General features: G+C 30.8%; 9 protein-coding genes and 1 non-coding gene across 10 annotated transcripts in view; 5 read left to right on the top strand and 5 right to left on the bottom strand.

Annotated features, from left to right (window-relative positions):
* LOC124932135 (probable inactive patatin-like protein 9) overlaps nt 1–905 on the bottom strand; it is a 1,666-nt gene extending 761 nt beyond the window's left edge. The window contains exon 1 of the mRNA XM_047472742.1: nt 1–905. This exon is cut by the window's left edge and continues 180 nt beyond it. Coding sequence (XP_047328698.1) covers nt 1–747 — 747 coding nt within the window. The 5' untranslated portion in view covers nt 748–905.
* A 19,972-nt stretch (nt 906–20,877) lies between these two features.
* Nucleotides 20,878–22,470, bottom strand: LOC124929729 (11S globulin seed storage protein 1-like). Its single transcript, XM_047470122.1, has 3 exons — nt 21,880–22,470; nt 21,355–21,807; nt 20,878–21,270 (listed from the first exon to the last, which is right to left on the bottom strand). Exons 1-3 carry the CDS (start codon nt 22,441–22,443, stop codon nt 20,878–20,880), a joined length of 1,410 nt encoding a protein of 469 aa, XP_047326078.1. The 5' UTR covers nt 22,444–22,470.
* Nucleotides 22,471–33,028: 10,558 nt separating this feature from the next.
* LOC124929730 (ent-copalyl diphosphate synthase 1-like) lies at nt 33,029–36,628 on the top strand. The gene is made up of 13 exons (XM_047470124.1): nt 33,029–33,108; nt 33,236–33,542; nt 33,643–33,826; nt 33,936–34,153; nt 34,233–34,353; nt 34,440–34,552; nt 34,639–34,865; nt 34,949–35,064; nt 35,161–35,259; nt 35,413–35,664; nt 35,814–35,934; nt 36,041–36,211; nt 36,285–36,628. The coding sequence occupies exons 1-13, from the start codon at nt 33,052–33,054 to the stop codon at nt 36,504–36,506; spliced, it is 2,208 nt and encodes a 735-aa protein (XP_047326080.1). The 5' UTR covers nt 33,029–33,051; the 3' UTR covers nt 36,507–36,628.
* Nucleotides 36,629–38,643: 2,015 nt separating this feature from the next.
* Nucleotides 38,644–45,659, top strand: LOC124929731 (ent-copalyl diphosphate synthase 1-like). Its single transcript, XM_047470125.1, has 14 exons — nt 38,644–38,719; nt 42,024–42,115; nt 42,218–42,524; nt 42,727–42,910; nt 42,989–43,203; nt 43,284–43,404; nt 43,495–43,607; nt 43,705–43,931; nt 44,015–44,130; nt 44,224–44,322; nt 44,448–44,699; nt 44,877–44,985; nt 45,064–45,216; nt 45,322–45,659. Exons 1-14 carry the CDS (start codon nt 38,644–38,646, stop codon nt 45,541–45,543), a joined length of 2,286 nt encoding a protein of 761 aa, XP_047326081.1. The 3' UTR covers nt 45,544–45,659.
* A 76-nt stretch (nt 45,660–45,735) lies between these two features.
* On the top strand, nt 45,736–45,809 carry TRNAR-UCG. Its single transcript has one exon. It is a non-coding gene; the product is annotated as a tRNA-Arg (tRNA).
* A 571-nt stretch (nt 45,810–46,380) lies between these two features.
* On the bottom strand, nt 46,381–47,858 carry LOC124929343 (N-terminal acetyltransferase B complex catalytic subunit NAA20). The gene is made up of 6 exons (XM_047469681.1): nt 47,688–47,858; nt 47,489–47,579; nt 47,156–47,288; nt 46,958–47,027; nt 46,797–46,857; nt 46,381–46,681 (listed from the first exon to the last, which is right to left on the bottom strand). Exons 1-6 carry the CDS (start codon nt 47,763–47,765, stop codon nt 46,590–46,592), a joined length of 525 nt encoding a protein of 174 aa, XP_047325637.1. The 5' UTR covers nt 47,766–47,858; the 3' UTR covers nt 46,381–46,589.
* Nucleotides 47,859–47,940: 82 nt separating this feature from the next.
* Nucleotides 47,941–49,595, top strand: LOC124929342 (pre-mRNA-splicing factor 18). Its single transcript, XM_047469680.1, has 2 exons — nt 47,941–48,850; nt 48,945–49,595. The coding sequence occupies exons 1-2, from the start codon at nt 47,993–47,995 to the stop codon at nt 49,362–49,364; spliced, it is 1,278 nt and encodes a 425-aa protein (XP_047325636.1). The 5' UTR covers nt 47,941–47,992; the 3' UTR covers nt 49,365–49,595.
* A 403-nt stretch (nt 49,596–49,998) lies between these two features.
* Nucleotides 49,999–50,678, bottom strand: LOC124932941 (NKAP family protein-like). Its single transcript, XM_047473655.1, is given in 2 exon segments — nt 49,999–50,331; nt 50,334–50,678. Coding segments are annotated over 2 exon segments (483 nt in total). The 5' UTR covers nt 50,542–50,678; the 3' UTR covers nt 49,999–50,056.
* Nucleotides 50,679–64,885: 14,207 nt separating this feature from the next.
* Nucleotides 64,886–66,184, bottom strand: LOC124929732 (NF-kappa-B-activating protein-like). Its single transcript, XM_047470126.1, has one exon. It carries the CDS (start codon nt 66,182–66,184, stop codon nt 64,904–64,906), a length of 1,281 nt encoding a protein of 426 aa, XP_047326082.1. The 3' UTR covers nt 64,886–64,903.
* Nucleotides 66,185–70,794: 4,610 nt separating this feature from the next.
* Nucleotides 70,795–71,263, top strand: LOC124929733 (photosystem I subunit O-like). Its single transcript, XM_047470127.1, has 2 exons — nt 70,795–70,931; nt 71,014–71,263. The coding sequence occupies exons 1-2, from the start codon at nt 70,795–70,797 to the stop codon at nt 71,261–71,263; spliced, it is 387 nt and encodes a 128-aa protein (XP_047326083.1).
* The last annotated feature ends 826 nt before the right edge of the window (nt 71,264–72,089 follow it).

The raw sequence follows: 72,089 nt of genomic DNA on the forward strand, positions 1-72,089 counted from the left end.
ATCTTCAACGCCGTTAACGGAGGGGAAATCACGTTTATTGTGGAGAACGTGAGTGACGGCGGCGGAAGTTGGATTATTCATGACCAGACCACCGTCGACGGCGAGGCAAGAGGTTTTTCCGTCGATTGAAGTGAGATTATAAGGTTTGAAAACGGAAGGAGTCGCTGACGTGGCGCGACAGACCTTCCAGAGTTCGAAATCGTAACTAGCGGATTCGATCGCGTCGGCTCGGGAGAAAACGAAGGGAGCGGAACTGTTTAGATCGAAACAGGGGATTAAGAGAGGCTTACACGTATCCTTCAAGGTCACCGACTTTCCGTCGTCTCTCTTGAATGTCTCTTTCAGTACCTTATCCATGCTCTTACCGGAAAATCGCTCCCGGCGGCGAAATACGCCGACATTCCTTGCGTTGAACAGTTCGCTATGTTTGTCAGCGACTAATTTAACAGCGGCTTTAGCCGTGTAAAGAGGTCGTCCATTTCCGTCGTCGGCGGTGAGCATTGTAGCGAAGATAGCGCCGATTCCGGTTCCGGCGATGATATCGAAGAAATCAGCGATGTGAGATTGAGGATCGCCGGTTTTGGCACGGATCTGGTCTTCGAGATGAACCAAAGCTGCTCCTGCTACAATGCCGGTGGTTCCGCCGCCGTCGATGCTGAGGATTCGCGTCTTCTTGTCATCGCAGTGGTAAAGCCATTTCTGCTCGAGCTTGGAGAAAATCTCGAGAGTGACCTTACTGAGGTCCATTGGAGGATTGAGTAAAGGATTTTGGAAAGTGAGATTCAGTTAAGGAGCCGTCGGAGGAGGACAGTTATCTATCTCTCCGGCGACACTTTACGGTTTCTAAACTCAGAGGACGGTTATCTCTCTCTCTTTCTCTCACTACTGTATGGAGTTGGATGAGTGAGAGCAAAGATGGGGAGACAGTTATTTATACAAGTTTTTCTCCGCCTGGTCAACTCTTCTTCTAACTTTCTATCATACTTTAATTATATATAAATAAAAAATATCATAGAATTAATTTTAAATTTTTTTAATAATATTTGATATTTTGAATGGTATTTATTCAGTTTAGATATTTAAAATTTGATGAAATGGCCCCCATAACAGGGGAAATTCCAAAAAGGGCCCCCGCCTACTAAAGTTGGCAAAAAGGGCCCTTTTGCCCCGCGAAATGTCGGAAATACCCCTTCGGCGCCATTTCTTACGCTCAAAGACGCGAATTACCAATCACGCGATTCATCTAAATCGCGTGAGTTCATCACCGCGATTTAGATGAAACGCGTGATTGGTAATTCGCGTTTTTAAATGTACGCGATTTACCATGCACGCGATTTAATCTAAATCGCGGTGATGAACTCACGCGATTTAGATTAAATCGCGTCCATGGTAAATCGCGTCTTTAGTCTTATATATAATTTTCAGGCCCTAATTTAAAACAAAACCTCCCCGATTCTCCCTCCCACTCCGACTGCGGCCGACTTTCCATTCCCACATCCATCAAGATCATCGTTCCTCAACATCAGCGTTCCTCAACATCATTGTTCCTCAACATCATCGTTCCTCAACATCTTCGAGATCCTTCCAACATCATCGTTCTTCAACATCATCAGGTCAGTTTAGGGCTTAGGGTTTAGACTTAGGTTTTGATGTATATTTACCGTTTATATTCATGGATATGGATGTATTTAGGGTTAAAGGATTGGTTTTGATGTATATTATGCCGTTTCCTATGTATATCGAAGTATTTAGGTTTAGGGTTAGGTTTTGATGTATATTTACCGTTTATATTCATGGATATTGGTGTATTTAGGGGTAAAGGTTTGGTTTTGATGTATATTATGCCGTTTCCTATGTATATCGAAGTATTTGGGTTTAGGGTTAGGTTTCGATGTATATTCTGCCATTTATATGGATGTATTTAGGTTTAGGGTTTGATTTTGATGTATATTATGCTGTTTATAATGGATATTGATGTATTTAGGTTTAGGGTTAGGTTTTGATGTATATTTTGCCATTTATATTGATAGATATTATAGTATTTATGTTTAGGGTTAGGTTTCGATGTATATTCTGCCATTCATATTCATGGATATTGTTGTATTTAGGGTTTAAGGTTTGGTTTTCCTATATATACTGATTGATTGTTGATTTTCAATTACATGAATATTGTATGGTTAGCTATTGATGTATATTCTGCTGTTTATAATGATGGATATTGTAGTATTTAGATCAGGAGCTGCCGTTGTGGTTTTCTCAGTTCGTTCAACAAAATGGTATGTATTAAAATGGTTGTTAATAAAATTGTTTTCTCAGTTCGTTCAACTCTTTTTTTTTTATAATATGCAGGCAACAAACACTGTTATGACCTTATGTCCCAATCAATTATCACCTGAAAATAATGTATGTTCTATTCTCTCTACTATGTCCATATTAACTAGTTTTGTATGTAATAACCATTATATTATTGTTTTACACAGTTGTTGATAGTTGAATTTGCTCGCACTTTTGGTGCAAGGGTGTCTCCGAAGTGGAGAGAAGATGTAACTCATGTTATTGCTTACACTGATCCCAATGGTGCATGCGGCCGAACTCAAAAAGTATTGAAGGCAATTCTGAACGGGAAATGGGTCCTTACTATTGATTGTGAGTCTCTGTTAACACGATTATTTTCATACATATGTCTGTTAAATTAGATTAAAAATTATTTTCATACACATTTGTTTAGGGATAAAATCATCATTGAAAACCGAAAACTGTGTTGATGAGGAACCTTATGAGGTTAAACATGATAATCATGGAGCCCAAGGTGGTCCTAGAAAAGGCAGACTTCTGTTGTTGAATAATGTGAGTTTGGTATTATTCCTCCTATCTGTACTTTTTCTTTTTTTGCATGATAACTGAAATTATCTTCTTTGTTGGTTTTTCAGCGTTCGAAACTGTTCGACGGTTACATTTTTATATTTGTAGGGAATTTCAACACACTTTACAAACAGGATCTCATTGAGTTAATAGTTGCTGGAGGTGGTACTATTAAAGAATCGGATAATCCAGATTATCCATTTGCTGAGCCAAGGGATGCGAAAACTATAATAGTATACTTCGAGATAGACAGCAGGTATCGATCAATTGAAAAGGATTTTGATGTTCTCCCCGACAATTGGCTTTTTGAGACAGCGGCTGCTTTGTCAAGCATATTGGATGAACATGTTGTTCCTCATACAAAGTTGCTTCAATCTGTTGCTGCTTGTGATTTGCAGCATTTGCTTACTTAATTTGGAGTTGTTTAGACTTACTGTTCTTCTTCTATTTATGGCTTATTTATGATATTTATGATATTTATGGTTTATAACAATACTTAATTTGGATATTTATGATTTATGGTGGTTTATATTACTGAATATTCTTCTATTTATGCTTTATTACTTATGTTAACAATATCATAACTTATCCTCATAACTCACGTGTATTGTGTATAATCAAACAACAAGGAACAATGTTGTTATTCGCCACATAACTCAAACAACAAGGAACAATGTTGTTATTCACGCATATTCGCCACATAACTCAAACAACAAGGAACAAGGAACAATGTTGCTATTCACGTGTTTCATCTAAAACGCGTGAATAAACTCACGCGTTTTAGATGAAACGCGTGAATGCATTTCACATTAAAACGCGTGAGTTTATTCACGTGTTTTAGATGAAACACGTAAATGCATTTCACAATAAAACGCGTGAGTTTATTCACGTGTTTTAGATGAAACACGTGAATAACAATTCACGTCTTTCATCGTATATATTATTTTTGTGCCCTAATTTATAACAAAACCACGAATCCTTAATTTCCCCTTCTCTCTTCTCTCGCTTTCGCCACTCCGACTCGACCCTCCCCTGAAGAACTCGACCACGAGCAGCAGCAGCGGACGACTACGACGACACCACGATACCCTGAAGAACTCGACCACGAGCAGCAGCAGCTTACCCACTACTCTTCGTTCTCAAAATGGGTATGTTTATTTAATATTTAAAATGCTATTCAAATAAAGTAAGGGTAATTTGTGGATGATTGAAATGATTTGATTAAATCTAAATAACCCTTCCTCAAACGAGGCCTTGATTTGGGTATTAGCTTCGTTTTAGTGCATAGAAAGTCTTATTGAGTTATTGTCTTGGAATTTGTTTATCACTACGTTGTTTAAGTTCCACAGTTCTTATAGTTGCAAGACCTTTTTGTTTAAGTTCCACAGTTCTTGAGTTATCTTGTTATTCTAGTATTAAGGTTTAGGGTTTGCATGCTATCATAGTGTAGCTGATTTCACTCAATACTATCTTGTTATTCTAGTATTGAGGTAGAGTTTACTTGTATGTTTCGTGGAGATTCAATGTTCCAAGAATTAACCACAAGTTTGCTTCAATGGACCTATTGGATAGGGAGCTCTTATCCCATTAGATTCATTGAAGCAAACTTATGGTAAAAAGTTGCGGCATTGGATTTCCTGAAACTCTACGAGCAAACTCTCCTCGGTTATGGTAATGTTGTTGAACTTTTTTGAATTCTTGTGATGTTGTTGAACTGTTTTCAATTCTTGTGATGTTGTTGAACTGTTTTCAATTGCAGCTCAAGTACCTGTACTTCTTTACTTTGATGGAGAGTGGAAAACTACGGACGATCTTACTCATTTTTCTGCAAAGTCAAACAGCGGTATGATTGTTCCCCAAAATTCTACTTATGCCCAATTAGTTGATCAAATTTATTCTGCTACCGATGTTGACAAATCTAGATATGATTTATTGCTTCAAGCCAAGTATAATGCTCCTGGCATGATTGCCAAATTTTCTTATATAACTGATATAAAAAAAGATGTGGATGTGGAGTTCTTTTTACATGAAGCAGTTTCAGTCCACAACCGCACTCCATTGTGTGTATCCTTAGTAGAGAAGTCACTACCAACTCAAGAAAGTGTAGCTGTTCCAGAAATTGATGACCCCGACGTCTTCCCGATGCAGCGTGAGGTTTTCTTTGAAAATGACATTGAAGATGAACATTTGCGTCTGAATGTGGAGGATGATGCTGATGATGATTGGGTTCCTATTACCCAACCTAGTAGTTCTGATTGGGTTCCTAGTACCAATCCAAATCCAAGCGGTTCTTGGGTTCCTAGTACACAACAAAACAATGTTGTTGTTCGTACTCAACCAAGCTGCAGTGAATGGGTTGCTAGTAACATACCAAGTAGTGAAAATCCTTTACATGAGGCAGTAAGTACCGGAATCGGATTGGAAGTCAGTTCTTTGTTTGAGAATAAAAAAGAACTTCAGCTGAGGTTATATAAATATGCCATGACTAATCATTTTGAATTCAAAGTGTTGAAGTCAAAAAAAGAACTTTGGGTTGTGAAATGTTTGGATAAGAATTGCAAGTGGAGACTGCGTGCTGTCAGAGTAAATTCCTCGGAAATGTTTGAGATTCGTAAATTCGTAAAAGATTATACCTGTTCAATTGTGACGAGGCAAGAGAATCAAAGGCCAGCACCAGCATGGGTGTTTGGGGAATGCATGAAGAGCAAGTACATGGACCATCACCATGACCACATGCCCAAGAAAATAATGGAAGACATACAGACTACTTATGGAATAAAGTTGTCTTATAATAAGGCTTGGCGGTCTAGAGAAAAGGCCCTAATGGCGGTGCGAGGAACTGTAGAAGATTCTTACGGTAAATTGCCATCATACCTGTACATGTTGGAGAAGAACAATCCGGGTACCATAACAAACATCCAGACGGATGAGCACGGTCATTTCAGGTATATGTTCATGTCCTTAGGCTGCTCAATTAGGGGTTTCAAAAACTGTTGTCGTCCAGTATTGTGCGTCGATGCCAGTTTTCTTAAGCACAAGGTTGGAGGTCAGCTATTGGTGGCGATAGCATTAGATGCGAATGAACAACTCTATCCTGTTGCATTCGGCGTTGTTGATTCTGAAAATAACAACTCCTGGACTTATTTCATGCAAAAACTTAGAGATGCAATTGGATTGGTTGATGATCTCGTGTTTGTATCTGATAGACACCCAAACATCGCCAATGCCTTGTGTGCTGTTTTTCCAGAAGCTGACCACGGTGCGTGCACATATCATATCAAGATGAATATTATGGCCAAATTCAAAACCGATCACTGCCACGCCGAGTTTGGTTTGGCTTCTCAAGCATACACAATCTTGAAGTTTAATCAGCATTTTGACAAGATCAATGCTAAGGACCCTCGTATTGCTATGTATTTGGCAGATATTGGGTTTGAGAGATGGAGTCGTGCATTTTTTCCGGGTAAACGATACAATCAAATGACAAGTAATTACGCTGAGAGCTTCAATAGTCAAAGTAGGGAAGCTAGAAAGTATCTCATATCAATCTTAGCTGATTATTTAAGATTCACATTACAAGATTGGTTTAACAGTCGAAGAGAAAAAGCTTCCAATCACAATGAACGTTTATCTTTTTATTATGAAAAGTTCTTACGTGATCAAGCTGAGAAGGCCAGATTATATAACGTTCATCCACTTAACCGTTTCGAGTTTTATGTCCATGACGGTGAATCTGATTATAAAGTTGACTTGAGAGGAATGAGTTGTAGTTGTAGGGTATTTGATGTATCTGGTCTTCCTTGCACTCATGCCCTGGCTGCTTCACGTACCCATAGATTGGATGCCTATGAGTTCTGCTCAAGGTTTACTTTAGATTATTTGCTATTGAATTTATCTAACTAACTTTATTTCTCACATGTTCAATTGTTATGTTTCAGGTATTACTCAAGTGAAATGTGGGTCAATGCTTACGCGAAAACAATATATCCAGTTTGTCATGAAGAGTATTGGGATATTCCAGAACATATCAAGCAACGAGTGTGCCTTAAACCACCTGTTAAGGTTAAGAAAGGGCGTCCTCAAACAAAGCGTAGGTCATCCCAAGGTGAAATTCGTAAGGTGCCGAGAAGATGTAGCTCATGTGGTGGTCAGGGTCACAACAGGGCAACATGCAAATCAGTAATGCCTGCACCCTCTACTGCAAGAGCTGCAAGAGCATCATCATCTCAGCCGCCATCATCTCAGCCACAAACATGAATATTGTCTGTGCAATTTTGAATATTGTCTGTGCAATTTTGAATATTGTATACTGATTATTGTTGTTGGTTTTCGAATATTGTATGCTGATTGATTGTTGTTGGTTTTCGAATATTGTATGGTGATTGAAATTTGTATACAGATATTTCCATACAGGTTGGCCATACAGTGAGTGACTCACGCATATATATTGCACAATGCTAATTCACGTGTATTGTAATGTAATTCACGTGTATAATTCACGTGTATTGTAATGTAATTCACGTGTATTGTAATATTACAATACGCGTGAGTCATATTGTAATACACGTGAGTTATGAATCACGCGTAATACAATACACGTGAATTATATTACAACCACGTGAATTATATTGGGATATTCCAGAACATAATACACGTAATACACGTGTTTATATAAGTCACGTGAATTATATTACAACCACGTGAATTATATTGGTATATTCCAGAACACAATACACGTAATACACGTGTTTATATAATTCACGTGAATTATATTACAATACACGTGAATTTTATGATACCTATTACAACCACGTTAAATATATAAACACGTGAATTCAGTGTTTACAAAACAATATACAACAATAATTCAGTGTTTACAAAACATGTTACAACAATAATTCAGTGTTTACAAAACAATATACAACAATAATTCAGTGTTTACAACTTCATGGCTCTAAAATCTGGTGGTACAACCTGACTGCCCACTTTTCTCTATATACTTGCATATTCTTTGATATGCAATTTTCTAGACCAAGTTTAGCAGTCAGGTACTCTAAATACATTAATACAAAAACGCCACAGTCCCCACTCCATTCTGCTTTTGGTACTTCAGGGTGTGGGATTCTATGAAATCTAAAAGTTTCATTTATCATGTTAGGATACCTGGCCATTTCAACTTCAGACATTGCTTTATGAAGGAAGGGCGGCAACATCTCACAAATGGCTTTCATGTATTTTCCTAATTCTTCATCATTGAAAATTGTCTGATCGCAATCATAAACATCAATTCTCCATTCTTGCAATCGAATAACACACAGTACCCAGTGTAGGTTGTTGAGGTTGAGGGGGAAGTAAATAACATCAACACTGCTCCAACCGGGCATATGTTTATCTTCTCTACCCCAGTGGTAGTGGTAAAAGACGTCAGAGAAAGTATGGCCTTCTGGTTTTTCTGGATCAACCGAGTCAGCAACAAAATCGTCATAGTATGAAGTAACCAAAGGGCCAAACTGGCAATCTAAGATGGTGAAATCCTCCGGGTACGACTTAGGGTAGGCGACTGCTCTTGCTCTTAGCAGACAAATTGCTGCATTCATCTCCACATCAGTTAGCCACTTATTTAACCTCAGAATTGTAGTGAAGAACTTAAGGTCTCCAGCACCATCAGGGAGTTGAACGTCTTTAAATGTAGCCCCTTTCGCAAATTCTTTCCTGAACTCTTTCCTCAGTTGCTCATTACAAGTCGACATAGGATCCACAACAATCGTCTTCTTTCTTGGCCGAGGGACGACATAGGGACTAAGTACAGCTTTCGACGCCGTCCTCTTTCTCTTAAATAGGATGTGGGATGCATCTTCCAGTACCACCACATCCTCATCTATCCGCTTGTCCTCCTTCTTCTCTACCTTCTTCTGCACAACGAAATGATTGTCCACCTTCTTCTGCACCACCCTCCTACCCCTCTGCACCCCCTTCCTACCCCTCTGCACCCCCTTCCTACCCCTCTTCACAACGAAATCATCGTCCACCTACAAAGAAATCATTGAATTAGGCAACAAAAGTCTTCAATTAGTCCAAATGCAAGAATTGCATACCTCATCTTCATTATCCTCCACCCTCTGCACCACCCTCCTACCCCTCTGCACCCCCTTCCTACCCCTCTGCACAACGAAATCCTCTTCCACCTCCTCTTCCACCTTCTCTTCAACCTTCTCTTCAACATCATCTTCATTATCTTCCACCTGCTTCTCCACCTGCTTCTCCACCTGCTCCTCCACCTGCTCCTCCACCTGCTCCTCCACCTTCTCCTCCAAATTCCCAACATTCTCCATTTTCTACAAAAACCAGAAAAGCCCTTCAATTAGTCCAAAGGCAAGAAATAGGCAAAGTGCGCGAATTGCACCAAATGCATGAAATGCATACCTCAGTATTGTGTTCCCCATCTTCAACTGTCTTCTCCATTTCCAACAAAAGCCCATCCTACAAAAACCAGAATAGCCCTTCAATTAGTCCAAAGGCGAAAAATAGGCAAAGTGCGCGAATTGCACCAAATGCATGAAATGCATACCTCAGTATTGTGTTCCCCATCTTCAACTGTCTTCTCCATTTCCAACAAAAGCCCATCCTACAAAAACCAGAAAAGCCCTTCAATTAGTCCAAAGGCAAGAAATAGGCAAAGTGCGCGAATTGCACCAAATGCATGAAATGCATACCTCAGTATTGTGTTCCCCATCTTCAACTGTCTTCTCCATTTCCAACAAAAGCCCATCCTACAAAAACCAGAAAAGCCCTTCAATTAGTCCAAAGGCAAGAAATAGGCAAAGTGCGCGAATTGCACCAAATGCATGAAATGCATACCTCAGTATTGTGTTCCCCATCTTCAACTGTCTTCTCCATTTCCAAATTCCCAACATTCTCCATTTCCTACAATAAACAGAAAAGCCCTTCAATTAGTCCAAATGCAAGAAATAGGAAAAGTGCGCGAATTGCACCAAATGCAAGAAATGCATACCTCGAAATTTTTTTGCCCATCTTCAACTGTCTTCTCCTCCAAATTCCCAACATTCTCCATCTCCAACAACGGCCCATCCTACAAAAACATGAAAAACGCTTCAATTAGTCCAAATGCAAGAAATATGAAAAGTGCGCGAATTGCACCAAATGGAAGAAATGCATACCTCGAAATTTTTTTCCACATCTTCAACTGTCTGCTCTTCATTTTCATTGTCCTCCCCCTCCCCAACAGTGTTCTTCTCCAAGAGACCAACAATGTCTTTTTCCTGTCCATCCTACAATAAACAGAAAAGCCCTTCAATTAGTCCAAATGCAAGAATTAGGAAAAGTGCGCGAATTGCACCAAATGCAAGAAATGCATACCTCGAAATTTTTTTCACCATCTTCAACTGTCTGCTCTTCATTGCCATTGTCCTCCCCCTCCCCAACAGTGGTTTTCTCCAAGAGACCAACAATGTCTTTTTCCTGTCCATCCTACAATAAACAGAAAAGCCCTTCAATTAGTCCAAATGCAAGAATTAGGAAAAGTGCGCGAATTGCACCAAATGCAAGAAATGCATACCTCAGTATTTTTAACACCATCTTCAACTGTCTTCTCTTCATTTTCATTGTCCTCCTCAACAATTTTTTTCTCCACAAGCCCAACATTGTCTTCCTCCTGTCCATCCTACAATAAACAGAAAAGCCTTCAATAAGTCGAAATGCAAGAAATGCACCAATTATCCAAATTCAAGGAAATACAAGAAATACATACCTCAACTTCATTCTCCTCCACAAGCACAGCATTGTCTTTCTCCAAAATCACCACATCATTGTCCTCAGTGTTCACCACATCATTCTCCCCTTGCTGTAGTTGCTTTAACATCCGTTTAATGAGAATTATGTCATCTCTCATTTCGGTTTTGATGAGCCTTATTTCATTTCTCATTTCAGTTTTGAAGAGAGTCAGTTCGTTTCTCATTACAATTTTGAATTCATTTAGCTCCTTCGAAAGTTGATCCAATCTACATCTATCGTGGGGAGTTGTTGCTGTTGGAGTTGGGGGAGAGGATTCTTCGTCTTCGTCTTCTTCTTCTTCTTCGTCTTTTCTACTCGTGGCGCTCTCGACAGAATAAGAGCTGCTGGTGCTGGTGCTGGGGGTAGGGTTGCGGGTTCTTCTTCTTGTGGAAGGTTTGGCTTTGGCTGGAGTAATTTGTCTTTTCTTCCTCATGACAGTTTTTTTATGAGGAACTCCATCGTCAATATCTCCAAATTTCCTCTTTCTGCAGTCAAGATCAAAAAAGACATCATAAACATTACCTCCCATATCTTCAAAGTCATCCCCAGCATATAAGATCTTCTCTTCTTCAGACAATTCCATTTGCTTAACAATCGTGCCTTGCAGGGCAGTTTGAAGATCAGAGGCAGTGCTCTTCCTCTTTGATTTGTACTGTATTATTCTTGGGCAGACAGGCTCTTCAGTTTGAAGCGTCGTTTTAATTGCAAGATTGGGGACAAAAGTTTGGATCACCTCATAAGTCCACACTTGTAAGGCTAGTGCGAACCCATATACGGTATAAGAAACATCGACATCTTTTTCTTTGTCTTTGTTCTTCTTCCCCGAGGCGGCATCCTTCTTCTGCAGATACAGCTTCCTGTAGCGATCAAGGTCTCTGGTCAAACCCTTCATGGTTGCTCTAAAGGCCACCTTTCCCCATGGAAAATTGAGGAAGGTGTCGATGTCATCGACCATGCTGAAGAGTTTCATATTTATTATCCTCCTCGGGTCAAGGGCAAAGAGATAATGGGAAACAAGGTATACCAGCCCCAATTTCCATGCATCTTCCCTATCAGAGCAGGACAGGAATTTTGAATGAAGGTCTGCTATTCTAATAAGTGGAATACGTTTAAAATATTTAAGAACCAAAGTTGGAGATTCTTCAACCTGGTTGAAAATTGTTTGCTCAGTAGGGAATCTCCCAAAATTGAGACCTGTAACCAATGCAAACTCCCTCATCCCGAAGCACAGCTCTTCTCCATTCACAAGGAACTTCATCTCCATAGAATTTGAGCTGGACTTCCTGAGGAGCATGTGGTGTATAATCATTCCTGAGAAACGCAGTAACGGGTGCCCTTTGAATAAGAATCTGAATTGGGTTTCCTCTACCCTTTCAGTTAGATTCATCTTGGCAAACTTGGCAGCAATATTTCCCATATTGGTTTTCCAGGATACCCTCCCAGCAAACTCGGGTATTGTAGTGGACTCCATCTACAAAACAAGGAAGAAGATGGGATCACCATGATAATTAGCAAAACAAAATAAGTATTTAATTAAATAGTAAGACCAACAACAAAAATGGAACAGAATAAATCATGACAGAAAATAGTTTGGTCCAGTTCAATCATAGCATCTAGTGTATATATGCACATATATATTCCCGAGTCATCCACTCATCAAAAAGGATTTTACAATCAATGTATTCAATATAAAAACACTCATCTAGATGCAGCCTCCAATTAAACATATTAACACTTGATCAACTTTTAGAAATGCATTCAATCAAGGTAAAAGTGAAAGATATATTTGCTTCCTATAGCAAGTGCAATATGGTCCAAGAAAGTGAACATACAGTGTGGATCATTTATGGCTTTTGATTCAGCACGGCAAATTAGGAGCACGTGTTGACTAAATTTCTTAATATAACATCGAAACCTGTCTCATTGGCATTCTAATAAGGTGCAGTAAAGCAGCAAAAGTTAAACCCTAACCCTAAATACCATTTCTTCACAAGCACATAACAAACACGAAACCTGTCTCATTGGCATTCTATTAAGGTGCAGTAAAGCAGCAAAAGTTAAACCCTAACCCTAAATACCATTTCTTCACAAGCACATAACAAAAACGGAAATGTCATTTCTTAAACGAGAAATGAATGAATAAGCGTGAAATGCATGCATGCAGAATAAGAACACTGATACAATACTCGTCATATACCCTAAAAGCATTTACACACATAAACGAAACCAGAACCAAACCCTAAACCCTAAATACATCAATATAAATCAATATAAACGGAATAATACACATCAAAACCTAACCCTAACTCTTAAGCCCTAAACTCACCGAAATATGTCAAAAAGACGGTGGAAAGACGATGATGTCGAATAGACGGTGGAAAGTCGAAGATGTTGGACGAGGAACGATGTTGAGGAACGATGATCTTGATCGATGTTGAAGGAAGTCGGCAGTTGAGAAGACGTGGTTTTGGAAGTCGGAGTGGGAGGGAGAATCGGGGTGGTTTTGTTTTAAATTAGGGCCGAAAAATTATATATACGACTAAAGACGCGATTTACCATGGACGCGATTTAATCTGAATCGCGTGAGTTCATCACCGCGATTTAGATTAAATCGCGTGCATGGTAAATCGCGTACATTTAAAAACGCGAATTACCAATCACGCGTTTCATCTAAATCGCGGTGATGAACTCACGCGAATTAGATGAATCGCGTGATTGGTAATTCGCGTCTTTGAGCGTAAGAAATGGCGCCGAAGGGGTATTTCCGACATTTCGCGGGGCAAAAGGGCCCTTTTTGCCAACTTTAGTAGGCGGGGGCCCTTTTTGGAATTTCCCCTGTTATGGGGGCCATTTCATCAAATTTCCCCTTTAATTATATATAAATAAAAAATATCATAGAATTAATTTTAAATTTTTTTAATAATATTTGATATTTTGAATGGTATTTATTCAGTTTAGATATTTAAATAACATAATATCATTTTTCTCTAATATTATATATTAAGATATCTTCTCTTCTAGTTTAGCCGAAAAAAAAAAGTTAGAATATTTTTTACCATTTTAATAAATTCTGAGTTCGAGCCTGTCAAATATCAAATTCAACTGGTAAATAGTTAATTATTTTTGCGGATTATGTGCGTTAATCCCTTTTAACTACATTATTTTTATATTACGTTATTAAATTAATTTATTTTAAATTATTATTTTTTATTTTATTATTATATATTAATTTTTTTTATAAGTTCTTTTATTAAAAATAATTTTATATCTTCAAAATTTATAAAAACAAAATAAAAAAACAATATGAATGTGAAGGAGCCCATAGTTTCTATCGGTTTATGTAAAAACAATTCTAAAAATTATTTATGGAAGTAATAGCGACGATTAGGTAGTGTTAACTACAAAAGTGATTTTTACAATGAGCAATAATGACACTTTGTTTTACTGTCGCTATATTTCTCTTTTTATTATTATATTATTTATTTATTTTGTCAAATGGCGACGGATAAATCAAATGTCGCTATGACTTAGTCCAAATATTGAAATGAAAATGAAAAACGGGAAATCATTATTTTCAACTATCTATATAATTATTTATATGAAACAAAGAAAGTATAATTAACTCCAAAATATAATATAATATATATATATATATATATATATATATATATATATATATATATATATATATATATATATATATATATGCAAAATTCTATCACATGATTTTAGAATTCATGTTAAAATGAGTTACTTATTAAAAATTGAATCTACATGTATAATATTATGTTAAACTTTAAACTATAACTGAGCATTTCGAGTTCTTTAATTCAAGAAACGGGTTCTTGATAGTCGGGATCGATGGTGAAATTCAATACTCAAGCGCAATGGACATAGAATGAGGAGAGAATTCGAGGTTAAGGTGAGAAGAGCCGAAGGTGAGAGTAGAAATACTACTAGATTACACCTAGTAGTCCAAGATAGGGGTCCAAGATCGGGAGAATAACTTATAGCACAACTTTCAAAAGATTCAATTCATAGCCCCAAAAAGTGGGGTGAGCATCAGTATTTAAAGAGGTTGAATTACTCAAGAGTCGGTTACAAACTTGTTACAACAACTTCCAAAATAACAGAATTCGGTTTTAAAGAAATATAAGAGAAGACAAAATAAAATTATTAGGTAAAAGACATAAACTGGCCCATATGCACACTATGGCCGAGAAACGGGTGCTGCAAATAAAATAGGGCCGAGGCTTTGGTGAGCAGACACTAACATAATCTCCCCCTTCAAGGTTCGTCGTCCTCGACGAAAAAAAAACATGGATTGGTCAGCCTCTAATGCGCATCCTCGAAACTTCAAAAAAAACTATTGTTTCGGTCGAGCTTTAGAATGTTCAATAAGCTTTGCCGCAAAGGACCGGTCTTCTTAAAAATCTTTTGGCAGAATCGTGTCAATAGTGGAGCTGGTCGGGTCCTTGTGGTGGGTCACTCGTCACTCCGCCCATGTAAGGAATTTCTGTGCACCCAAGGTCGAGTTTTTCATTGTTTAGAGCTGACCTTCGTTGCTGCAATGTCTCCAACGCCTGGTGCAAAAATAATTTCTTCCAGCTTCGATTATACTCTATAGTGTTATCAAAAATCCAGGCCAAGTCTTTTTCCCGAACCGGCATCACGGGGGCAACAACTATTCTCATAACTTGTGGTCGGTCTTCGGGTTGCTGGAATAGAGCGTTGAACACATCAAATAGTTGGTGGAGATCTTCAGGAATATCTTCCAAGGTCATTGTTGCGAGGGAAACAGTTTGGCCTTCGGGCTTACTCTTTATTTGCATTTTGGCAGCAACACTACATTCATCTAAAGTCTTTTCCAGCTGGTTTCCATGCATCAAAGTGGCCTGCGACCGAGGAATACCCTTTATGACCGTGGTTCTGTCTTGCTTTTCATAGGATAGGGTCATCTTTTCGAAGTCCCCAAGATGACGGGCCTAGAGTAATCAGCCATTCAATGCCCAACACAATATCATATCCGTCCATGGAAATTACCTTCATTTCTATCTGATATTCATTGCCTTCCATCGACCACTTCAAGTCTTTGCAAACACTAGAGCATAACACATTAGACCCATCGACCACTCTAACCGATTGCACCCGGGTTTCTATGCTTTTGTGGTCTATTTTCTCCAAAATTCTGCTATTGATAAAATTGTGGGTGCTACCTGTATCGATCAAGATCACTACCGGCAGGTTCCCAATTTTCCCAAGAATTTGGAGCGTTTGAAAAGCTTTAGAATCGGTCAATGTATGTAAGGATATGGTTGGTTCATCCCTTGGGTCGAGCAACGAAGGTAGATTATCAAAAACAGGTTCTTTATCGGGTTCTTGGTCTTCTTGATTGGCCGAGACCATGAATAACTTTGATTTACACATATGGTTTGGTTGCCATTTTTCATTGCAAGAGTAGCATTGGCCCTTCTTTCGCTTTTCATCCATTGAGGCTGGGTCTAATTGCTTAACATGGCCCTGATTTGCATTTGAAGAGGACTCATATGATGAATTTTTGAAGTCGGTATTGGTGCTCGGCCTGGCTGTGTTGATATTGGATGGCGTGGGCAGCAACGGTGCTTCAGCGCTGTACAAGTTACCACTGCTCATTAAGGACCGATATGTTGCTTCTTGGACTTTACCCATGGCCATGGATTCGTTTAGAGAATCCGGAAATCACAACCTGATGCAATTTGCAATCTCCTCCCTTAGACCGGATAAGTAGCAATCTATGACGTATTCCCTTGGCATGCTGTAGAGTTTTTGAGAGATCGACATGTATCGCAAATTATACTCTTGAATCGACCCCACTTGTTTCAAATTCATCAGCTGTCTCATTGATGTGTCGTGTATAGATGACCCGAATTAAGTCATAAGGTCTCTCTTGAACACGTCCCAAGATAATACTTCAATATGATTGTGGTTCTGAAGATATGACCCGTACCACATTCTTGCTTCGCCAGAAAAATGAATGGGGGCGATTTCTAATTTAGTGGCATCCCTAGTTTTGTCCACCCTAAAAAATTGCTCGGCGGATATTAGCAAGCCCTCGACATCCGACCCATCAAAACGAGGAAAATCGACTTTGGTTAGCCGAGTGGGAGGAACATAGTGTTGGTCGCGGTTCTGGCCAGGGTGCTAGGGCCTAAATGGGGAAGGACCGTGGCAAAAATTATCATTGTAGGTTTGTGGCGGGGTTCTTGCACATTTCCAGATGCCCCGCTCTCAAAGGCTTCCATTCGTTCTTCAGCCGCATCAAATCTTCGGTCTATGGCAGCTTGCATCGCAGCTGTTTGTTGGGACAGATTTTCAATAAGGGCCTTGAGCGCATCCATTTCTGATTGCTGGCGAGTTTCTACCAAGTTGAGAATCGACCATCTCTGATACTAATATGTTAAGCTTTAAACTATAACCGAGCTTTTCGAGTTCTTTAATTCAAGAAATGGGTTCTTGATAGTCGGGATCGATGGTTGAATTAAATGCTCAAGCGCAGCGGACATAGAATGAGGAGAGAAGAGCAGAAGGTGAGAAGAGAAATACTACTAGATTACACCTAGTAGTCCAAGATAGGGGTCCAAGACCGGGAGAATAACTTAGAGCACAACTTTCAAAAGATTCAATTCATAGCCCCAAAAAGTGGGGTGAGTATCAACATTTAAAGAGTCTGAATTACCCAAGAGTCGGTTACAAACTTGTTACAACAACTTCCAAAATAACAGAATTCGGTTTTAAAGAAATATAAGAGAAGACAAGACAGAATTATTAGGTAAAAGACATAAACTGGCCCATATGCACACTAGGGCCGAGAAACGGGTGCTGCAAATAAAATAGGACCAAGGCTTTGGTGAGGAGACCCTAACATATTCATAGTTAACTTTTTTTTTCCTTATTCTTACAATAATTATAAATAGTAAATATACATTTATCACTGCATGCTTATCTAAAAAAAATGGTTATACTTAATGAATTATTTGACCTTTATATTTCTAGATTAAAGTTAGAATCCATGATTTTGAGGTACGATGGATTTTAAAATATTTGTATTCGGTTTGAATTTTTTTTTTTTTGAAATAAACTTGAAAAAAAGAAAGTAAAAATATTTTATCTAATATAAATCTGACTTTATTCTATTAAAAAATGGTGGTCTTGATGTTTATTAGCCTTTTTTAACTGTATTTTATCTACACACTAACTTTATGTTAACATTTATATTTTTTTAAATAGGATATCACAATATTCCACTAAAATATTCATATAACCCATTTACAACAATGCTTAGTTTAAATCAGTTTTGACACATTCTAATTTTTTTTATTATAATTGTTTATTTTATTTTTTCTGAAAAAGAAGTAGATGATAGTTTTTCACATTAACATGTTCATCAAAACCATTTTTCTCAAAATTCTCACATTCTTTAATACACTATTTTTCTTTACTTTAGACTTTTTCTTTTTCTTTATTTATTTTTTGTTCCTATGAAATCTCATAATTTTTAATAATAATATATTACATTATTTTATCTCGTTTCAATTTGATTGATTAAGATTTTAAATAATGATCTTCTAAGTATTGTTAATTTATGTGAGGTTGGAAGATCTTGTCCGTACAAGTACTTATTTTATTTTATGAAATATTTTACCTAAAATAGTGTTATTGAATGAATTATATATATTTTATTTGAAAGAAAGCAGTCTAACGTGTGATTTCTGTCCTTACACGTGCATTGCCATCTCGACAGTAGTCGGCAGCGTAAATGTCGGCCTTTTAGTCGCTTTCAGCCGTCGTGTTCTTTGTCTACATTTTTCTATTTTGTCAACAAAATATATTAGAAAAATCCTTTTCTTTTCTTATAATTATTCCTATATTAAATTAAAATTTACAATAAAAATAGTTCAATTCATAGCCTCATGCATTAAGTGTTTGATAGAAACTATACTATATTAATTAATTCTTATTATTAACTAAATTTGAACCAACAAAAAAATAAATCTATATATAGATATAGATATACTTATTTGATATGTTAAATCTTAATCCCTTTTATTTATTTTTTTAATCTTATTCTCTACTGTAACAACTTTGTACTTATTTGAGAACATGTTATTTCTCAAATTGTAATGGAATCATTAAGTTCAGATGAGATTATTTAAAACTGGCATGAGTTTGATATGTTATATAAGAACCATTTGATTATTTTAAAAACCTGACAAGTAAAATTAAACAAAGAGGAAAATAATTATTAGCTACTTGTCAAATTGAAATTAAATTTGTTTATTTATTCAAATCATTTTTATATTTTCAAATGATTCTCTATACGGGGTCCATATATATTTGACAATTATTTTCTACTTAAAAATATTATCTTATCATTTGGTTGAGCCTGATGGCAAATATCGATCTTAAAGTAAATAGGTCATGATTATGTCTGTCTTCATCTCAAATATATATTGATCTTTCAGGCTTATAGTTGACTTTGATAATATTTTAGACATTTTATTTGTTTTGTGACTTCATAATCTTTTGGATATAGCACTATTTTGTTATTAGTCTCAAATTTAATTCATTGGGTTTTCTTTAATTTATTAGGATGGTTGAAATGTTCCGAATTTTACTTATAAAATTTAGAGTATTATATTCAATGTTCATTAAAATCGTATTAAATTTAAACAGGAATTACTAATTTTTTATTTTGTTTGTTTTAAGAATTGATAAAAGTCATTGTATTAATATATGATTAACACTTTTGATCATTATTTGGATGTCACTATAAAAAGGAATTAGATAAATTCCCTTATAAGATTTACATTAATGATTTAACATTGAAACTTGCTTTGTAATTAAGCTTATTATAATACAAGAATGGCAGTTAGAAAAGTTGTCTTGTTTATGTATTTTGTTTATTAAGTATATATTCATCTTTAGCATAGATTAAATGTAAACTACACTTTAAGCTAAGCACTCTTTCATAATTCTCATAATTTGCACTAAAAGTTGGGAAGATAATCTAGTTTTTCTATAGTTTTTTTTCCACTACACTTTAAATTATTTGTAACCCTTTGCCTTGAAGGCAATACAATTGAACACCAATGCTTAATATGCTTGGCTACTAATTGTAAATTTGTAATGAATCATTAAACCTCTTTATTTTTATTAAAATTTTTTTTTTTACAATAGTTGTGCTTTTGGGTGCATTTAGAGTGAGTGTCCTCGATAATAGAATTTAATTCATTTATAGTTGAATATGTAGTGTCATATGGACGATACAATCAAGTTCTTCGTTAATGTTACAGAACTTTACGATTAAGGTTGCATGTTTTGGCCATAGAAGCAATTTTGTTGGCAAAATTATTATCGTTTCTTTTTGTAAAACTAAAATTTGGACGTTGACTTAATCAAGATTTGAATGTCAGCCATTGTTTTTCTATTTGCCAAGGATATTGAAAAGAAATTGAAGCTAGGAGATGACTTTCTAAAAATATATGTAAAAAGAAATTAAATTGAATGTAGCTCAATTAATTCTCTTACAATTAACGAGATTGAGCTAAGTTTTTTAATATAGCCCAATTAATTCTCTTACAATCAACTATATGGGCTAAGTTTTTGAAAGTAGCCCAATTAATTCTCTTACAATCAACTATATGGGCTAAGTTTTTGAAAGTAGCCCAATTAATTCTCTTACGATTTGGAGTCCATCTGAGATTATGATATTTTAATTAATTAATTTTCATAGCAATTGAATTACTATACCCTTAAACAATTAATGTTTTTGCACAATATACATGAAAATTTCAGTTTTAATCTAAATGTTATTTAATTTGAATCTTTTTTGAGATTTTTTCTTTGTTTAGAAATTTGCAGGAACTTAAATACCATGATAACTTTAAATATCGTTAGTTGTTGCTTTTCGAATTCTCTAACATCACCCCGAAATATCGTGATAATGGGTGTTATCAGGTTTTATCTCTTTGTATATTTTTAGATTCAAATGAAGATCTAATGTGTAAGATTGTTTTGTTCTTTATCCCCCAAAAATTTATTTTTGGTTTTATGAAAAATATTTTCCAAAAATTGTTATTTATTATCTAGCTCAATAAAACACATGAAGCTCTCAAAATAAAATTGAAAATACTGAGCTCTATATTATTTATTTATTTATTTATTTGGTAGTTTAAGTACGAATATTTAAGCCGAAGCCACTCTGGGAGAACCGGACCTGGACTCAAAGATCAAAGTCTGCTCCCGGTTGGTCTTCAACCTCATGGCTTGTTCCCTTGAAACACGGTAAGAAGCCGCAATCACGTCGGCGGGAAGGCCGCGAAGGGCCGAGGTCCGTCCTGCTAGGGTTCCTTGCATGGCGACGTCATTGGTCCTGAAGGCAATCCATTCGAATCCCTGTTCACCGGCTTGTTTAACAATCACGAAGTTCTGCGGGACCACCACCATCTGTCCTTCACGGACCACCTCGTCGAACACGCAGCTGCCGCTCTGGTCACTTATCTGAATCTTGGCGTCTCCTCTCGTACAGTATAGAATGCTGTGTGCGTTTAGCTTATAGTGAGGACTCACCAGTGCGTTCTGTTGTACGTAGTCAATTCAATTGTTAGATTTATCATTTAGTTTAGGCGATTCAATAAATAAATAAATAGTATACTTACTTACCCTGTAAAGAACTCCTCTCTCTGCGCTCAATTTCAAGGATTTGAGAATGGGTAGGTCGTAGCTGGTTAGGGTATTGAACCTGCCGGCCTGTGGGTTGAAGATGTCGGCGCGGGAAGGGTCATTGATGTTCTCGATCAACTTGGTAGAGCAAATGGTTTCTTCCAAGCCGTTGTCGTTGGATCTTCTCTCTTGCTCCTCCCTCCTGGAGGGTGGGCTGATGACTTGAAAGCTCTGTTCCACGCGGACAATGTGACCTCTTTTATCGTCTTCTCCGCGAAGCTTCCTGGCTGTCTCTCTGTCGATTCCGAAAATCTGAACCAGAAATTCCTCCTCGATTCCATGGAAGACGTTGCCGGCGTTCTGCTTCTCGCCTGTCTGGTGGGCCTGGTGGTGTTGTTCTGCCCCCCCTTGCCCTTGGAATCCTTGTTGTGGGTTTCCAGCCAGGAAGAATTTCTGCATACATAGATACATACATATACTTAATCAAATTTATCTAGAATAAGTATTTATGTAATTCTGTCTTACGCGTGGGTTTTGGTCGAGCTGATTTAGGTTATTGCCGGTATCCTCAACGACTATGGCTACGACATCCTCGTTACCGTCGTTGTAGCACCAGTGGGTCCAGCCGGCGCCGATGGCAATGACGTCTCCTTGTCGGAATCGTCGGATCTTCTGGTGCTGGTCGTGGAATCTGGTGGATTTCTCATCAACCTGAGATTCCTGAGATGATTGGAATGTCTCTGGGCATCCAGGCATCAAAACGCCAGACATACCGTTACCTTTGAGAATGTACATGAGGAGAGGGGCGTTGGTGTAAGAAGGTAAGAAGAGTCCGCGTGGGTTAATAGTGTGCCTGGCGGCAACAACTCCTGCGCAGCGGAACTGATCATCCTTCCAGTCCCAGAACTCGGACTGGCCGGCCTCAGCCTGGATTCTAAAGCTGGGTTCTTGGGCATTGAGCCTCTGAAGTTGGCACTGTGCCTGGTCTTCTTGGCTAAAGCCATGTTCAGACTGTCCCCTGCTCCTGGCGGAGACAGTGCCCAAGAAGATGATGAGGAGGAAGGAGAGAGAGAGCAGTGAAGTGTTCATGGCTGTCTCTGAGTATTAATTATTGGATGAGAATTAAGGTAAGAGAGATGGGGAATTTATAAGGGGTCGGATGATGATTGCATGCAGTTTTGATGCCATGTTTCATGTTTGCATGGAGATGGAATATTCGAATTGCTTGTGGGCTTACAGCTAGCTAGCTAAGTGAGATGAGCAACGGGCATGTGGCCGCATCCTTCATTTTTGTTTCTCTTTGTCTTTGCATGAAATGGATATATACAGTATACTAGTTACTTATAATACTGTGTGCTACTTTTCAATTGTAGATGTTAATGGTATTTTTCTCTAAGGAACTCTACTTTTGTAAAACCTTTTATCATTTATGAGATTCATACTTTATTATTTTCTTAATAACAAATTTCAATATATATTCTTCCTACTTATAATTAAATCGATCTAATAAAAAGAAATACTTTATGTCAGGTTAATTATTTTTTTTGGGTTAGTTCGATGCTACATGTACAGATAGTTGCAGATATCCATTAAGAAATATTTTGGTGGAGTTTAATATTTTAATAATACTTTTTTACTTGAGTGGTCAACTTTAGTTCTCAAATGCTATAAGAAGTTTTTGAATGTAGCCTATTTAATTTTCTTACAATCAACTATATGGGCTAAGTTTTTGAATGTAGCCCAATTAATTCTCTTACAATTTGGAGTCCATTTGAGATTATGATATTTTAATTAATTAATTTTCATTGCAATCGAATTACTATACCCTTATACAATTAATGTTTTTGCACAATATACATGAAAAATTAGTTTTAATCTATATTGTTATTGAATTTGAATCCTTTTTGAAATTTTGTTTTGATTAGGAATTTGCTGGAACATTATATATATTTTTGTATATTGCACTCATTCGAGTCCATAATCCAAACTATTATATTGATTAATTAAAATTGAATTTGAATTTGAATTGGATAATTCAATTTCATATTTTTAATCTTAATGCTTAATATGTCTATTTTGATTTTATTTTCTTTACAAATTAATATTTAATATGTTTATTTCACCTTATTTTTATAAACCACTTAATTAAATTTTTTTGGTTACACTTTGTTATAATGTTTGGAATTCAATCAACCAACTATTTCTATGATAAATATTTCTTACTTAATGAACTTTAGGAACAGATTAACCACAAATAAAGACAGAAATAAAAACGATACAATAATACACGATTTTTTTAATTACTTGAAAAACCTCCTCAAATCAACAATTAAAAACTACGGGACTGCATGTCCAAAATCAAGTTCTACTATCATTAAATGTTCAAATTACAAAAAAGTTCAATAATTTTCAGCAACAAAGAAAAGAAGAGAAGAGACATAACTAAAATGAATATACACCTTTTAGTATTATAATCAAAGAATATTAAAACTGAAATTAACAGCAACTTCAATCTGCCAAAAAATCAACTTAGAGATATTCAAACATTAATACAACCATTAAAAACGTAAAAAATGAGTTACCAACCTCCCGATCTAATTTCAACCCAAATGGACATATTGTTTGATCATCCAAAATAAGTTTGATGAAGACGAAAAATCAGTTTTACCTCATTTTCTTCTTTTTCCCAATGTCAGCTATTTGTTTCTCACTCTAGAAAAACAATATTTGGGTAACCAAAAATTATTCTCTTATTTGATCTTAAAATGAACTTTCTAAGTATGACTTGTATAAATTAGGCCTTTTATTTTCTCATAGGGAGCCCAATAAAATTCCAATAATAATTACTTTCTCTATAATATATTTTATCAGCCCATTAATAACTCTATATATAGATTTCTTACAAATAACTTATCTAATTTGTTAATGCAATTAGTGAAGTGTACTTTTAATTCAAATTATTTAATTGATTGATTGTCACTAAAAGAAAAAGAATTATTTTGATGAAATACAATGTACTAAAAAAATTATAAATATGTATTTTTGTTTGGATAATATGAATAATCATATTCCAATACTTTCTCAATCCAATCCGAACTCGTTTAACCAAATTAATATTTTGTATTCGAATCGATTTAAGTTTTGGATTAATCCGTAAATGCACTACACTAATTGCACGCAAAAATATTTATAACCAGAGTGGATTAGCATATTCTAATTTAAAAACTATATTATTTGAGAGTGGATTAGCCCATTCTAACTTAAAAGACTGTATTATTTGTTCATCATTTTCTTGGAAAAAATGAGGGATCTGCTTAAAAAATTCAGTCTAGAAACAATATTTGCTCAAATTACCCACTTTTGACAATATTTTGAGATTCTTATTGTTCTTGCTTTATTTATAAACTCACCGTGGACTCAATTTGAGTTTTTTTTATCTACTTATTAAAGTTTTGTTGTTTATATTAATAGTCTAATTTGGAGAAAAATATGGAAAATTAGGAATGATAAAAAATAAATGAATGAAACTTGTCATTGTTATCTGTTTTTTTAAACACTAACTTATATTTTTTTTTTCAATAAAGATGTTTATGTAAAAAATAGAATATTATTTTTATAAGTTGATTTATCTAAATTAATTATAATTACATTAAAAATAATTATTTTTTAAAGAAGAATATAAATAGTTAGAAATATAATATGTTATAGATATATATATTTAAAAATCCATCTAACACAATAATTGTGATAAATAAAATAACAATTCAAATTGAGTAGACTCAAAAGTTACTACATAGATTGTGAATGATTCTTTATTTTCCGTTAAATAATATTTAAGGACGTCTATTTTAAATTATCAAGTTTCAAATAATTAGTTATTAAGATCTGATTATAAGTTATTAAATAGTAAAATGAATTAAAAAAATTGATGAAGTTAAAATTTAAACTAAATTAAATTAAATAAGCTAAAAGGTAATAAATAAATTATGAAGTTAAAAATTAAACTAAAATTATAATTGTTATAAAAAATTATATAGTTAGGTAGAAATTAATTATGATCATATAAAAGGATTTAATAAATAAATTATAATGACAATAATAATAAATTAGTAAATGAAAATAATGTTTTTAATAGAAGGTATATATAGATAAAAAAAAATGTAATATTTTATGTATTTAAAAATTATTTTTTATATTGAAAGTAATGATAAATAATATTATTTTATAAATTTAATATAAAATTTAAATTTTAGTATAAACATTAACAATATGACATATAAAATAAAAAAAAAATTATAATGGCATTAAAAATAATTTTAATTTAACAAACAAATAAATAAAAATATAATATTTTATGTATTTAAAAATTCAAACTTTAAAATTAAATTAGTTATAGAAAAAAGATGTTTATATAAAATGTAATAATAAATAAAATTGAATAAGTTTGATTTAAAAATTTAAATTTGAATTATCAAACTTCTTGACTTATTAGGAGTCATTAATTAAGATATTCTTTCAATTAATTAAGGTTGTACATAATGGAATAAGTGAATGTTTTTCCACTATCAAATTCCACATGCAACTTGTCTTTGAACATATAATATTAATTATTCTCCCAAAGAATTGTTTCCACCCATGCAATATTGACTTTTACAATTTAAATAATCCATTTTTATGCATATGTTTATTCTCAAACTCCTGAGAATTTTCCAATACTCACCGACTAACTAATGTGACCACGAGTCTTATTTATTTGGTAGAAAATGTAGTTTGGAAAATACTGCCAAATGTGATTAACTTTCCAAATAGTTGAATTTTCAAAGCTCTTTGCCCAAGAGCTTTCATTATTTAATTTACAGGTTTCTGTTTTGGAGTTCTATAAAAATGTTACATACTTATTATTTTTTTAAAAAAAAATTAAGGTTGAAAGTTACAAGTCTTATTGTCATGATTTTTATTTATTTTTTTTTCCTCTTAGACAACATTTTTGTCTATTAACCCATCTAAATGGACTTAGGTAAATAAACATTGATTTAAAGTTAATTATTTACAAGACAATCATAATTACAAAGCAAATTTACAAGCAAAATAAAATGAAGAGAAACACACAAATACAAAGCAAGGTGGAAGAACCAATATAATTAGATTAAAAATAAGTTTCAATTTAAAATGACCACTTTTAAATAAACTAGACTTTGTTTAAGAAAAACAATAAAGTGTGACATTTCATTTTCTAAATTTTAATCAACTAATTATTTTTTATTATATATTCATATTAATTAAGTTTTATACACAAATAATCTAATTTTTTATAACTCAAAATTAAGCATGAATTAAATGAGAATGAATCAAGTAACCTTTAACTAAATTAAATTAAATAAGAATTAATTCTTTATAAAAAAAGGAGTAAATTATTAAATAACGACCAATGACTCTTGATTAGAAACAAACAATAATTCAAAATAGCTGATAAAAGCATGCACCGGGAATATTTTATTCACTAGTTGTCATACAAACAACAATTCAAAACCGGGAGGCTCTTATTTGTGGAATTTTCTCAATAAATTGTTTATTAATTTAATTCTTCCTATAAAAATAGTGATTTTTTCCATTTGGACTCACTAAATTTATTATATATAAAATTTTTCCATTTGTGCTCATATTACTTCTTTGAATGACCAAATAAATTATATTCTTATATATATTCTGTTTTATTTATATGAAGAAAAATTATAAATAAAATTAATCATTTTTCAACACAACAACATCCAGAAATCAAGTTAAACATTCCATAACTAGTTCACCAAACAAACTTGATGAAATAGTCTAAATTTAATCTCAAATAACAAAATGACTAAACCAAAACTGTATTATAATTCTTACCTAACAATTGTATATATCTCAATATTTTAAAAATAATAATAGTCATATTAGGTGTGTAATGATTATATATGGTGACAAATTTTGTAATCATATTTATCATTTGTGTAATGTGGAATACAATGAATATAAGATTGTTAAATCAAAACTTGACAATTGTGTTACTTAAAAAACAATTCTTGAGCTTAAAACCATAGCATGATCAAGTATGAACATTAAGTGATGTGTGATTGATCATTGATTGGACTTCCATTATCCCGTGAAATACTATGGACATTCTTTTTATATTAATTTATTATTTGTTTAACTAATGACAATTAATTTTTCATTATTAAATTTGTCTAATTTTTCTTACTACCAATTATATGTTTTGAAAGAAAAAAATAATGGAATCCCAAAAGTAAACAAAACCCAAGATGGAGTCATAGAGTGAAGGTTCACCTTCTTCAAATTTGAATTTGAAAAGTATATAACATTTGAAATCTATTGCCTTCTACTGTCATTTATTTTCTCCATTTTAACTATTTTTTTATGGTTTTTAATTGTCATGTTTTTTAGTTATTCTTAAACCCAAATCTAAATGTTTATATATATATATTTGAAATGTATGCGATAAAGATAGAGAGGAAGAGATGGAGAGAAGAGTCACCTTCTTCGAAATTTGAATTTGAAAAGTATACATCATTTGAAATCTATTATCTCTTCTCAAAATCTCACTCAAAGGAGTTGGAATCCCATTCTAACTAAGGATCCTTGTGGTTCCGGAGGATCATTTAAAATCTATTATCTTTTACCGTCATCTGTTTTCTCCATTTTAACTATTTTTCACCCTGATTTTTAATTTTGGTGATGTCATGTTTTTTTATTATAATTGTTAGAATATAAGATAATATATATATATATATATAAAATATTATCATAATATTATATAAATTTTATAAATTATGATAATATCATTAATATATTATATTATATTATTATATTAGTTTCCTTATAAGTATATTGTAATGTCAATATAATAGACCTAATTTATTCTATTACTTATGTAACTCAATTATATCTAATTTTAATATAATTTTTTTTCTATTTATTCTAACCATTCTTAAACTCAGATCTAGATGTTTATATATATATTTGAAATGTATGCTATAAAGATAAGGAGACAGAGAGAAGGGTCAACTTCTTCGAAATTTGAATTTGAAAAGTATATAGCATTTGAAATTTATTGTCTTTTACTATCATTTATTTTCTCCATTTTAACTATTTCTAAGATTTTTAATTTTGGTGACGTCATATTTCTTCATTATTCTTAAACCCAGATTTGGATGTTTATATATATTTGAAATGTATGCGATAAAGATATAGAGAGGAATGTAAGCACATATTAGAGTTTTATATTTTTAAAAATAATTAATTATTCCATCACATTATTTATAAATAATTTCATTTATTAATTAAAATAATATTCTAATTATTAAATTTAAAATTTAAATAAAAAAAATTAATGACTTAAAACTCCATAAATAAGAAAAAAGAATGCATGCATTAATATTGGAAAAAAAATGTAAGGCTAAGATGCAAGGAGATCTAACCAATTTCAATAATATCATAAATATTAAATTAATGAAGTGTAATTAATTATGAAACAAAATTAAGAGAATGTCAAAAGTTGTTTATCTTTTTAATTACTGTATATTATTTTTTAATAAATAATTCTATACATCAATAATTCTATTTTTAATCAATTGTTATTATTATTATTATTATATATATATATATATATATATATATATATATATATATAATTCTAACTGCTTTAATTATTTTATAATATATGATTATATATTATATATTAAATTTTAAAATTATTTTCATTTTACTCTCTAACTAATTTTTTAAATATTTTTTTAAAAAGTAATAATTTTTATATATTTTATCTAATTATCTATTATTTAAATAATTATTTTTCTTATTCAATTCTATTTTTTATTTGGTATTCATTAACAATGATTTAATATATATTTTTTTATAGATGAGTAATAAAGGGAGATAATTAGGAGGGATAATGTGACAGAATTAGAAAAATGAAAAAATGAGAGTAAATAGAAAAAATAGAAAAATTATTTGAGCTAATCAGCCTCTCATGTTCTCTCACCAAAATTTCTTTATCCAATTATTTCTTTTTTTTTATATTTTTTTATTATAATTTTTTTTTTTGTAAAAAAAGTTTATATATATATTTTTTTTCTCAAAATCATTAGCAATGACTTTTTTTAATTAATTCAATATATATTAAAAAAATCATAACCTAACCTAACACGCATATGCACTCGTAGTTTATTACGTGACTTCTTTTGACTATGGAAAATTAGTCACTATATTTTTTTTAAGATGTATATGGAATTAATTTCAACTATATATATTATTTAGTAATTATATAATGAGTTTAATTAAGATAAATATTAAGTCTAACTAAAATGATTTAATTATGAGTTTAATTAAAATGTATAGACAATCTATATATTATGTTAATTTCGTCACACAAAAAGTTTATCTATATTTTTTTAAAACTGTATATGAAATTAATTTCAAATATAAATATATATTATTTAGTAATTATATAATGAGTTTTATTAAGATAAATATTAAGTCTAATTAAAATGATTTAATTATTAAATTATTTAAACATTTATAAAACATATAGATAGTTTATATATCATGTTAATTTCGTCCCACAAAAAGTTTATGATTGTTCTCTCAAGAATACTCTAAGTATTATAAATAGAATTGAAATATTTAAACCATAAATTAGACCATTCAGAAAAACTGATTCATTACTTATCCAGAACGGAAATATTCAAGACAAATAAAATACGATCATACGAGAAATGTCTACATCAAATATATTCATTAATGATTCAAGTACATTCTCGCTTTACAAAGTATTATTTCAATGTTTTACCTTATAACTTTTTCACCAATTGTAAATAATATAAGAGTATATGTGAAGGAGAGTAACATAAACGGCTGTGAATAAATATGTCATTACAAGACTTCCTTTTTTTTCAAAAATAAGTTAAGGCAGTTAGTGATGAAAAAAAAAGGGTCTGTAAAAGTCTAGCTAGCATCAACTATCATTTTATAAGTATAGTGGTTGATACCTAAACAAAAAAAAGTATATTCCTTTTTAATGTGAAAGGTATTAACAACCGGAAATAAGGCTATCTTTATTTTGTTTTAAATTAAAATTACGTTCAAAACTTCAAGACAATCTTCTACCCACAAATTTATTTTCAAACTTAAAAAGTAAACATTATTATTAAATAGTATTTTTTTCTCCTAACCTAAAAACTAATTTTCAAATTTAAAAGAAATTTATTTCTTACACTAACTTTATTAATATTATCAATATATTTATCAACTTTACATATTTAACCACAATCTTTTCTTATTCATTTAATAAAATTAAGATAAAATTAATTATAAATTAATAATTCATACACAACAAAATAATTAAATGATACATTTAATAAACAAACATAATATATTAAAATAAACATTATTAATAAAAATAATAATTTTCTATATTTATTCATAACGTAAAAATATAAAATAAATTAGATAAAATTTTAAGTATAATATAATTTAATAATTTAATTATATATTTAAAAAATATTATAATTTTTTATCTTAAAAAACAATAAAAACTAAGTTAAATATAAATATGCATTATAGATATTTAAAGTTATATAAAAAAATTAAAATAAAATAGATTAATGGCTGTTTTGGGGAATGGGGAATGAAGAGTGTCAACACATATTTGCATTGGTAGGAAGAGAGAGTCATCTAAACTCAAAATTTGTTTGTGAAGGACGTCCAGTTGGAAGAAAAAAAGACACCTGCATAATGAGATTTGCGTGTGTCCGTTGGAGATGCTATAACAATGGTATAATTTCTTTTTTTTTTTTTTTTTTTTTTTAAGTGTAGTATTAAAGATGAGTTGTATTTCCAGTCACTTCATTTATTTTTATAATTTGTAAATAAGGCATTTTTTTTTTAAATTAGCTAAAACTTCAACTACTATACAAAAAAGTTTGTTAGCTATAAAACATCAACTATTATTTATATTATACCTTAACATGACTATTCATTTCTTAAACGTTTTGAAAAACTTATATTATAATTTCATGTGTCCTTGCCTTTTAAAAAATTATAATTAAAATTGTATGATAAAGACTCTTTCTTTTATTAGAGAAAAATCGGAAAAAAAACATTAGAAAGTTGCAAAAAAACAAATATTACCTCTTACATAAGAAATAAAACTCTCAACTACATAAAATTAGACCAATTATTTAAACTTTAACTCTACTGTGATCAGTTCCCAAAACCTAAAACTGCTTTAGTAAAGAAATTAAAAGTGACTGTCTTCACTCTTCACTTAATTAATTGAATCACGTGAACCAACTTTATTTCAAGTTTAGTTTGTTTCCCCTTTCCTTTTCTATATATTGCTCTCGTTTTTCACAATACTTTTCAATAATTAATTGAAGACACAGTCACTTCTACTTTTTTAACATTCTTAGACATAAGAAACAATATATAACAATTGTATTTAAAAGATAATCACTCATTATCTTTAACTGGAACCTATATTTGATATAATTTAGAATTCATCTTTGGCCAGCTCACTCCCCAGGATAAACATGAATATCAATCTCCATTCAGTTAACTTGGGAGATGATAGAGTCATCAAAAGTAGTCCCTAACCCATGTTTGGAGTTACGAAATTTACCGCCCTTATGGGAGAAAAAAAAGTTTTTTAGAGAACCCTTGAACCTTGCTATTCACTTTCTCGATTTTGATAAGCAAAGTAATATAATTTATTAATAACTAAAAAAAGAAAAGTCTAAATTAATAAAGGACAATTATAAGTGCCCTTATTTTCTATGAACTTAGTGGATTGACCATAAAGTCCTCACTTTCTTAATTTGCATGTTTGTTTGAACAAGTCAGCTTAATAATCAATATTTTTTTTGTTATTTACTTTTTCATTCTACTTATAAATATAGCTACTTACTCACCTAATTCATACTACTTTCAACATTTTTTTCATTCTGTCCTTCTTTCTCATAGTATCTATAGTAATATAGTTTCTTAATTTCTCTATAAACATGTTTATGTCCTCTTCATCAGCTTTTCGGGGCCTCGAACTCTCATATGTTGCATATTCGGATAGCGTGATGACCTTATTTTCTCCTCTTAAATCATCGGGGAACCTCCGCATAGGTAAACTCATTTTTTTTTCCTTTTTTATTGTACATTCTAAACCACACATTTTAGAGTAGTTTAGACCATTTAACTCCTAATTATAAACACCATTTGATTGCTTTTGTTCCATTTATTTTGGCAAGATTGTCCAAATTAAATGGCGTCTCAAATCTTGAGACTTATAAATTGTTCTTCCTAGTCTATAATATTGTGTACCAGAGGCATACTTTTATGTGTCTATTTTGTTTTATAGAGTAAATTAACAATTATTTGTGTCATATAGGTGGCACAAATGTTGGAACAAAACAAGAGGGTCATCAATATAGTGTTAAACATATATGCAAATGTATATCTGGATCTCGAATAGAAGGTAAAATCTAGAAACACAACATTTTATGTTAATTTTTGTGACCCGGGTTTGTTCCCGGGTACTTTAAAAATCGATTAACAGTTTCATTTTATACTTAGTACTAAGTAAAATTGTGATAATTGTTGTATAAATATATGTGAGTTGCAGAGAATAAAGATGTCTTCCAAAATGGTCATCCAATGATAGAATTATGGGATAATCAAATTGTGGGTCAAGAAGCTCCCAAACATGATGAGGTTTGCTTCATTCACATTTACCACTTCAATGATAAATGCATATATATATATATATATATATATATATATATAGCTTACTATATATGTAAAAGTTAATTGACTAGTAATAGATGGTTTTGGTTATAAGGTGGTTGGCTCGGAAAAGATTTGGCAATATATTCAAGTCATCCGATTAATGTTGAGTTCCATGGGTGATGGGGAAACAAGTGCGTCTGCCTATGACACTGCATGGGTTGCCCTTGTAGAGAACATTGAAGGTAATGGTGGTGGCCCTCAGTTTCCTTCATCCCTTCAATGGATTGCTGATCATCAACTCAATGACGGGTCATGGGGCGACCGTTTGATATTTGAATTACACGATCGAATGCTTAATACACTCGCATGTGTGGTCGCGATGAAACATTGGAACATCCACCCAAATAAATGTGAACAAGGTTTAGATAAATATATCACATAAACATAACAAGAGTACCACATTAACAAGCAATTGTGTGAATTAAATTAAAATATATTCTACAATTTGTGTGAACATAGGAATGTCTTTCATAAGGGAGAACATAAACAAGCTTGCAGAAGAAAATGCAGAGCACATGCCTATTGGATTTGAAGTGGCTTTTCCATCCTTAATTGAGTTAGCAAGAAATGTTGGTATTGAAGTCTCTAATGATTCACCATATTTGCAAGAGATTTACTCGAGAAGAAACCTAAAGCTCAAAAGGTGATAAACATGAACTCAAATTAATACATCACCTCATGATCACAAGTTCTTCAATTCATTTAATTGGGTGTTTTCTAAACTCTTAAACTTTTAAATATATATATTATAGGATACCCAAAGACATAATGCACGAAGTTCCCTCAACTCTACTTTATAGCTTGGAAGGAATGCCTACAGATTTGAACTGGGAAAAGCTACTTAAACTTCAGTCCCAAGATGGATCATTCTTGTTCTCCCCAGCCTCAACTGCATTTGCCCTCTCACAGACAAAAGATCCCAATTGCTTGGCGTATCTTCAGAGAATGGTCAACAAGTTCAATGGGGCAGGTGGGTGAAAAAGAACTAACAAAAACAAACAAGAATTTTCAGTTATTTTGACTAATCCTTGTCTTCTCTTGTTTTCCAGTTCCCAATGGTTATCCACTTGACTTGTTCGAACGTATTTGGTTGACTGATCGGCTAGAACGCCTTGGAATATCCCGGTATTTCCAAGCTGAGATTAAACAATGTTTGGAGTATGTTCATAGGTATATATATGTCTAACAAGTACTAATAATTGGTATTTATTACAGTGGAATAATTGATCTTATTGTATTTGTGAGGGATCAAACAGGTACTGGACCAAGGATGGAATATGTTGGGCAAGAAACTCAAAGGTTCAGGATATTGATGATACAGCCATGGGATTTAGGGTCTTAAGATTACATGGTCATGATGTCTCAAGTGGTTAGTTAATTTTCTTCTTCAAACTGGATGAATTAATTTCCCAAAAACAGCCTATCATGGATCAATTTCTCTTGTCTCTTTAACAGATGTGTTCAAGAATTTTGAGAATGATGGTGAGTTCTACTGCTTTGTGGGGCAATCCACACAAGCAGTAACTGGAATGCTTAACCTTTATAGAGCTTCACAAGTTGTATTCCCGGGAGAACATCTCTTAGAGGATGCCAGGAAGTTCTCATCAAAGTTCTTGACAGAAAAACAAGCGACAAATCAGATCTTTGATAAATGGATCATAACCAAAGACCTGCCTGCTGAGGTTTTTGTTCTTATTTGTTCATGTTTATGAAGTTAAAATAAATTAAAACAGAGAAGTTTTTTACAATTAATTAAAATGAACAGGTGAAGTATGCCCTAGATGTGCCATGGTATGCTAGCTTGCCCCGCTTGGAGACAAGATTCTACTTGGAACATTATGGTGGTGAAAATGATGTTTGGATTGGCAAGACCTTGTACAGGTACTTAGCCTTCTTCTTTGAATCCAGATAACCTTATAATATATATTGAGCTTGCAAAATTAAAACAGACATGTTTTTGTTTTCATTTTATTGAAGAATGCCATTGGTTAACAATAACCTATATCTTGAGCTTGCAAAATTGGATTACAACAATTGCCAAGCATTGCACCGGCTGGAGTGGGACATCATTCAAAAGTGAGATACTAATTCTCAAAGAGATTCAAATTATTCAATATAAGGCCATGCATGATTAATTGCTTTGTGTGAAGAAAATGTTTTTCTTGAAGTTCTTTTATTTCTTTATTTTTCTTCACTCATTATTGTGTGCATGCATATGTAATGTAACAGATGGTCCATTGAAAACAATCTTAGCCAATATGGAATGAGCAAAAAAGGAATCCTTAAAGCTTATTATTTGGCTGCCGCATCTATTTTTGAGCCAGAACGGTCTATAGAGAGGTTAGCATGGGCTAAAACTACCATCCTGATTGAGACGATTGTTGGGTTCTTCGACAAACAAGGAAATTCAAATGAGGATGTACGTGATTTCATTGAGGAATTTCAAGCTAGAACTACCTCCCAGCATATTAATAACTTAAGGTATGCTAAACAAATTAAAATTTAATTTAAACTACCAAGCTTACCTGGTCTTGTAATAATATTTTGAAATTATTTGATAACATTTTGTTAGTTTATAACAAAATAAATATTGTATTGTTTATAACATTACCTTATAAATGTCAACATAGACACAAAACAAGGAGACAAGCAGAAGGACTTGCGGTAACACTTGTACAAACATTAAACCGAATTTCGATGTTCGCACTCTTGGATCATGGTAGAGATATTCAACATCAACTACACAATTATGTGAGTTATGAATAATTTCTTGGTGACCATATGGCCAATAATTAATTGGTCCATACTAAAATATAGTTGGGGATTAATTAATCTCTACCATTTATTTTATGTGAAGTGGGTGACGTGGATGATGACATGGAAGGAAGGTGGTGAAGCTGGCCTAATAGTCCGCACCATAAATACGTGTGCTGGCCGTTCCAATCTAATGTCGAGTCCTTTATACACACGACTCTTTGACCTTTCAAACAGACTCTCTTACTCGCTTCGTTTGCATCCCAACAATGAGGTATTTCTATACCTACTTTGAGTTTTGAAAGTAAATTGTGAAATTGAATTATTTGAATTTACATTTGTTTTAGGCAAATGGTGATAGTGGGTTAGTGGCAAGTATGAGTGAAATTGAATTGGACATGCGAGAACTGCTACAGCTAGTGCTATCATCCCCATCATCAGATGATATTGACCGTGAGATCAAGCAAACTTTTCTAACAGTGGTGAAGACTTTCTATTATGCATCATACTTCAACAATGCTACTATCAATTCTCATATAGCCAAAGTACTATTTGATGGAGTCATTTGATATTAATTAATTATTTTTCATTGTAATTCATGATCAACTACTATCTATAACTAATATTGCTTTTGCACAATAAGATGTATACAAGCAAAGTTCAATGTTAATTTTAATTTATGTTATTGGTTTTATTATATATTTTAAAAGCAACAATAAGATGTATACAAGCAAAGTTCAATGTTAATTTTAATTTATGTTATTGGCTTTATTATATATTTTTTTTCTTGTTGTATGCTTTAAAATCTGCATAAAATTGTTTTAACCAGAAATTGTTTTTCGTTCTAATTTGATAGTCGTCACCTAATTTATTATTTAAAAATTATGACATAATAATTATATATATATACATATTTTAAATTCAGTGTTTGGTTTGGTTAAACGTATGTCTCACCTACTCTCTACTATGAAAATGTTAATTTTGTATAATTGAAATAAAATTTTACACTAAAATAATAATTTAAAACCTATTATATAGGTCCAATGTTGAAACTTAATTCTAATATTACATGGACAAAATAGAAATTGTAAGAAAAATGGTAAAGAATATTATAAAGATTATGCAAGAATTTTCTTTATATTTTTCTAAGTTATAGAACTCAAGGGATAATATGCTTATATCAAGAAAAATATTGAAAACCATTTTTTATTTTTTTGGAATTTAATAAAAATCATTTAGGCATCAAAATATAGAAAATGTATTAAAATTGAAAGTTGAGAAACAAGATGGTCTTAAGCTAGACTTGAGCATAGGCCTGATGCTAGGCTGGGGCATAATCTGAGTGATGTGGTGGTTTGGGCTGAGGTTCGGACAAATCTGTAGGCAGTAGGAGGTTAGAGAGGCTTGGTGGTTGGTTGGGAGACGAGAACAGGTTCGGGAAACTCTCAAAGCGCCTTGCTTGACCCGAGGCTGAGTAGTCCGGGTTCAGGGTTCAATCCCTTGGATACTCACTTTTTTTCTCAGATACTATTTTTCAATGTCCAATTTTATAGATTGTCCTCTTAAAAATTTCGAGTCTATTATCATTTTGAAATTCATATAAGTTTATTGAACATATTATTAAACGAGTAATTATTTTTGAAGCAATTAAAATTTCAAGAATAAATAATTTTAAATTTAAAAAAAATAAGGTAATAATTAAACTAAGTTATAATTGGTATATTTTAGATGTTTTTAATTAATTAAAATTATGTTGAATATTAAATAAAAAAGTAAAATAAATGTTTTTATCTATAAATTAGTTAATTAGTTTTACTTACTTAATTAGATTAATTTATTTAGATTAATTAGTCAATAACATATTTTAGCTTGTTATTGACCATTCTTGTGCTTTGGCTTAGTTCTAAACAACTAATGTAATTTGTCTGGATTGTTTTTTATTAATTGAAACAAAGCAAATGTTGAAACTCCCAAATTCAAAATTTTGAAAATTTTCATTTCAGGTATATATGCTATAACTTCGTCGTTGATGTAGCTGGGCTCTTCACAGAGGTTCGATCACATTCCTAGCATCATTTGAAAGATGTCGAAAGGAAAAATATCAAAGTCCTCGTTTTCAAAAAAAAAAATTTTAAAAAAGTTTTAAGTTCATTTAGATTTTGGTTTGTTGTAACTCGTTAAATTAATAATCATTTTTTAGTTGGATTGTACTAGTACTGTGTTATTAATTAGGTTAGATTCTATTTGCACCGGTGAAGGAATCTGGAATCGAAAACGACCAAAAACACCAACCTCTCATGTTCTCGTCTGCCTAACCTAAAGCACGACCATATAAAGTACTCTCATAATTCCTCAATTCTTAATTACTTGTTTGTTTGATCTAGTCATTTATTAAAAGTCAACTTCAAAAAACAATTCAAAAATTATTCAAATAATCCAATAAAACTATACTACAATTATAAATAATTATAATGCCATTATTTTCCATGAACTTGGAGGACTGACCATATAATTAAAGTACTCTCATAATTCCTCTTCTTTATTACTTGTTTGTTTTAACGTCATGTTATTAAAAGTCAACTTCTCTTTCTATTATATATATATATATATATAGTACTCTTCATTTTATCTTAAGCATAAGCATCTCTCCCACTTACGTACTTATCTAATTTCAATATTCTCCATTCTGTTCTTCATATAATGTATATGTCCTCTCCTCCTTTCTTATCGGACTGTGTTGCCTCATCTTTTACTGTGAAATCACCATGGAAGCTATGCCCTCGTAAGACATTTTTTAATATATTTTATTAGTAATTGATTGAACAACAACTTTCATCAATTTGATTATTTTGCCTCCTTTTATTAAGTCTACTTAATTAATCCCCTTTTGCAAGACTCAAAATTTGGATCATAATAGGTCCAAATTAAATTTGGTCTCAAATCTTGGGAATATTGTTCTTCCTTAATATCTACATTCATTTTGCGCAGGGAATATATTTTATCTTTTAAAAGAACCAATTATTGTGTCATATGTTATATATATAGGTGGCACAAATGTTGGGAGAAAAGAAGAGGGTCATCAATTTAGTGTTAAATTTCTATGCAAATGTCTATCTACATCTCATAATGAAGGTAAAATCTAGAAACTCATAATATTTTATTTTTGTGAACCGGGTTTATTCCTGGAAATTTACTTCCTTTTTATTTTTTTACATGAGGTATTATACATTCGACGGTTATTTACGAAAAACATTTAGCTATGGAATGAAAAATTGATTGATCGTTTCATTTCATACCTGGCTAACCGAAGAAAGGTCTAAATTTTTAATATATAATATTATTAATTATATATTATATATTATATAAAAAATTTATTTTATCTTATAATATTATATTCTTTATATATTTATTTACGTATAATATGTTAATTATATATATATATATATAAACACGTATTTAATTTGGATCTTGGTGTGAGAGTAAATAGATACGACCCGTATGTATCAAAAAAATCATGAGTCGGTTTAAATAAGAAAACAAATAAAACTATTCATTTCTCTTTATAACTAATAAATAAAATATATAATAAATATTCACAATTCAAAATTTAATAAATTTTAAGAATAAAATTTTAATTTAATTATATTAAAATAATAAATCTCCTTTAACAAAATTGTTTTAATAAATATTTATATATCAATAATTCTACACTATTTTTTTATTCATTTTCTTATTTTTATCTTTTAACTAATAAATGAAACATTAATAATTGAAAGTTTAATAAATTTTAAGAATAAAAAATTAATCTAATTATATTAACATATTAAGGGTATAGAATTTAAAAATATATATATATATATATATGACCATTTTAAAAAATATATATTATTTATAATCTATTTAAAACTTAATTTGTGATATATTTAAATAAAAATAAAATATTATTTTTGATTATATGTCTACAATTTATAATTGACGGGTAAATAATATTTTTATATTAAAAAATAGTTTAAAATATATTTTTTTTTTTTATCTACGTTTTATATTTAACACAAAATGATAAATAATATTTTTTATATTGAAAAAATAATTTTAGCTTATTAATAAAAGGTCCAATGTTATTGTTGAATTTATATAAAATTTTGGAATTTTATTAGATACAAAATATACAACAACATGCATACACAAAATTATAAATAAAACACGTCAATCATAAGCGGTTTAATAGTTAAAGTGATCATCTTCCACACACGAGACAAGAGTTTGAATTTTGGCAAATGTAAATTTAAGTAAACTATATGTGTGGAGAGGCCGATAACAAATGAGATATGGTTAAAATATATGAATCATATATTTGATTGACCAAAGTATGATGTCACAAGATTAAAGCTTGATTGAGATTTTGGTGATTACTTTGTTGAAAGATTAGATATAGATTAATGGTTGGTTTATCTAGAGATAAGAAGCGTGTGAAAGTGTGATTGAGATTGGTGGTTGGTTTAGCGAGGAATAAGAAGTTAATAACAAATGATCACAATGGCACGATATTAGATGTCGATTGATATTGGGGTGTGGTTTGTCGAGATATAAGAGACGTGTAAAAGTGTGTGAGAGGTCGATAACAAATGATTGTGAGGCCATGAGATTGGTGATTGGTTTGTCGAGGAATAAGATGTGTGAAAGTATGATTAAGATTTGTGGTTGGTTTACCGAGGGATAAGAGATCGGTAACATTGGTTTGTCATTGATAAGAGATTTGTGATTTGTTTGCCGAGGGATAAAATGATAGATTAGTAATATGAGAAACTAATTAGAAAATAAAAAATCTTGTTAGTTAAATATATGGATGCCACATATTTTTTAATAGTGACATGTACTTCTAAATGCCATATATTTTTTAAAATAAAATTTAATTTATTAGAAACAAAAAAATGAAAAATAAAATCTTACATCCATCCAAACTCAAATTAAACTTTATCACTGACTCCATTCATTTGACCCTAGTTTGACTCTTTTACCCTTCACCTCGCGACGCTCGACTACCCTCACCCTACCCTAACTCTTCTCCTCTTCACCTAGTGATGAAATGAAGTTGAGTCGGACTTAAGTCATTTAGAATTATGTGTCACTATTGATTTTTTAATATAAAGGTCGCGTAATAAAAAAATTGACGGACATCCATGTCTGTTAGGGAAAAACTCTATTTTTTGCAAACCTAACAATGTGGAGCCCCAAATTGTGAGGCTAAAAAAAAGAGGTCTCAAATTGCAATTGATCTTAATAAGGAGCTTCAAATTGTAAGGTTCGAAAAAAGAGGTCTTAAATTGCATTTGACCTTCAATAAGAAACCCCAAATTGTGATATTCAAAAAAAGAGATCCCAAATTGCAATTAACCCCCAATAAGCCCACTTTGTTGAGCCCTTTCTATCTCTAATATTTTTAATTTGTTTATCATAAATCTAACAGTACTATTATAGAAATTAAAAATCATCTTCAAGTTTACAAAGATTGTAAAAATCATATTTGAGGTTACATTTTAATGCCCTTAAATTTATTTCCGGGCTTCGGGATCGATTCGAGCAATTTGAACTATATGAAGAACTCTTTGAATTTTTATTCAAGGGAAAATTCAAAAATGTTAGTAAAGAGAAATTCTTGAAGAATTGTAGTAAATTAGAAAAAAAAATTGAACACAGCCTACCTTGTATTAATAACACTTTAATATAATATATTATTTACATATGGTGAATACATTTTTGAGACAGGTACATTTTTGAAATAGACATTTTTGGTGATAAATTAATTTAAGAGCTTAATAATTTAAAGACAATATTTCGATAGAGAAAAGTTAAAATTATAAAAAATTACTTATTATACGTTAATATATATTTTGAAATATTTTTTATACTATTTAATATTATTATATATATAATATATTTTTGATAAAATGTATAATTATTATATTTATTTTAATCTTACAAATACCCAAAATTTGAATTTGCATGGGCATAAATTCTTTGGGCCAACCCGGCTTGTACTAAGTAAAATTGTGATGAATATTGTCGTATAATATGTGAAATTGCAGAGCATAAAGATGTCTTCCAAAATGGTCATACATTGATAAAATTATGGGATCATGATCAAATTCTAGGTCAAGAAGCTCCTGATCATGATGAGGTCTGCTTCATTCACATTTACCAATTCAATGATAATTGCATATATAGCTTACTATGTATATAAGTTAATCAATTGGTGATCCATGGTTTTGGTTATAATTAGGTGGTTGGGTTGAAAAAGATTTGGCAGTATATTCAGACCATCCGATTAATGTTGAGTTCCATGGATGATGGAGAAATAAGTGTGTCTGCCTATGACACCGCATGGGTTGCCCTTGTAGAGAACATAGACGGTAATGGAGGTGGCCCTCAGTTTCCTTCATCTCTTCAATGGATTGTTGATCATCAGCTCAACGACGGATCATGGGGCGACCGTTTGATATTTGAATTACACGATCGAATGCTCAACACGCTCGCATGCGTGGTCGCGATGAAACATTGGAACATCCACCCAAATAAATGCGAACAAGGTTTAAATAATTATAATACATAAACATAACAAGAGGACTCTACCATAAGTGTTGCAACCTTTCCAAAAAATGTGGATAAAAAAATAGTTTTACCCTTTCAAAAAAAATAAACATAACAACTATACCAATATAGTTGTGTGAATTTAATTAAAATGAATTCTACAATTTTCATTTTTTTTGTGTGCGTGGTGGGTGAATATAGGAATGATGTTCATAAGAGAGAACATAAACAAGCTTGCAGAAGAAAATGCAGAGCACATGCCTATCGGGTTTGAAGTGGCTTTTCCATCCTTAATTGAGTTAGCAAGAAATGTTGGTATTGAAGTCTCTAATGATTCACCATTTTTGCAAGAGATCTATTCGAGAAGAAACCTAAAGCTCAAAAGGTGATAAACATGAAATAAAATACATCTCATCACAAGTTCTTCTAGCTATTCATTTGGGTGTTCTCTAAACTATTATAGGATACCCAAAGACATAATGCATCAAGTTCCCACAACCCTACTTTATAGCTTAGAAGGAATGTCAGATTTGAATTGGGAAAAACTACTTAAACTTCAGTCCCAAGATGGATCATTCTTGTTCTCCCCGGCCTCCACTGCCTTTGCTCTCTCTCAGACGAAAGATTCCAATTGCTTGGCGTATCTTCAGAGAATTGTCAGCAAATTCAATGGGGCAGGTGGGTGGAAAAACACTCCACAAACACAAACACAAATTTTCAGTTATTTTGACTAATCCTTGTCTTCTCTTGTTTTCAAGTCCCCATTAGTTATCCACTTGACTTGTTCGAACGTATTTGGATGACTGATCGGCTAGAACGCCTTGGAATATCCCGGTATTTCCAAGCTGAGATTAAACAATGTTTGGAGTATGTTCATAGGTATATATATGTCTAACAAGTACTAATAATTGGTATTTATTACAGTTGAATAATTGATCTTATGAATTGTATTTGTGAGGGATCAAACAGGTACTGGACCAAGGATGGAATATGTTGGGCAAGAAATTCAAAGGTTCAGGATATTGATGATACAGCCATGGGATTTAGGGTCTTAAGATTACATGGTCATGATGTCTCAAGTGGTTAGTTAATTTTCTTCTTCAAACTGGATGAATTAATTTCCCAAGAACTTCCTTAGTTATGATATATTATGGATCAATCTTTCTGTCTCTTTAACAGATGTGTTCAAGAGCTTTGAGAATGATGGTGAGTTCTACTGCTTTGTAGGGCAATCCACACAAGCAGTAACGGGAATGCTTAACCTTTATAGAGCTTCACAAGTTGTATTCCCAGGAGAACATCTCCTGGAGGATGCCAAAAAGTTCTCATTAAAATTCTTGACAGAAAAACAAGCGGCAAATCAGATCTTTGATAAATGGATCATTACCAAAGACCTGCCTGCTGAGGTATTTGTTCTTATTTGTTCATGTTTATGAAGTTCAAAGAAATTAAAACAGAGATGTTGTATACAATTAATTAAATTGAACAGGTGAAGTATGCCCTAGATGTGCCATGGTATGCTAGCTTGCCCCGCTTGGAGACCAGATTCTACTTGGAACATTATGGTGGTGAAAATGATGTTTGGATTGGCAAGACCTTGTACAGGTACTTAGCCTTCTTCTTTGAATCCAGATAACCTAATATATATTGGGCTTGCAAAATTAAAACAGACATGTTTTTGTTTTCATTTTATTGAAGAATGCCATTGGTTAACAATAACCTATATCTTGAGCTTGCAAATTTGGATTACAACAATTGCCAAGCATTGCACCGGCTGGAGTGGGACATCATTCAAAAGTGAGTTACTAATTCTCAAAGTGATTCAAATTATTCAATATAAGGCCATGCATGATTAATTGCATTGTGTGAAGAAAATGTTTTTCTTCACTCATTATTGTGTACATGCATATGTAATGTAACAGATGGTCCATTGAAAACAATCTTAGCCAATATGGAATGAGCAAAAAAGGAATCCTTAAAGCTTATTATTTGGCTGCCGCATCTATTTTTGAGCCAGAACGGTCTATAGAGAGGTTAGCGTGGGCTAAAACTACCATACTGATTGAGACGATAGTTGGGTTCTTCGACGAACAAGGAATTTCAAATGATATTGTACGTGATTTCATTGAGGAATTTCAAGCTAGAACTAGCTCCCAGCATATTAATGACATAAGGTATGCTAAACAAATTAAAATTTAACTTAATCAACCTAAACTAACAAGCTTAATTTCCTGGTCTTGTAATAATATTTCAAAATTATTTGATTTTTTTTGTTAGTTTATAATTAACGAAATCAATATTGTATAGTTTATAACATTACCTTATAAATGTTTATATAGACACAAAACAAGGACACAGACAGAAGGACTTGTGGTAACACTTGTACAAACATTAAACCAGATCTCGATGGACGCACTCTTAGATCATGGTAGAGATATTCAACATCAACTACAAAATTATGTGAGTTATGAATCATTTCTTGGTGACCATATGGCCATTAATTAATTGGTCCATACTAATATATAGTTTTATGTCAAGTGGGTGACCTGGATGATGACATGGAAGGAAGGCGGTGAAGCTGGCCTAATAGTCCGCACCATAAATACGTGTGCTGGCCGTTCCAATCTAATGTCAAGTCCTTTATACACACGACTCTTTGACCTTTCAAACAGACTCTCTTACTCGCTTCGTGTGCATCCCAACAATGAGGTATTTCTATACCAATTTTGAGTTTTGAAAGTAAATTGTGAAGAACATGTTTTGATAATGAATTATTTGAATTTACATTTGTTTTAGGCAAATGGTGATAGTGGGTTAGTGGCAATTATGAGTAAAATTGAATTGGACATGCAAGAACTGCTTCAACTAGTGCTATCATCCCCATCATCAGATGATATTGACCGTGAGATCAAGCAGACTTTTCTAACAGTGGTGAAGACTTTCTATTATGCTTCATACTTCAACAATTCTACTATAAATTCTCATATAGCCAAAGTACTATTTGATGGAGTCATTTGATATTAATTCATTCATTTTCATTGTAATTCATGATCAATTACTATCTATAATTAATATTGTTTTTTGCAAAATAAGATGTATAAAAGCAAAATTCAGTGTTAATTTGAATTTATGTTATTGGCTTTATTATATATTTTTTGACTGCATGCTTTTTAGATTGATGTAAATAAATTGTTGGATTGTTAACAACTTGACCGCATAGCGCAGTGGATTAGCGCGTCTGACTTCGGATCAGAAGGTCGTGGGTTCGACTCCCACTGTGGTCGATATTTTTTATTTTTATTTTCACTTTAAATTTTTTTTTTTTTTTTTTTTTTTTTTTTTTTTTTTTTTAAGAACGCTGGGTTCCGCAGCTCCTATGGAGTGCGACTAATCCCCGCGGGTTAAGTACATAGCCCGCAAACATACTTAACCAATTAACCAAGCGCAGTACTTGCCGCCTGACGGGCTCGAACCCAGGACCTCATGGAGGCCTAGGGGATATCCACCTCTTGTTGCCACTAAGCTAGAAGAGAGGATCACTTTAAATTTTATAGTCAGCATAATATGGAAATGAATGAAACAGTAACAAGTTTGGTTTTGAAAGCAATATTACAATGTGGAACTCTAAAATCTATCATCAAGAAACGTGACACATATTAGTTTGTCTGAAATAATATGTTCAGCTTAAAGCATTTATCAGCATGATTAAAACCTGTCATCAAGAGAGACATGACACATAATAATTTGCTAGTTTGTCTGAAATAATATGTTGAGTCTTATTTTCATATGATTAGGGTTATTATACTTTACTAGGAACTAGAAATAACATCATACAATAAATGTCTCACTTTTTTAAAAGTAAATTGTGATAATGTAATAAGAAAGTAAATAGGTGTTGTAGTTGGAATTCCACTGAATCAATTAACTCTACAGATAAAGGTCAAATATAATAGTGTTATTTCTAAACAAACAAATGTAAACCTTTAAGTAACATTGCAGCAAATTCAAGTGCCCGACATTAGAAGAACTATATCTCCGTCTTCCATTTCAGTAGCAGAATTCTTTCAGTCGTACTCCAATTCATCAGGAGTAACGGGCCTTTTGAGAGGGATAACAGATTTCTTTTCAACATCCCGGGACAATGCTTTTCTCATATCTGGTGTTGGCATGAAAACAACATGCAAAATCGAACTGATCAATATAAAGAAAGCTTACTGAACTTTTTAGTTTATTTATGTATGTATGTAATATGTATAGAAGAACACTCTCACCTAACCCGTCTTCCTCTCCAGAATAATACCGAAGCACCCTTCTATAGATTATATAATCAAGCTGAGAAGACAAAATTAAAGGATCATAATTCAAAATTCCTGTAAAAAATAGAGAGAGTCTAAAATGAAGATGAATTTTGATACAGAAGAAACAGTTTTACCTTCTCGTACATCTTTATGGCTGGCATATTTGATGCCCGCACAAAAAGGTCAACAAAGAAAGCCTTGTCTCTGCGAAAAGAGGGCAAAAAAGTTCATCCATCTTATTAAATGGTAGCTAGCAGCCACTTCAAACAAGAATTTCAATATACAATTAACTACAACAGAGCCATAGTTCAAGTATCATGTGTGTGATTTACATTTTATCACTTATGTCTTCGAGTATGTTCATTAGCTTTTTCGCTAACTGCTGTCTGCGATATTCAGGAGCCACAGTCACTGCAGTTACATGGCCATGCCAATTCTCTCCCTGCCCTTCAACCTTTCCCATTACTACACAAATAAACAAGGATAGATGGATTCAACAGAAAATTAGAGGCCACATTAAGTTCCAAAGAACACTCATTTCTACAGTTCAGGTTCAACCCATATAAATTGAAAAAGCATAAAAGTCAATTAACTTCAAAGTCACTCGAAATTAGAGTTGATTCTTCTTTATTGGAAAAAATAATAATGGAAGAAGAAAAACGTACTGTAACCCATGATTCGATTTCCAGGAGCCTCAGCGACATGGAAATAGTCAGGCCATCTCGCTAGATACGTCATATAGAAAGACATATTGAACTGCAATCAAACACATGAAACCGATTGATAATCTGACAAAATTTCGTCGCCATCTTCAAACCTGGTAATGATAAACCAAAAGAAAAACGGATGGATGAGAAATTTCACCGTTTCAGTGAGGTGGTCAAGATTCACGGATGTGAATCGAAGGAGATCATTGCAGCAAAATCTCCGAATCGTCGTCATCTCTCTCTCTTTCTCACTCCACGCCTTGCAAATTGCGATTCAGTGCTAAACCCTAAATTGGAGCCAAACAGCCTGTATTCTATAATTTTAGACCGGCGGGCCGCTATTCTATAATTTTAGACCGGTGGGCCGCTATTCCGGTTCGGGTTGAGCGTAAATATAAGGGTTCTCTCTTCTGCTAATGCGATAGGGAAGAAAGAGAATTGAAAGAGCTTGGCAAATCGACCATGGATATCCTGAAACAAGAGATGATGAAGAAGAGAAAGAGCTTGGCCGAAGACGTCGGTGGAAGGAAGATATTCAAGCGCTCCGAAATCGAACAGAAACGGATCCAGAAGATTCGAGAGGAAGAGAAGCGTGAGATGGAAGCCAAATCCCTTAAGCAGCAACAGCAGCGGCAACAGACCGACCAACGCAACGGATTTTCTTCTGACTCTTCTTCAAACCCTAATTCCAAGATCGAAACCTCCAATTCGAAGCCCGATTCTGTGATGAGCGCTTCCTCTTCCAAAACCCTAGCCGACGAACAAAAAATTGACGATCTTAACCTTCCGAGGCAAGACGTAATACGCCGCCTGCGGTTGCTGAAACTTCCGATAACGCTCTTTGGAGAAGATGATGACGCGAGGCTCGATCGGCTCAAGTATGTGTTGAAAAACGGTCTTTTTGAGATTGATGACAGCGACATGACGGAGGGTCAGACTAATGACTTCCTTCGAGATATTGTTGAGTTGAAGAACCGACAGAAATCTGGAATTTCAACTGATAGGAAGAGGAAGGCAACAAAGGAGGATAGATCCGAGGACAAGGAAATGGACGGTGGCGATGGGAACTTGAGTGGAGATGCTGGTTCCTCAGGTGCTGATCACGACCAGGATTTGAAGCGAATGAAGACGAATTTTGAGGAATTATGTGACCTAGACAAAATCCTCGTCTTCTTCAAGAGGCTATTGAATGAGTGGAAGCAGGAGCTTGATGAGATGGGCGAGACAGAGAAGAGGACAGCCAAAGGGAAATCGATTGTTGCCACATTCAAGCAGTGTGCTAGGTATTTGCATCCCCTGTTCAAATTCTGCAGGAAGAAGGTAAATAAATTTCCTATATTCAGTTTTAAGTTGATATTCACTCACTCACTCACTCAATGATCTTGATACTACTGACTGACTGATTGACTGACAGATTCTTCCAGAAGATATTCGTCGGGCATTGATAGTGGTGGTAAAATGCTGCATGAAAAGAGATTACCTGGCTGCAATGGATCAATACATAAAAATGGCGATTGGAAATGCACCTTGGCCAATTGGAGTGACTATGGTTGGTATTCACGAACGTTCAGCCCGCGAGAAGATTTACACAAATAGTGTTGCCCATATCATGAACGATGAAACAACTCGTAAGTACCTGCAATCTGTTAAGAGATTGATGACTTTCTGCCAGAGGAAGTATCCTGCACTTCCATCGAAAGCAGTTGAGTTCAATAGCTTAGCAAATGGTAGTGACTTGCAATCCTTGTTAGCAGAAGAGACAGCTCGTGAATCTGGCTATCATGGTCATGGTTCAGAGGAAATGCTTAGACTGATGCCTGCCCCAAAAGGATGACCCTACAGGAGAGGTACCATTTCTTTCCAACATTATAGTAGAAGAAGAACAAACACTATGCTTCTTGTCTCTTCAGTGATAAATTCTAAGAGTGGCAAATGCAAACTACACCTTAACTTCTTTTATGTTGTTGTGGATGTTACATTGCTGACAGCTTTTCAGTTGTGTAATTGTAACATTAAGACTAGTTATTCAACACCATCTATCTGTCATTTTTATTTTTGTCAAACATATCATGATTTAGCTTATTTTTGAAATGTGAGGAAGATGATTGATTAATTGTTGAAGAATGAAGAATAACTGCCCTTTCCCCGGAAATCCTTAGAATAGTTTAAGCACAACATCGATACACACAATCCCCCATTGCTCTGAATGAATATCAAAAAAAGGATCTAAGCCCTAGGTATGGAACTCTAACCAGATAAAGAAAGAAGCCTTAAAAATGGTTCTTACATGTTGATACAATTGGTCAGAGTTTATTGGTTATTCACGAGAATTATCAATAGTAGGCAAATCAAGTTTTGTTCTGAGTTTATTGGAAGATATGTAGAGGATTAAGAAACCAATTGTAATTAGTTCAGTCTCAGCAGTACAGACAACTCTCAAAATGAATACAAATGAGTATCTCTACTGAACAACAAAAGCATATTTTTATTTTAAATTTTGTTTATGAATACCAAAATGCATGATTGCTAAGTATCCCCACCACCAAAAGGGTCGTGAGAGGAACCAGTGTCCTGCCCAATGTGACGATCCACCAGCCTCTTTAAGTCCACCATAACCTTCTGCTCTCGATTTGATTTCTCCTCGTAATTGAACATGGCCAGAGCACGTTTATCTTCTGCATTGTAAACCTGGTTTTCCTTCTTGATACGAATGACATTCATCCTTTGGTGCTGGCTATCACTCATCACATAACCAAGCGTCTCAAATTTCTGAATATCCTTTGCAAAGAACCACTTATCCTTTGCTTTCCCTGTTGAACATATTGTGCAATGGCATCACCTTCACCAGGCCGAAGTGCTCCTCTGTAGCTTATATGTCCTTCAGCCCTAGGTAGAGGCTGAGGCCCCACCGGAGCTTCATCTTCCAGAGTAGATTTTTTTCGGGATTCCATCATTTCCTTAAATTTTAATAGTTCTTGGTTCATCTCACTGTTGATTTCATCATGCATCATGCACTAGAGATTTGTCTTCCTTTGTCTCATCATTTTCAGATTTCTTTGTATTAATGAGACCTTTTGAAGATTCACTAGCATCAGATTCATCACTTTCATTTCCACTACTAGACCTTCTCTTTTTACTTCTTCTGCCCTTTCTCTGCTTGCAACTTTTGCAACTTCTTCTGCTTGTAGTCGTCTTCCTCCTTCTTCTTCTATCGTCACTTGACTTGTCTGAATCACTATTAGTATCTGATTCTCTGTTTCTACGGGAATCATCTGATTCAGATAGAGAAATATAGGACTCTGAATCAGATTCACTACCTGATGAGTTATTATCCTTCTTCTTCTTGCCCTCCCTCTGGGAGGGCTAGGCGTACAATTCCATATTTGTCATGAACATCTTCCTCAATTTTTGGCCTTTCATTCTCCGGAATTCTTTAAACCTCAAACCCTTTAATTCCTCGTCCGATTCCTCCTCGTTCGTCCTTAGCGATATTCTTGATCAAGATACGGCGTATCACGATTTCTACAAGTACTATTATAACCTAATTCTCTATTTGATCTTAGGAGTTCTTGCCCAAGACTTCTTCCAGAGTAATCGAGTGAATCACGACGATAACGGCGGCGGTTAAGAGAGTCGTCATTCTTGGCATCTGTCCCTCGGACATCAATCCCGTTTCCGACCATGACTGGAGCTGCGTCGACGTTTACAGGAGGGGTCCCGTGAAGTGTCAGATTCATTCGAATAACGGCGATTTGATCTCCTCATCGCGATAGTCTCGGTCGCAAACAGCCCAAACAATGGACTCTGAGAAATTTGCCTTCAATATTCAGTAAGATATTCAAATTGTAGATCAATTATTTTTAAAACTTTGAGAAAATATTAAAATGTACCTTCAAATTTGAAATCTTTAAACTTATCCAAGACTTCTTCCAGAGTAATCGAGTGAATCACGACGATAACGGTGGCGGTTAGGAGAGTCGCATTCTTAGCATATCTGTCCATCGGACTTCGATCCCGTTTTCGACCATGACTGGAGCTGCGGCGACGTTTACAGGAGGGGTCCCGTGAAGTTTTGAATCATACGGCGATTTGATCTCCCCATCGCGATAGTCTCGGTTGCAAACAACCCAAACAATGGACTCTGATAAATTTGCCTTCAAAATTCAGCAAGATATTCAAATTGTAGATCAATTAGTAACTTTGGGAAAATATTAAAATGTACCTTCAAATTTGAAATCTTTAAACTTACCCAAGACTTCTTCCAAAGTAATAGAGTGACTCACGATGATAACGGTGGCAGTTAGGAGAGTTGTCATTCTTGGCATATCTGTCCCTCGGACTTCGATCCCGTTTCCGACCATGACTGAAGCTGCGGCGACGTTTACAGTAGGGGTCCCGTGAAGTGTCAGATTGATTCGAATAACGGCGATTTGATCTCCCCATCGCGATAGTCTCGGTCGCAAACAGTCCAAACAATGGACTCTGAGAAATTTGCCTTCAAAATTCAGTAAGATATTCAAATTGTAGATCAATTACTTACTTTTAAAACTTTGGGAAAATATTAAAATGTACCTTCAAATTTGAAATCTTTAAACTTACCCAAGACTTCTTCCAGATTAATCAAGTGAATCACGACGATAACGGCGGCGGTTAGGAGAGTTGCCTTCTTGGCATATCTGTCCCTCAGACTTCGATCCCGTTTCCGACCATGACTGGAGCTGTTGCGACGTTTACAGGAGGGGTCCCGTGAAGTGTCAGATTGATTCGAATAACGGCGATTTGATCTCCCCATCGCGATAGTCTCGGTCGCAAACAACCCACACAATGGACTCTGATAAATTTGCCTTCAAAATTCAGCTTTTAAAACTTTAGAAAAATATTAAAATGCATCTTCAAATTTGAAATTTTTAAATTTACTTTAAAATTTTTAATTTGTCCAAAAGTAACAAAATTAACAGCTAGGTTAATTATTGTTACGTCTTGACACATCAATTTTAATTTTCTTCGCTTTTTTTTTCATATTCAATCGTGTGAACAGGTAAAATTTTCTTAATTTTTTTTCATATTCAATCTTGTAAACAGGTCCATGAGTTGATTTTTATGTTGATAAAATAAAATTAATAAATGAATGGCCCTATATGTGATAATATTTAATTTGTAATTTTTTTTTTTTTTTTTTTTTGAGAAATGAAACTTAGAATATATATATAAGAGAAGATACACTTTACAAAAAATATATATATATATATTTAAAAACAAAAATGATGTAGAATGTTTGATATTGGGTTATTTAAGATTTTATATGTTTATTTTTTTTACGTTGTTAAGTGAAAAAATGAAATTATTTAGGTTTAAATTAGTTAAATTACTTTAATATTTTAGTATTTAAATTTTATAAATAAAAAATTATATTTTAATTGATAAATTAATTGACTGAAATATTAAAAATAAATATATAATATATAAATATATGATATATGAATTTTTGATAAAATTACCTAAAACAAATTTAATGAGTGGTGATTAAAGTATATATATATATAATTTATTTTAAATATTTATATATTATTTTTTCAATACAAATTTAATATTATATAGAAATATATATATATATATATATATATATATATTTACATTTAAAAAGGTGAGAACGCATTTTAAAAGATATTGAAGTTTCTTGAATTTTATGTGTAAATATTTTTATATTTAAGGAGGTGACACGTAAATTCGTAATTATTTTGTCAGAACAATTTATGCGTTTTTAATAAAAATTTTATAAATAAATATTGAAAATCTAAATTTAAAATTTTAAAAAATTATACACAAAAATATAAGTTAAGTTATAAACAACGAACTTTCTATTTATGAAAATTTATGTGCTTAATAAATTTAATTTTTACAATTATAGTGGCCGAATTAAATATTTTTTATTGGAAAAAACTCACTTAAACGTATCACGACATAACGGTGGCGGTTAGGAGAGTCGTCATTCTTGGCATATCTGTCCTTCAGACTTCGATCATGTTTCCGACCATGACTGGAGCTGCGGTGACGTTTACAGGAGGGGTCACGTGAAGTGTCAAATTATTCGAATAACGGCGATTTGATCTCCCCATCGCGATAGTCTCGGTCGCAAACAACCCAAACAATGGGACTCTTAATCATTTGCATTCAAAATTCAGCAAGATATTCAAATTGTATATCAATTCCTTACTTTTTAAACTTTGAGAAAATATTAAAATGTATCTTCAAATTTGAAATTTTTAAATTTACCATAAAACTTTTTAATTTGTCCAAAAGTAACAAAATTAACTAACTAGGTTAATTATTGCTATGTCTTGACACATAAATTTTAATTTTCTTAAGTTTTTTTATTCATAATCAATCGTGTGTGTGATGAGGTCCATGAGTTGATTTTTATGTTGATAAAATAAAATTAATAAATGAATGGATAAACCATTTATTACTTTTATACCATATATGTGATAATATTTAATTTGGATTTTTTTTGTGTGTGAGAAATGAAACTTAGAATATATATAAGAGAAGATACTCTTTACAAAAAAATATATATATATATTTAAAAACAAAAATTATGTAGAATGTTTGATGTTGGGTTATTTAAGATTTTATATGTTTATTTTTTTTTTAACGTTGTTAAGTGAAAAAATAAAATTATTTAGGTTTAAATTAGTTAAATTACTTTAATATTTTAGTATTTAAATTTTATAAATAAAAAATTATATTTAATTGATAAATTAATTGACTGATATATTAAAAATAAATATATAATATATAATATATAATATATGATATATGAATTTTTGATAAAATTACCTAAAACAAGTTTAATGAGTATATATATATATATATATATATATATATATATATATATATATATATATATATATATATATATATATATATATATATATATATATATATATATATATATATATATATATATATATATATATATATAAATAATTTATTTTAAATATTTATATATTATTTTTTTAATATAAATTTAATATTATATATATATATATATATATATATTTACATTTAAAAAGGTGAGAACGCATTTTAAAAGATATTGAAGTTTCTTGAATTTTATGTGTAAATATTTTTATATTTAAGGAGGTGACATTCGTAATTATTTTGTCAGAATAATTTATGTGTTTTTAATAAAAAAAAATTATAAATAATATTGAAAATCTAAATTTAAAATTTTAAAAAAAAAATATACACAAAAATATAAGTTAAGTTATAAACAACAAACTTTCTATTTATGAAAATTTATGTGCTTAATAAATTTAATTTTTACAATTATAGTGGTCGAATTAAATATTTTTTATTGGAAAAAAACTCACTTAAACGTATCACGACGATAACGGTGGCGGTTAGGAGAGTCGACATTCTTGGCATATCTGTCCTTCGGACTTCGATCCCGTTTTCGACCATGACTGGAGCTGCGGTGACGTTTACAGGAGGGGTCCCGTGAAGTATCAGATTGATTCAAATAACGGCGATTTAATATCCCATCGCGATAGTCTCGGTCGCAAACAACTCTAACAATATGACTCTTAGAAATTTGCATTCAAAATTCAGCAAGATATTCAAATTGTATATCAATTCCTTACTTTTAAAACTTTGAGAAAATATTAAAATGTATCTTCAAATTTGAAATTTTTAAATTTATCCTAAAACTTTTTAATTTGTCCAAAAGTAACAAAATTAACTAACTAGGTTAATTATTGTTATATCTTGACACATAAATTTTAATTTTCTTAAGTTTTTTTTCATAATCGTGATCATGTCCATGAGTTGATTTTTATGTTGATAAAATAAAATTAATAAATGAATGGATAAACCATTTATTACTTTTATACCCTATATGTGATATTATTTAATTTTGATTTTTTTTCTGTGAGAAATGAAACTTAAATATATAAGAGAAGATACACTTTACAAAAAAATATATATATATTTAAAAACAAAAATTACATAGAATGTTTGATGTTGGGTTATTTATGATTTTATATGTTTTTTTTTAACGTTGTTAAGTGAAAAAATGAAATTTTTAAGGTTTAACTTAGTTAAATTACTTTAATATTTTAGTATTTAAATTTTATAAATAAAAAATTATATTTTAATTGATAAGTTAATTGACCGAAATATTAAAAATAAATATATAATATATAGTATATATGATATATGATTTTTTTGTTAAAATTACCTAATATGAAACAAGTTTAATGAGTAATGATTAAAGTATATATATATATATAAATAATTTATTTTAAATATTTATATATTATTTTTCAATAAAAATTTAATATTATATAGAAATATATATATTTATATATATATATATATATATATATATATATATATATATATATATATATATTTACATTTCAAAAGGTGAGAACGCATTTTAAAAGATATTGAAATTTCTTGAATTTTATGTGTAAATATTTTTATATTTAAGGAGTTGACACGTAAATTCGTAATTATTTTGTCAGAACAATTTATGCGTTTTTAATAAAAAAAATTATAAATAAATATTGAAAATCTAAATTCAAAATTTTAAAAAAAATATACACAAAAATATAAGTTAAGTTATAAACAACAAACTTTCTATTTATGAAAATTTATGTGCTTAATAAATTTAAGTTTTACAATTATAGTGGCCGAATTAAATATTTTTTATTGGAAAAAAACTCACTTAAACGTATCACGACGATAACGGTGGTGGTTAGGAGAGTCGTCATTCTTGGCATATCTGTCCTTCGGACTTCGATCCCGTTTCCGACCATGACTGGAGCTGCGGTGACGTTTACAGGAGGGGTCCCGTGAAGTGTCAGATTGATTCGAATAACGGCGATTTGATCTCCCCATCGCGATAGTCTCGGTCGCAAACAACCCAAACAATGGACTCTGATAAATTTGCTGATATTTAAATTGTAGATCAATTAGTTACTTTTAAAACTTTGGGAAAATATTAAAATGTACCTTCAAATTTCAAATCTTTAAATTTACCCAAGACTTCTTCCAGAGTAATCGAGTGAATCACGATGATAACGGTGGCAGTTAGGAGTGTCGTCATTCTTGGCATATCTGTCCCTCGGACTTTGATCCCGTTTCCGACCATGACTGGAGCTGCGGAGACGTTTACAAGTGGGGTCCCGTGAAGTGTCGGATTGTTTCAAATAACAGCGATTTGGTCTCCCCATCTCGATAGTCTCTATCGCAAACAACCCAAACAATGGACTCTGAGAAATTTGCCTTCAAAATTCAGCAAGATATTCAAATTGTAGATCAATTACTTACTTGTAAAACTTTGGGAAAATATTAAAATGTACCTTCAAATTTAAAATATTTAAACTTACCCAAGACTTTTTTTAAGAGTAATCGAGTGAATCACGACGATAACGGCAACGGTTAGGAGAGTTGCCTTCTTGGCATATCTGTCCCTCGGACTTCGATCCCGTTTCCGACCATGACTAGAGCTGCGACGACGTTTACAGGAGGGGTCCCGTGAAGTGTCAGATTGATTCGAATAACGGCGATTTGATCTCCCCATCGCGATAGTCTCGGTCGCAAACAACCCAAACAATGGGACTCTTAGAAATTTGCATTCAAAATTCAGCAAGATATTCAATTACTTACTTTTAAAACTTTGAGAAAATATTAAAACGTACCTTCATATTTGAAATTTTTAAACTTACCCTAAAACTTTTTAATTTGTCCAAAAGTAACAAAATTAACTAACTAGGTTAATTATTGTTATGTCTTGACACATAAATTTTAATTTTCTTTAAGTTTTTTTTCATAATCAATCGTGTAGGTCCATGAGTTGATTTTTATGTTGATAAAATAAAATTAATAAATGAATGGATAAACCATTTATTACTTTTATACCATATGTCCTTGTTCGGATTCAGATTTTTTTTAAATTATAGAGGGAGAAAAAATAATGATTGGTGATGATTTTGAGGAGGTGATGATTTTTTTGGTAAAAAAACTTAAAGGGTATTGATATATATGAATAAAATAAAAATTAATAATTTAAAATAGAGTATATTTTAGTATTTTGGTTAATGAATTAAGTGATGTGATTGTTGAGAATTGATTGATTGGAAAATTGATTTGAGTTGAGTTTTTTTTAAAAACCCAAAAGAAAACAAGCTATATATGTGATAATATTTAATTTGGATTTATTTTTTTTTTGTGATAAATGAAACTTAGAATATATATAAGAGAAGATACACTTTACAAAAATATATATATACATATATATTTTTAAAAAAAAAATTATGTAGAATGTTTGATGTTGGGTTATTTAAGATTTTATATGTTTGTTTTTTTTGAACGTTGTTGAGTGAAAAAATGAAATTATTTAGGTTTAAATTAGTTAAATTACTATAATATTTTAGTATTTAAATTTTATAAAAAAAGTTATATTTTAATTAATAAATTAATTGACTGAAATATTAAAAATAAATATATAATATATGATATATAAATTTTTGATAAAATTACCTAATGAAGCAAGTTTAATGAGTAATGATTAAAGTATATATATATATATATATATATATATATATATATATATATAAAATTTATTTTAAATATTTATATATTATTTTTTCAATAAAAATTTAATATTATATAGAAAAATATATATATATTTACATTTGAAAAAGTGAGAACGCATTCTAAAAGATACTGAAGTTCAAATCTTCTATTTTATATATAAATATTTTTATATTTAAGGAGGTGACACATAGATTCGTAATTATTTTATCAGAACAATTTATGCGTTTTTTAATAAAAAAAATTATAAATAAATATTGAAAATCTAAATTCAAAATTAAAAAAAAAATCGACACAAAAATATAAGTTAAGTTATAAACAACAAACTTTCTATTTATGAAAATTTATGTTCTTAATAAATTTAATTTTTACAATTATAGTGGCCGAATTAGATATTTTTATTGGAAAAAAACTCACTTAAACGTATCACGACGATAACAATGGCGATTAGGAGAGTCGCCATTCTTGGCATATCTGTTCCTCGGACTTTGATCCCGTTTCCGACCATGACTGAGTTGCGGCGACATTTACAGGATGGGTCCCGTGAAGTGCCGGATTGATTCGAATAACGACGATTTGATCTCCCCATCGCGATAGTCTCGGTCGCAAACAACCCAAACAATGGACTTTGATAAATTTGCCTTCAAAATTCAGTAAGATATTCAAATTGTAAATCAATTAGTTACTTTTAAAACTTTGGGAAAATATTAAAATGTACCTTCAAATTTGAAATCTTTAAACTTACCCAAGACTTCTTCCAGAGTAATCGAGTGAATCACGATAATAACGGTGACGGTTAGGAGAGTCGTCATTCTTGGCATATCTGTCCCTCGTACTTTGATCCCGTTTCCGACCATGACTGGAGCTGCGACGACGTTTACAGGAGGGGTCCCGTGAAATGTCAGATTGATTCGAATAACGGCGATTTGATCTCCCCATCGCGATAGTCTCGGTCGCAAACATCCCAAACAATGGACTCTGAGAAATTTGCCTTCAAAATTCAGCAAGATATTCAAATTGTAGATCAATTACTTGCTTTTAAAACTTTGGGAAAATATTAATATGTACCTTAAAATTTGAAATCTTTAAACTTAATTAAGACTTCTTCCAGAGTAATCGAGTGAATCACGACGATAACAACGATAGTTAGGAGAGTTGCCTTCTTGGCATATCTGTCCCTCGGACTTCGATTCCGTTTCCGACCATGACTGGATCTGCGACGACGTTTACAGGAGGGGTCCTATGAAGTGTCAGATTGATTCGAATAACCGCGATTTGATCTCCCCATGCAAACAACCCAAACAATGGGACTCTTAGAAATTTGCATTCAAAATTCAGCAAGATATTCAAATTGTATATCAATTTCTTACTTTTAAAACTTTGAGAAAATATTAAAATTTACCTTCAAATTTGAAATTTTTAAACTTACCCTAAAACTTTTTAATTTGTCCAAAAGTAAAAAAATTAACTAACTAGGTTAATTATTGTTATGTCTTGACACATAAATTTTAATTTTCTTAAGTTTTTTTCATAATCAATCCTGTGATCAGGTCCATGAGTTGATTTTTATGTTGATAAAATAAAATTAATAAATGAATGAATAAACCATTTATTACCTTTATACCCTATTAACTTCTGAAAGAATAGAAACCGATATTAACTTTTAACCGAGTTAATATCAAACGAAGTGTGTAAGCGTTTATCGTTGCAAGAACCCAGTCAGTCTCTTTCGGCAATCTCGATCCTAACAATTTCATTCTTAAATTTTAATTATTTTTATATTAGTTTCTCTTTTTTATTTCATCTATCAGTTTTTTATTTTTCATAATTCTGAAATTCTTGTTTTTGAAAAAGAAAATTAGCAATTTATTTATGAATTTTATATTTTATTTTAATATTTTTTTAAGGTTTTCTTTCATATTTAATTTAATATAAATAAAAATAAAATTAATATTTTTTATTTATAACTTATAGTATTAGTAAAGAACATTGTTTTGTCTAATATTTAATTATTACTCTTTTGTTAGCTTGATTAATGAGTTTTTGTTGTTTGATTAATGAGTTGCTATTATTATCCAATTCTTGATTATTAATTTATTTATTTTATGTTGAATGATTTTTATTGTTGAAAGGATAAATCATTGTTATATCTAACTGAGACTAAACAATTTTAAAATAATTAATAATTAATTTTAATATAAGAAAAAAAACATAAAAAAAGAAATATGAAGTTAAAATAATTCATGATAAATGTTTATATATTTAAAATAAAATTAAAATAATTAATAATAAATACTTATATAGAAATAATAAAAAATTTATGAAAAGATAAAAATGGAGAATTCATTTATTAATGAAAAATAGGAGAAAGAAAATATATTAATATTTAAATACTAAATAAGAAAAAAAGCTCATTATACAACTAGTTCATATGTACTAATAAAAGATTATTTAAACACATAAAAGATTATTTAAACACATGTATTATCAAAAATTTGCTGATTTAACCTCTTTTAGTAACCATGGTTAACTTTTATTTTTAAATTTATATATTTATTAATTAAATATTAATATATTTTTTCTCTTTTTTTTCATTAATTAAACTAGGTAATTTATTTTATTTTTAATTTTTTTTATTTTAATATTAATTTCTCTTTTTATATGTTATCTTCCTTTTTTTTATTAGTTTTTATTTCTTATATTTCTTAAATTTTCATTTTTTTTTAATTTATCAATTTATTTATAAATTTTATGTTTTATTGTAATATTTTTTATGAAGGATTTTTTCTTATTTAATTTATTATAAATAAAAATGAAATTAATAATTTTTTATTTCATTTTTATTCAAGACTTATAGTAATTGTAAGGTGCATTGTTTTGTCTAATATTTGATTATTACTCTTTTTTTTAGTGTTTGATGAATGAGTTTTTATTATTATCAAATTTTTAATTTTTGATTAATTTATTTTTGTGTTGAAACATTTTTATTGTTGAAAGAATTTTCGTTGTTATATTCAATTATTGTGAGCAAAAAATTTTAAAATAATTAATAATTAATGTGAATATAATAAAAATATATAAAAGAAAAAAAAATATAAAGTTAAAATAATTAATGATGAATGCTCATATATATATATAATAAAATTAAAATAATTAATAATAAATACTCATATATAAATAATAAAAAATTATAAAAAAGATAAAAAAAATAGAAAGTTCATTTATCAGTAATAAATGAAAAAGAACGAGAGATAAAATATATTAATATTTAATTATTAAATATTAAATATATAAATTAAAAAATAAAAATTAATCATGATTTACTAAAAAAGGCTAAATGAACTAATTTTTTATAGCACGTTTAAATGACTTTTTATTAATACAAGTCTAAATGAGTTTAAACTTTTTATTAATACAAGTCTAAGTGAGTTAGTTGTACAAGTACTTACATCTAAATGAGCTTTTTTTCTTAATAAATATATAAATTAAAAAATAAAAATTAATTTTAATTTACTAAAAAGGTTAAATGAGCCAACTTTTGATAATAAATAAGTTTAAATGACCTTTTATTAATACATACGTCTAAGTGAGCTAGTTGTACAAATACATATTTAAATGAATTATCGTAATAATTTTAAATTGTAATACATAAATTTGTTATTTTTATCATTTATAATATTAATTTTTTAATTCAATATTATACAATTACACTCAAATTAGTCTAATTTTTATTTTTTAAACACATAGGATGGATCAATAATTTATTTAATGTTTAATTGAGACAATTTTTATTATATTATTTTAAATAAGTTTAATATTTTATTTTGGGAAAATTAAGCTTAATATTAACGTATTATATCTGGCATTGTGCTATTGTAAAGCTTAAATTAAGCCATTATTTGACTATGCAAACAAAATAAAAATAAAAATATTTAATTTATTATACCTTTTGTTATAATAAAAATATATAATTATTTTGTATTATAATTAATAAAACTAATATAATTTAATTAATTAAAAAATTATTATAATATTTATTATGACCTTAAATTAAAGATTTATATAATATTATTTATATTAAAAAAACATTTAGATGGGCCGTTAGACTGAAAATAATTAATTAATTATGTAATCTAAAAGTAATTAATTAAAAAATGAAGTAGACTGAAAACAATCAAAACACAATTGACACACAAATTTCTCATGAAAGAGAGATATATCTCATTATTATGCTCTCGTGAGTTTACTATTATTAATGTTTGGTCTTTCTATTTTATTTTTTTTAATCAAAAGTTCAAGTATCATATATTTTAGTTTCATCCATATATTAATACCTCTTACTTTATTTTTATAAATTTCAACAAATTAAAATTCATAACATTTTTTTTATAAAATATTATAATTTTTAAAATAACTCAATAAAAAATTTGAAGGAATTGAATGATTCCCGAATACACGGGATTCATTTTACTGTTCATCATTTAAAATTACGTATCAAACATCCATATTTAATATTTTTCCATTTCGGAGCAAAAAAACAACGTACCAAGCACGCTCTAAATATCCCAATATACAAAATGAAGAAAGAAAAAAAAATAATGAGACAGATTATTTTGATTATATAATAATTTTTATATATATATACTTAAAAGTATTGATTTATATAAATAAAATAAATAATAATAAGTTAAAATAGAATTTATATTACTATTTTGGTTAATAAATTAAATAATATAATAATTGATAATAAAATAATATTTGATTTGTTTTCAGTTATTAAAATATCAAAAAATAAATGAAGCCTAAGAAAGAAAAAAATTCTAAAAAAATCAAATGGCTTGTTAATCATAAACTGTTATAACAAATAAAACAGAAAAAAAATAAACAAACTTACATTATTAAAACCAACAATTTTATGAGGATTCATTTACATTGAAAATTAAGGGCGTTCTTCATTTTGTTTATAATCTCACATTTATCATATGTGATTAAAATAAACTCAAACGATAATAAGTTGAATTAAACTTACTCGTTAGAAACTTTATCATTCCACTTATTTGATGGTATAATGGAGATCTTAATCAAATTTTCTCAATAAAATAATATTGCCTATCAAATCAGCCTCCAAAAATTAAAAACAAACTTGAACATACCCTCTCAATACTAAAGTTGGTTCACAATAGATGATGACAAAGTTTAATTGCGACGAACATAAAGTAATTAGTATAAATAAGTTTTGAAACAATGTCATAAATTGGTGAGCAACAAGTAACTTATAACTGCAAAATTAAAATTCTGTTGAAAAAATTATTTATCAAAATAACTAGAGTATTATGTTCAATTTTTACATAGAACACTCAAAATAAATAAATTATTATCGAAGTTTGTATTAGTTATAAATAGAAAATTAAACTTTTTAAAAGAAAAAATATTAAGTTATTCATATAAACTTGAATTCTTTGTAGTTAGTTTATTTCTCTTATGCATCAATTATCTTAAATTCACTTAACTTATAAAATAGATTAAAAAAAATGAAAACTAGTTTTGAAAAATTATATAATATTATCCATTTATTTAACTAAAATCAAAAAGAATATCTCTACTATATTCTTGTATCTTTTAATCAATTAAGCACATTAGATATTTAGATGTCATTTGACCAAAAAGATTTGGTCTTATTTAGAGAAAAAAAAATGCATGTTGTATTGTTAAATTATGTTTAACGTAAGAAATTTGCATCATATTATTTAAATGAGATTACGAATTCCGAGTAAAAAAAAATATAATTCACACTAGCTTATTGTTTAAATTTCATTTAACCGTAAAAATGCGCACCATCACCATGTTATTTAAACGGAAATATAAAATCAGTGCGCGCCACCTATTTAACGAAAAAAGTGCACCACGCAATGTAAACAAGAATATGTGGTCTATCATTCTATCTAAACAAAACAATGTGCCCCATAGTATTTAATTGTATCAAAATCATCTAATCAATATAATTTTCTCATCAAACCAAGCAAATACCAATCTTATAAAATGGTTTATTATTTGTTTAATACAAATATTGGTACCATTTCTTTCAACATTATAGTAGAAGAAGAACAAACACTATGCTTCTTGTCTCTTCAATGATAAATTATAAGAGTGGCAAATGCAAACTACACATTAACTTATTTTATGTCAGTTGTGGACTTTATGTTGTTGACAGCTGAAATTTTCAGTTGTGTAATTGTAACATTAAGACTATTTGCAGTAATTCAACACCATCTATCTGTCACTTTATTTTTGTCAAATATATCATGATTTAGCTTATTTTTGATATGTGAGGAAGACGACTTTATAATAGTTTTAAGCACAACATCAATACACACAATCCCCTATTGCTCTGAATGAATATAAAAAAAAAAAAACAGATAAAGAAAGAAGCCTTAAAAATGGTTCTTACATGATGAGACTGAACTAATTACAATTGGTCTCCTCTTAATCCTCTACATATCTCGCATTAACTATTCATCATTCATCCGATAAACTCTCAAATAAAAACTTGTGAATAACCACAAATCTTACATCAAAATGTTTGTCACAATATTAACAGAACCAACAATTGAGAAAATTAGCAAAATATGCATCATTGAAGCAGAATATAAATCTTTAATTCAGCAGAACTCTCAAACTCTAAAACTGAATACAAATGAGTATATCTCTACAGAAGAACAAAAGCAGACTTTTATTTTAAATTTTGTGTATGAATACAAAAATGCATGATTGTTAAGCATCCCCACCACCAAAAGGGTGGTGAGAGGAACCAGTGTCCTTCCCAATGTGGCGATCCACGAGCCTCTTTAAGTCCGCCATAACCTTCTGCTCTCGCTTTGATTTCTCCTCATAATTGAACATGGCCAGAGCACGTTTATCTTCTGCACTGTAAACCTGGTTTTCCTTCCTGATACGAATGGCATTCATCCTTTGGTGCCTGCTACCACTCATCACATAACCAAGCGTCTCAAATTTCTGAATCTCCTCGGCTGAAAGACCCACTTCTCCTCTTCTGGGAATACGCTTTCCCTGTTGAACATATTGTGCAATGGCATCACCTTCACCAGGCCGAAGCGCTCCTCCATAGCTTATATGTCCTTCAGCCCTAGGTAGAGGCTGAGGCCCCACCAGAACTTCATCTTCCAGAGTAGATTTTTTTCGGGATTCCATCATTTCCTTAAATTTTAGCAGTTCTTCGTTCATCTCACTGTCGATTTCATCATGCACCAGAGATTTGTCTTCCTTTGTTTCATCACTTTCACTTCCACTACTAGACCTTCTCTTTTTACTTCTTCTGCTCTTTCTCTGCTTGCAACTTCTTCTGCTCGTAGTCTTCTTCTTCTTCCTCCTTCTTCTTCTTCTATCCTCACTTGATTCACTATCAGTATCTGACTCTGATTTCCTGCTTCTACTCTTTCTGCTCGAGGTTCTCCTCTTCCTCTTCCTCTTCTTCCTTGAACGGGAATCATCTGATTCAGATTGAGAAATATGGGACTCTGAATCCTCTGATTCAGATTCACTAACTAATGAGTTAGTATCCTTCTTCTTCTTGTCTTTCTCCTCATTCTTCTCCGATTGTTCTTCGTACAAATCGTTATCCCCTATGGGAGGAGGGCTAGGCGTACAATTCCATATAAAACTCTTTGTCAAGAAATTCTTCCTCAATTTTTGGCGCTTCATTCTCCGGAATTCTTCAAAGCTCAAACCCTTCAATTCCTCGTCTGATTCCTCGTTCACCCGATAATCACGATCCAGATACGGCGTATCGCGATTTCTACAGCTACTATTATAACCTAATAATTCTCTATCTAATCTTAGGGGTTCTGGCCTACGACTTCTCCCAGAGTAATCGGGTGAATCACGGCGACGGTCAGGAGAGTCGTCATACCTGGTATATCCGTTCCTCGGACTTCTATCCCGTTTCCGACTAGCGCTGGAGCTGCGGCGACGTTGACAGTAGGGGTCCCGTGAAGTGTCGGATTGAGGCGAATAACGACGATTTGATCTTCCCATCGCAATAGTCTCGGTCGCAAACAGCCTTAACAATGGCCTCTGAGAAATTTGCCTTCAAAATTCAGCAAGATATTCAAATTCAAATTGCATGTCAATCAATTTTTCAATTTTTGGCTATGCATGTGGGGATTAAATATAGATGTTTCTTACGTGGTTTTAGTTGACAAAGTATTAGGGAATCATATAATCCCTTAAAAGTGGGGGAATAAAACTCATTGATTTTTTTTTTTTCTCCATTATTTTTTTTTTCTTTTTTTACCGGTTTCTTTATTTATATATATATATATATATATATTTTATTAGTATATATCATTTTATAAAAATTTCTTTTTTCATTATTTTAATTAGTAGGATATTTTATAATTTTAATGATTCTTGTTTAATTAATTTTAAAACAAGATAATAATTGTTTTCATATTCAAAGCTTAAATTAAGCAATTATTTATCTTATTACTTACACCAGTAACAATATTATTTGCATACATATTGCTAGTTTGACTATGCAAAAACAAAATATATATTTGACTTATTATATTTTTAGTTATAATAAAAATATATAATGATTTTGTATTAGGATTAATAAAAGTAATATAATTTAATGATTAAAACTATTATTATAATATTTATTATGATATTAAATTCAAAAGATTCATATAATTTTATAATATATCAAAAAAAACATTTAGACGGGCAGTCCTTGCGCAGTAGGCCGAGTAAAATAGAAGTAAATTAAGCAATATAATTAAATAAACAAATTAATTTCAAATTAAATGATTAATTAAATTAGTTACTTAGAGTGTCTGATGTATATAGTTACAAATATAAATAAAATAAATTTAATAAAAAAAATATAATAATTTTAAAATATGTATTAAATATTTAAAAGAAATTATAAACCACGAATAATATATTAAAATAAAAGTAAACACTTTTTTCCATATTTTATTTAATTCGATAAAATAACTTATCTTCTCACATAATTTTTTTTCAATAAACCTCTCCTCTTATGACCTCTTATGATTTAATTTCTGTTAAATAAAAAATCTCAAATATTACCAATATCTCTGTAACTTTCACTTTTTATTAATCAAAATTCAGTATAAAATATAGATGGCTATGTACGTGGGGATTAAATATTCAAATTGTTTTTTACTATGCATGTGGGGATTAAATTTAGATGTTTCTTATCGTGGTTTTAGTTCACGAAGTATTAGGGAATCATATTAATCCCTTAAAAGTGGGGAATAAAACGGATTCCATTATTTTTTTTTTTTTTTTTACCGGCTTCTCTATTTTTTTATATATTTGTTTTTATTAGTATATATCATTTTATAAAAAATTATTTTTCATTATTTTAATTAGTAAGATATTTTATAATTGTAATGATTCTAGTTTAATTAATTTTATTAATTAATTTTAGTATGTTTTCATATTCAAATCAAATATGAAAACATAATATAAATTGATAATTATCAAAATTATTTAATTTTTAAATAAATATAATTAAAATATAATATAAACAAACCAAATTAAATAGAGAATAATTAATAAATATATAAAACATATTGATGTTGGGTTATTTAAAATTTTATATGTTTATTTTTTTAATGTTGTTAAGTGAAAAAATAAAATTATCTAGGTCTAAATTAGTTAAATTACTATAATATTTTTATATTTAAATTTTATAAAATTAAAATATTTTAATATTTTAATTGATAAATTAAGTAACTGAATTATTAAAAATAAATATATGATATATGAATTTTTGATAAAAAAAAATAATCTAATCAAACAAGTAATCAAACAAGCTTAATGAGTAATGATTAAAGTATATATAATTTATTTTAAGTATTTATAAATCATTTTTTAATAAGAATTTAATATTACATAAAATATATATATATTTAAAAAAGTGTGCGAGCACATATAAGGTATTTTAAATTTTTAGAAAATAACCCAAACTTAACTAGACTCAAATCTTTTATTTTATCTGTAAATATTTTTATAGTTATGGTGGTAATAAAATTTACAATCATTTTTCTAGTTCAATTTAATACGTCATGTAATGAAAATTACAAATAAATATTGGAAAGTTTAAAAAATATATATTAATTAATTGACACAAAAATATGAGTAATATACCATTAAATAATAAATTTTAATAAACTTAATTATTTATTTTTTTTGTTTAAAATATGATAAACAATATTTGATCTCATTAGTGGCACATGTATATAAGTTATGTTACAATATTGAATAAAATATTTTTTACTTTTTTATTTTTAAAAACTTATGTTATCAAGAGAAGTAACTAATAAATTTAAAAACAATTCAACATGAGAACAAAATTGTAACCATGAGAATCATTTGATATATTGTTAGGATGTGTTTGGTATAAGGTATAAGAGGATATAACATTATTGATATATTATAAACTATATCATATTTTAATATGGTATTTTATTAGGATTTTACTACTAGTATAAATTATAACTCTATAAAAATTATAAGTCTATATAATTTATACCTCATATTTAGTATAAAACTGTAACTAGTCATTTAGTTACAATACTTTTCTTATATTAATTATTTTTTAATTTTTAATTTCTAATTATAATTTTTATTAATATTATATATAACTTATTATTATATAATATATTAAATATATTTTATTTAGTCTTAATATTATTATTATATTTAATTATTTTTAATATATATATATATATATCAATATTTCAATATTTTAATTAAAAAATATTTGTTTATTTTTATAATAATAATTTTATTAATTATTAATTTATATATTTATTTATATTATAAATAATAATTTTATCTTATTACAATTACTAATATTATTTAAATAAACATAATTTATCTAGTTTATATTATATTTAACTTTTTATATGTTAATTAAATTTACATTAATTATTAAATAATAGTACAATAATTTATAATAATAAACAATATTATTTATAATATAAATAAATATAAAATAATAATAAAATTAAAATTTTAAATTAATATTCATACAACTTTTACTACCTTCTTTGTATATACCAAATATAAAATTATAAACCATATACAATTTATATTACCCTATATTATTTATACTTCTTTACCATTTATACCTTTATATAACTTATACCCTATATAATTTGTTCCACGTACTAAACCGGTACTAAACTCTACCTTAGAGTATAATTTGTACATGTTAGTTTATTATTGTTACATATTAACATATTTAACGTTATAAGATATTTTTATTTTTTAATTTATAATAATAAATTTCACAATTACACTCAAATTAGTCTAATTTTTATTTCTTTAAACATATTTGATGGATCAATAATTTATTTAATGTTTAATTGAGACAAATTTTATTGTATTATTTAAAATAAATTTAATATTAACATCATACTGTTAAGATATAAAAACACTTAATGTCTTACATTATAAAGATTAAATTAAGCAATTATTTAACTTATTACTTACCCCAGTAACAATATTATTTACATACACATTGCTAGATTGACTATGCAAAAAAATATATTTATTTGACTTATTATATCTTTTGTTATAATAAAAATATATAATGATTTTGTATTATAATTAATAAAAGTTATATAATTTAATTGATTAAAACTATTATTATAATATTTATTATGATATTAAATTCAAAGATTTATATAATTTTATAATATATGAAAAAAAATACATTTAGATGGGGGCCGTCCTTGGGGGGAAATTTGATCAAATAACCTCAAAGATGAGGTTATTTGATCTGATGGTAATTTATTAATTTTATTGCGCTCGTGGTAATTTTATTTTTTTTTGGACGATTTTGTCCTTGTCGCGAAACGCTAAGTGACTTAGCGTTTCGCTAAGTGAATTAGGTTTAGTATAAATACTCTAATTTTTCATTTCTTTCATTTTCTTTCTCTCTCTTCTTTTGTTCTCTCTTTCACGGCGGCGACAGCGGCGACGGTGGCAACGGCGGCGACGAAGGCGACGGTGCTTATGCAGATACAGATTTGATTCATATTCAAACCTAGGTATTTAGGCGACGATGCTTCTTTTCTTCATTTTTTCAAACCCTAACTTTAAACCTATTGTTATATAAAATAACATGTTCTTATTTGGTTCATATTGATTTATATTTGGTATTTGATTCATATTGGTTCATATTTGTGGTTCATATTGGTTCATATACGTCGATGATAATATTTGCAGATAATCTCGGATCATATGAGTTTCGTTTCAGGGAAGTTTCTCCAAGAACTTACCGTTTCGCTAAGTGCTTACCGTTTCGCTAAGTGCTTGCCGTTTCGCTAAGTGCTTATCGTTTCGCTAAGTGCTTACCGTTTCGCTAAGTGCTTACCGTTTCGCTAAGTGCTTACCGTTTCGCTAAGGACTTTTCGTTTGGTGAATTGTGATACACTATTTGATATTCAATTATGTTAAAACTACATACATAAACATGAGTTGTCTTAGCTCAGTTGGTAGAGTGTGTTTCTTTTAAGTATGTGGTCGTGGGTTCGATTCCCACAGACGTTGTTTTTATGTTTTTTTTTTTTTACTTTTGCATAAATCAAATTCTCATTTGTAGAGAAATGGTTATGTTTATCCAAGGACTTATCGTTTCTCTAAGTGCTCAGCATTTCGCTAAGGTGAGACTGAGCTCAGGATTCCTAAAGGCTCCAGTTAAAGCCATAAACCCTTTGATGGTTGCAAAAGCCTCAGGTGGAAAGTTTACATGTTATGTATCATGTATGTATGTAATGTAAGAAAATAAGAATATAATTGAAATTTGTTTGTTTGATTGATTGTAGTTTCGAGAGGGATTGGAAAGATCTGAACGTGATTGGGTTTGGGTTGATCGGATGGTTAGCACCTTCCAGTATTCCGGCGATCAACGACAACAGTTTGACCGGACTCTTCTTTTTCAGCATTGGGACTGAGCTTGCTCACTTCCCAACTGGCCCTGCTCTCACTTGGCACATGAGATTGTTCTTGGCATTGACTTTTGGACAAATTGGATTCAAGAGTAGGACCGAAGATTACTTCAATAAAATAAATTAATTCTAATTAAGAAAATAATAATATGTAAAAAGTGAACTACTTTCTTTGGATATTTGTTAATGAATGTTTAATTTGCTTTTGTTTCATTTCTTTCAATACTATTTCATTTATGCAAAAGTAAAAAAAACAAACATAAAAACACCATCTGTGGGAATCGAACCCACGACCACATACTTAAAAGAAACGCACTCTACCAACTGAGCTAAGACAACTCATGTTTATGTATGTAGTTTTAACATAATTGAATATCAAATAGTGTATCACAATTCACCAAACGAAAAGTCCTTAGCGAAACGGTAAGCACTTAGCGAAACGATAAGCACTTAGCGAAACGATAAGCACTTAGCGAAACGGTAAGCACTTAGCGAAACGGCAAGCACTTAGCGAAACGGTAAGTTCTTGGAGAAACTTCCCTGAAACGGAACTCATATAATCCGAGATTATCTGCAAATATTATCATCGACGTATATGAACCAATATGAACCACAAATATGAACCAATATGAATCAAATACAAAATATAAACCAATATGAACCAAATAAGAACATGTTATTTTATATAACAATAGGTTTAAGGTTAGGGTTTGAAAAAATGAAGAAAAGAAGCATCGTCGCCTAAACACCGCACCGTCGCCTAAATACCCAGGTTTGAATATGAATCAAATCTGTATCTGCATAAGCACCGTCGCCTTCGTCGCCGCCGTCGCCGTCGTCGCCGCCGTGAAAGAGAGAACAAAAGAAGAGAGAGAAAGAAAATGAAAGAAATGAAAAATTAGAGTATTTATACTAAACCTAATCCACTTAGCGAAACGCTAAGTCACTTAGCG

This window comes from Impatiens glandulifera, chromosome 3 (genome assembly GCF_907164915.1).
Source record: "Impatiens glandulifera chromosome 3, dImpGla2.1, whole genome shotgun sequence".
NCBI lineage: Eukaryota > Viridiplantae > Streptophyta > Magnoliopsida > Ericales > Balsaminaceae > Impatiens > Impatiens glandulifera.

Coding starts and splice junctions, on each gene's coding strand:
- LOC124929732 (XM_047470126.1), bottom strand. CDS start 66,184: ATGGGAAGATCAAATCGTCGTTATTCGCCTCAATCCGACACTTCACGG.
- LOC124929342 (XM_047469680.1), top strand. CDS start 47,993: ATGGATATCCTGAAACAAGAGATGATGAAGAAGAGAAAGAGCTTGGCC. Junction 48,851..48,944: donor TCAAATTCTGCAGGAAGAAG/GTAAATAAATTT, acceptor ATTGACTGACAG/ATTCTTCCAGAAGATATTCG.
- LOC124929733 (XM_047470127.1), top strand. CDS start 70,795: ATGGTTATGTTTATCCAAGGACTTATCGTTTCTCTAAGTGCTCAGCAT. Junction 70,932..71,013: donor GCAAAAGCCTCAGGTGGAAA/GTTTACATGTTA, acceptor GATTGATTGTAG/TTTCGAGAGGGATTGGAAAG.
- LOC124929730 (XM_047470124.1), top strand. CDS start 33,052: ATGATAGAATTATGGGATAATCAAATTGTGGGTCAAGAAGCTCCCAAA. Junction 34,553..34,638: donor TGGTCATGATGTCTCAAGTG/GTTAGTTAATTT, acceptor TCTCTTTAACAG/ATGTGTTCAAGAATTTTGAG. Junction 35,935..36,040: donor AACATCAACTACACAATTAT/GTGAGTTATGAA, acceptor TTTTATGTGAAG/TGGGTGACGTGGATGATGAC.
- LOC124929731 (XM_047470125.1), top strand. CDS start 38,644: ATGTCCTCTCCTCCTTTCTTATCGGACTGTGTTGCCTCATCTTTTACT. Junction 42,116..42,217: donor AAGCTCCTGATCATGATGAG/GTCTGCTTCATT, acceptor GGTTATAATTAG/GTGGTTGGGTTGAAAAAGAT. Junction 43,405..43,494: donor TGTTTGGAGTATGTTCATAG/GTATATATATGT, acceptor GGGATCAAACAG/GTACTGGACCAAGGATGGAA.
- LOC124929729 (XM_047470122.1), bottom strand. CDS start 22,443: ATGAACACTTCACTGCTCTCTCTCTCCTTCCTCCTCATCATCTTCTTG. Junction 21,808..21,879: donor AGCTCGACCAAAACCCACGC/GTAAGACAGAAT, acceptor CTATGTATGCAG/AAATTCTTCCTGGCTGGAAA. Junction 21,271..21,354: donor AGAGAGGAGTTCTTTACAGG/GTAAGTAAGTAT, acceptor TACGTACAACAG/AACGCACTGGTGAGTCCTCA.
- LOC124929343 (XM_047469681.1), bottom strand. CDS start 47,765: ATGACGACGATTCGGAGATTTTGCTGCAATGATCTCCTTCGATTCACA. Junction 47,580..47,687: donor TTGACCACCTCACTGAAACG/GTGAAATTTCTC, acceptor GTTTGATTGCAG/TTCAATATGTCTTTCTATAT. Junction 46,858..46,957: donor CCATAAAGATGTACGAGAAG/GTAAAACTGTTT, acceptor TTGTCTTCTCAG/CTTGATTATATAATCTATAG.